This window comes from Felis catus, chromosome D1, assembly GCF_018350175.1.
Source record: "Felis catus isolate Fca126 chromosome D1, F.catus_Fca126_mat1.0, whole genome shotgun sequence".
Lineage (NCBI taxonomy): Eukaryota > Metazoa > Chordata > Mammalia > Carnivora > Felidae > Felis > Felis catus.
Window position 1 is genome coordinate 111,220,052 of NC_058377.1, and position 69,983 is coordinate 111,290,034.

The 69,983-nt window shown below is 55.7% G+C and overlaps 4 long non-coding RNA genes across 4 annotated transcripts; all 4 read right to left on the reverse strand.

The window, feature by feature from the left end:
* Positions 1–12,255: 12,255 nt before the first annotated feature.
* LOC109492382 lies at positions 12,256–13,257 on the reverse strand. Its single transcript, XR_002146228.3, has 2 exons — positions 12,894–13,257; positions 12,256–12,510 (listed from the first exon to the last, which is right to left on the reverse strand). It is a non-coding gene; the product is annotated as an uncharacterized LOC109492382 (long non-coding RNA).
* A 21,524-nt stretch (positions 13,258–34,781) lies between these two features.
* LOC111556741 lies at positions 34,782–39,254 on the reverse strand. The gene is made up of 2 exons (XR_002736467.2): positions 39,039–39,254; positions 34,782–34,944 (listed from the first exon to the last, which is right to left on the reverse strand). It is a non-coding gene; the product is annotated as an uncharacterized LOC111556741 (long non-coding RNA).
* Positions 39,255–46,392: 7,138 nt separating this feature from the next.
* LOC109492233 lies at positions 46,393–47,897 on the reverse strand. The gene is made up of 2 exons (XR_002146074.2): positions 47,787–47,897; positions 46,393–46,559 (listed from the first exon to the last, which is right to left on the reverse strand). It is a non-coding gene; the product is annotated as an uncharacterized LOC109492233 (long non-coding RNA).
* A 5,160-nt stretch (positions 47,898–53,057) lies between these two features.
* Positions 53,058–56,167, reverse strand: LOC111556259. The gene is made up of 2 exons (XR_006586735.1): positions 55,572–56,167; positions 53,058–55,350 (listed from the first exon to the last, which is right to left on the reverse strand). It is a non-coding gene; the product is annotated as an uncharacterized LOC111556259 (long non-coding RNA).
* Positions 56,168–69,983: the final 13,816 nt, after the last annotated feature.

The window sequence follows — 69,983 nt, forward strand, 5'->3', positions numbered from 1 at the left end:
TTATTGATTTCTGCTCTTGTATTTATTATCTCTTTCCTTCTGCTTTTCTTGTTGTTGTTGTTATTTTCTCTGCTTTATCTAGGTTGCCAAGGTGGGAGTTTGGATTGTTGATTTAAGACTTTTCCCCTGTTATATGCATTTAGTGCTATAAAATTACCTCTCAGCACTGCTTTAGCTGTCTCCCACTAATACTGCCATGTTGTATTTTCATTTTCATGAAGTTCAATGTATTTTTAAAACTTTCCCTGAGACTTCCTCCTTGACCCAAGTATTTAGAAGTGTGCTTTTCAAAATACATATTTTAAATGTTTATTTATTTTTGAGAGACAGGGAGTGAGCAGGGGAGGGGCAGAGAGAGAGAGGGAGACGCAGAATCCGAAGGAGGTTCCAGGCTCTGAGCTGTCAGCACAGAGCCCGACGCAGGGCTCGAACTCCCAGACCATGAGATCATGACCTGAGCTGAAGATGGGCGTTCAACTGCCTGAGCCACCCCGGGCGCCCCTAGAAGTGTGCTTTTTAGTTTCAAAGTGTTCATAGATTTTCCTGTTGTCTTTTCAGTCTTCATTTCTAGTTGGAGTCCATCATTGTTGGAGAACACACTGCATAATTTCTATTCTTTTGAATTTGTTGAGGTTTGTTTTGTGGCCCAGGATATGGTCTACCTTGGCATACGCCCCATGAACACTTGAAAAAAATGTATCTTCTGCTGTTGTTGGGTGGGACGTTCTATAAATATTGGATAGATCTTACGGGTTGATTGTGCTGTGTGTTTTTGTTTCCTTGTTGACTTTCTGTCTAGTTGTTCTATCAACGGTGGAGATAGGGGTGTTGAAATCCCCAACTATAATTCTGTATATGCCTTAATCTATCCTTTCAGATCCATCAGTTTTTCTTGGTCTGCTTTCAAGATTTTCTATCACTTTAGTTTTCAGAAGTTTAATCAGTACATGTCTTGGTGTGAATTTCTTTGGTTTGTTCTGTTTAGAGTTTGCTTGGCTTCTTGAACCTGTAAGTCTATGTCTCTTCACAAATTTGGGACGTTTTCAGCCTATTTCTTTGAGGGCTTTTTCAGCTCTGCTCTATTCCTCTTTTCCTTCTGGGACTCCGATGATGTAAATGTTAGATCTTTTGTTATAGTTCCACAGATCCCCAAGGCTCTGTTCATTTTTCTGTTAGTCTGTTTTCTTTCTTTTGTTCAGATTTGGTAATGGCTATTAGTGTATCTTCCAGGTTTTTTTTTTCCTGTGTCTTTCCCATTCTTCTTTTTTTTTTTTTAATGTTTATTTATTTTTGAGAGAGAGAGAGTGAGACAGAGCGTGAGAGGGGGAGGACCAGGGAGGGGGAGACACAGAATCGGAAGCAGGCTCCAGGCTCTGAGCTGTCAGCACAGAGCCCAATGTGGGACTCGAACTCACGGACCATGAGATCATAACCTGAGCTGAAGTTGGTCACCCAACCGACTGAGCCACCCGGGCACCCCTGTGTCTTTCCCATTCTACTGTGGAATCCATCACTGAGGTTTTTTTTTTTTTTTTTATTTCAGTTATTATATTTTTTAGTTCTAACGTTTCCATTTGGTTCTTCTTCCGTGTACTTGCTGAGGATATCCATTTTCTCATTTGTTTCAAGTGTATCCTTAACTGCTCATTGAAGTATTTTGCCACGACTGCTTTAAAATCTTTGTCAGATAATTCTAACATCTCTGTCACCTTAGCGTTGGCATTTATTGATTGTCACTTGCATTCGATTTTGAGATATTCTTGGTTCTTGGTATAATGAATTGAGATCCGGACATTTTGGTACTATGTTCTGAGACTCCAGATCATATTTAAATCTTCTGTTTTACCTGGGGGGTTTTTGACAGTGCTTTGGTAGGAGGAAGGAGGATGTTTCATTCGTGCCAAGCAGAGGTAAAATTAGTTTTTGTGCGTGGTGAGTTTCCCCTGCACTGGGTATCTGATCAACCTAGCACCGTTTATTTTTTATTCATTTAAAATTTTTTTTAATGTTTATTTTTGGGAGAGAGAGACAGAGCACAAGCAGGAGAAGGGCAGAGAGAGAGAGGGAGACACAGAATCCAAAGCAGGCTCCAGGCTCCGAGCTGTCAGCACAGAGCCCGACGCGGGGCCCGAACCTACAAACTGTGAGATCATGACCTGAGCCAGAGTCGGACGTGTAACTGACTGAGCCACCCGGGCGCCCCAACCCAGCATCATTTATTGAAACTACCACCTTTTCTTCCCCTGCATTGCAGTAGTCCTTAGGTCTTAAACCAGGTAACCATGCAGGGGTGGTCGGTCAGTTCTATACTCACTGCTTCCTTGAAAAAGTGTCAACTGTTTGCCAGGATTTGGGCGAGGAGCCAAGAGCCCCACGGCCTTCTTGCCTTATAGGGTGATCTTGAGAAAGGTAGTGAGTGCAATGGTGAGGAAATTGATAGTTGTATTACAGGAGCACGGAGGAGCGGTCCCCAAATTAACCTGGGCTGGGGTGGGGGATCAGGGAAGGTGTCCTGGAAGTGATGACCCCAGAGCCACGTGTGGAAGGACGGGCAGGACTTGTCCAAGACGAGACTGTGGCAGCAGAAGGACACTCTGAACCAGAGAGAAAGACCAGAGCTGCAGAGCCGAGAGTCGAGAAACATCCTGGCGTGCGAGAGGTGCTGTTAGCAGTTTAGCTTAATAGGAGGTGAAAGTTCAAGGAGGAGAGAGCATCCAGAGACGAGGGTAGAGATCTCGGTGTGGATGGACCCCTGGAGCATGGCTGATCATGTTGCACAGCTTGGGCTTTACCCTGAGGGCCATGGTGAGCCAGACAAGGCTGACAGCAAGGGACACGGTTAGAGGATGCTCGGGGACATAGGAAGGATGCCTTGGAGAGGCCAAGTCAGAGGCTGAAAGACACATCAGGTGAACAATGCAATGATCTTCAGGGGGCGACGAAGTGCCGGACGGGCTATAGCCTGAGGCCGGGGGAGTGCCACGTGCCCCCCCCCCATCAAGTGATTCACAAGTCAGGCAAGGAGCAGCTGGGCTCTACTGGGGGTCCCCAATCATCCTGGTTGCAGGGCCAGAGTGGATCTCCTGACTACGGTCCTCTGAACATGTGGAGACAGAGGCCGGCCACAGGTGCATGGGGGAAAGGGGCCACCTGATGTGGGGAGAGAGCTGAGGTAGAAGGTGGTCACAAGGGAAAGGTTGTTATCCCCAAGGATAGTTTCAAAGATGAGAGTTTCAATAAATGGTGCCGGGTTGGGGCGCCTGGGTGGTCCAGTCGGTTAAGTGTCCGAACCTCATCTCACATGTCAGGAGCCCCAAGAAGCAGAGGACAGAGGAACCAGGAGCAGGAGACAGCCCTGTCTTTGGGTGAGAAGCCGCCCCATGTCCTTGTAAAGCAGCAGCCATGTTGCTTAAGCCAGCCAGATGAATACTCTCTATCTGCAGTCCTCAAGGGCTAGCTGTGGCACTGAGCCACGGGTGACGTCACTGCCTTGTTGAAATGAGCCTGTATTCCAAGCGGCTGCAAGCGAGTCCAAAGGAACTGTACCAGTCTCTTTCTGAGGAACAGACTGTCCTCAGACACAGCACTCTCCAACAGCTCACACAGTTTCTGAGAGTCGGGAACCAGGGAGCGGTTTCTGGCTTAAGGTCTCCCATGATCAAGAGCCTATCTCAGGCTGCATGATCTGAAGGCTCGGCTGGGGCCAGAGAAGAGGCTTCCAGGCTCACTCACGTGGGTGTTGGTGTGCTTCGGGGCCTCGCTGGCTGCTGGCCAGACATTCTGGTTCCTTACCAGAATCTCTATGGAAGACAGCTTGCTTCTCTCAGACAGAGACGGGGGGAGGGAGGGAGGACTGCAGGGTGAGTGGGGTTGGCTGGGTAATAGGGAGGAAGGTGGGAAAAAGCATTCTGCAGAGAAGTCAGAAAAAGCCTGTGGTGTTCCGGAATGTTGCTTAAGGTCCCAGTGATGAGCTCTGCAGCTGGTGAGCAAGTGAGGGCATGAAGGGCCTCAGTGCCCTGCTTAAGGGAGTGGGGAAGGGGGGTATCTTGGGAGCGGTGGGGAGCCCTAAAGGCTGAAACAGGGGAATGACACTTCCCAACACGTCCAGCATCAGGGTGTGGAGAATGGGCTTGCAGACGCGGTACGAGGGCAGGAAGGTCCTTTCACTCGGTTACTGTTTTCGGAAGTGGAAACTGAGGCTTGGCGGGCGGAGCCGCTCACAGGTCTCAGGGCCAGGAGGTGTGGAGCTGGGCCTGGAGCTCAGGCGGCCTGCCCCAAACACGTGCCCTCCCTCCGGACCGCTCTCAGTGTCCGTGGTGGGTTGAACGGGTCACCCTCAAAGGCACATCCAAGCCCTTTTTCCTGGTACCTGAGAACGCGACCTTATTTGGAAAGAGCATCTTTGCAGATGTCGTCAAGTTAAGGATCTCAAGATGAGGTCATCGTGGATTTAGGGTGGGCTCTAGGTCCAATGACTTGTCCTTGTAAGAGAAAGGAGAGAGAGATCGGAGACACGGACACAGGAGAGGAGAGGGCTGAGTGAAGAGGGCGGCAGAGATCGGAGCGAAGTGCCCACGAGCCAAGGAACGCCCAGGGTTGCCAGCAGCCCCCAGAAGCTGGGAGAGAGGCAGGGAGCGGACTTTGTGTCAGAGCCTCCAGGGGGAGCGTGGCCCCGTGAAAACCTTGATTTAGGGCTTCTGGCTTCCAGAACTGGGAGAGAATAAATTTGCGTTTTAAGCCACCTTGTTTGTGGTCATTTGGTACAGCAGCCCCGAGCTGTTAATACAGCCCCCAAAGCCCCTTCCAGGGAGAGCCAGCCCCCTGGCCGGCCAGAACACTCAATTTTTTTCCAGCATTCGTTGAACCCAGGAAGAACCCCAAGCACCTAGACCTGAGTGGGAGGGTGAAAAGAGCCCCTCCTCCTCCTGCCTGTTCTTCCCAGGAAACTTCCACGATGCCACCCGGTCCTCTAGGGGCCGCTCTGAGCTCCTGTAGATAGGTTCACACCAAGCGGGGGTGGTGGGGCACCCAGGCAGAGTGGGAAGGGCCCCTCAGACTTTGGTGTTCCTAAGAATCATCTGGAGAGTTTGAAACACATCCTCAGCTCCCACGCCCCAGAGGTTCTGATTCAGTCAGTTAAGGGGGGCTCTAGGGATGTGCACGGGTCACAAGTTCCCAGCCCCTGCTGAGGCTGCTGGTCTGGGGATCACACTGAGGAACATACTCCAGGCCGAGGGAATAGCTCGGATGGGGGCTGGGTGACCAGGGGGTGGAGCAGAGACGTGGGCCGAGAAAACACCAGAGATCCTGGAGCGGAGAGGCCAGCCTTCAGGAACCTGACGGTGGGGTGACAGGTGGGATGGTTCATTTCTAGGAGGGCCAGGGGCCCATTCAAGGTCCGGAAGTCGGCTCCAGGCCTCTTGAGGGAAGGAAAGCCACGCGTGAGGCAGGCAGGTGCGGGAGAGCACGGGACGCGGTGGGAAGGCCAAGTGGGCAAGCCAAGGCCTTGGGCCAAAGTCGGGAGCACCGCGTTGGCACCTGCCGCCACAAAGGTTTGCAGAGGGCGCTCCGTCTCCTGGCCGGGAAGCTGGTTCACAGACGCCAGTGGGATCAACACCATCACCGTCGACCACGCCGGGGGTCCATGAGTCTCTCCAAGTGCCCAGCCTGTCACTGCTGGCTTTCAGGCTCCCGGCCGACTCAGCTGAAAGGGGCCCCGCGGTGGATTGTCTCAGGGAGAAAGAACCCAAGACGAGCCATATTGAAACTGTCCGGGACGCCTCAGAGGGAGCCTCCTTCCCCCTCTGATTGTTCCAGAAAGGCAAGACCCTTCCATCTGCAGTGCTGGGCCTCTGGCTTTGCAAATGCCGCCGCCTACCCCCCATGGAGCTCGGGGAAGCCCAGACACTTCATGCAGCTCGGCGGGGCCCTCATCAACAGACCTTCCCCAGCTGGTAGGAGCTGTTTTCTTTTCCCCTCTAAGAGGTTTGTTCCTGGTCATAAATTCTGCAGGCCCGGTCAGCCAGGCGAGGATGTACACGTTGGTAAACACTGTGGTTAAAAACATGCTTCCCGGCTGAAAAAGGAGGCCCTGACAATGGAGCCTTGTCCCCAGCAGCAAATCTGCCGGCCACCTTCTTTGATTCCTTAACCTTGCTGCCAGCTTGTATGAAATTGGCCCCATTCTCCGGGGTCCATCAAACGTGCATTTAAACTACGTCATTAGCGTCTTTCTCTGATCCATAACCTCTGGGCAATTCCGGCAGTCACTTCGGTGAGGGCAGCCGTGGTATTCTATCTGGTGAACATCTAAAACTCCTTGACAAAGTTCCTTTTAAAATTTACTCCCTTTGTTCCGGCTTCGTCTTCTGTTGAGATCTTTAGTGGCCAATGTACTCCGAGATGACTTGGGGACAAAAATCCCGTCTGGCCCAGACAGTAAATCTAGCCTCCATTCAGACGGGTTAAATGCACGCTTTATGCCCTATTGTCACGGCCTCTCCAAAGCCCCTGCGCCTTTAAGGGTTTCCTACAATAAATTAAGCCCAACGCACCGTGGTCGTGGGCGAGGGAGGAAACGGCCTGGTTGCAGCGCGGTGCGGAGGCCCCGATCTGCCGCAGATGAGCGGGCTGGGCCTAGGCCACCAGGCACGGGGACAGCCACCCTGCTCGGTTCCCCAGTCCTCCTGGGCTTTTTGGTGCTACTTTGCAGTCTTGTTTGCGAGAGGCAGAAATCCCAACTCAAAGTGGATTCAGCCACATTGTGCTGACCGGGGACCAGGAAGTCAGTCTGGGTGCCCGGGGCCCCAGGACCGGCCCCACTCTCCCCTTCGGGCCACACCCTCTTGCTGGTTACACCCCTGTGGCTGCTGCACCTGCAATCCCTGGTCCTCCAGGGATCCAAGTCTAGCGGGACTGAGCACAGATCTCTTCCCAGCATTCCCTAGCAAGAGCCTCATTGGTTGCGTTTGGGCCACGTGACCACTCCTGACCAATCACAGGCCTGGGTGGCCGTGAACCCACACCCCGAAGGGGACCTCGGGGGCTGGGGACGCCCTCTCCGGAGAGAAATTGGCCATGGTGCTCGGAAGAGGGGTGAACGGGGTGGTGGGGGGCGGGCAGAGCAACAGGTACCAGCTGTGGTCTCCTGCCGAGGCCCAAGATTCACAGCGGCAGGTGGCGGCTCGGCGGCTGGAGCCCACAGGGGACCCGCACACTCTGCCACAGGGTCTTTGCTTCAGCCTGTGGTCACCCATGCTGCCTCTGCGGGGCTCCTGATGCCTTCCTGGCGTTTCTCCGAGGAAGACCGTTGGCCAGTGGATGTCAGGAAGGGAGTTAGTATTCTGGAGACCACCCATCTGCCAGCAGTGGTGGCTCTGGCTAGGGTGGGCACCGCGGGCAAAAGGGTCGGTGATTGGAGCAGATGTCCTTGAATCCTGGGTCTCTGCCCATGGACCAGATCCATAGAAAGAGTGCCCTGGAGGAGCACCTGGGTGGCTCAGTCGGTTGGGCGTCCAACCTCGGCTCAGGTCATGATCTCAGGTCATGATCTCGCGTGAGTTCGAGCCCCGCGTCGGGCTCTGTGCTGACAGCTCGGAGCCTGGAGCCTGTTTCAGATTCTGTGTGTCCCTCTCTCTCTCTGTCCCTCCTCCGCTTACACACACTCTCTCTCATAAATAACTAAATATTAAAAAATTTTTAATCAATCGATCAATCAATCAATAAAAGAGTGCCCTGGAGTGTGGCGGAGACCCAATACCCCCATCTTCCTTCCTGTCAAAGCCACCATTTGGGCCATCGTCGATCTAGCGAAAGAACAACGTTCTCCAGCCTTTTTTTTTTACTGACGTGGTGACGATGTGACACAGTCGTGGCCAGTGACACGTGACGGGGCGTTATGGGATGGGGCATCTGGGGAAACACTTTAACAGTCTGAAACTCTTTAATGGGCCCCTTGTGCCCTTTCGCTTTTCTTCCTGCCCCAAACACAGATGTGATGGGATCCCATCCCCCATTGCTGCCGGTGTTTGACACAATCAGACTTTCCTGTTCTTGCTAGTCCCATGGATGCCTCGTGGTATCACTGACTCCTTTCATTTTCATTCCCGTGATTACCAGCGAGGCTGTGTAGCCTTTCTCAGTTTCTTTCTCTGTATTCTGACACTTTTTTGTATGTTTTGCCCATTTTTTCACTTGTTGATTTTTGGACGTTCTTTATATATTCTGGATACATACCCTTTGTCAAATATCAGTGCCGGGTATATTTTCTCCCCATCTGGGGCTCTCCATTTTTCCTGTGTTATCTTTTGTCATACTAAAGTGTTAAGCTTCTAGGGGCGCCTGGGTGGCGCGGTCGGTTAAGCGTCCGACTTCAGCCAGGTCACAATCTCGCGGTCCGTGAGTTCGAGCCCCGCGTCAGGCTCTGGGCTGATGGCTCGGAGCCTGGAGCCTGTTTCCGATTCTGTGTCTCCCTCTCTCTCTGCCCCTCCCCTGTTCATGCTCTGTCTCTGTCCCAAAAATAAATTAAAAAGTTGAAAAAAAAATTTATAAAAAAAAAAATAAAGTGTTAAGCTTCTGATACAGGTAAATTTATTAATCTTATCGGTTCATTGTGCTTTTTATGTTGGTTGAATACGTATTCTCTCGGGTCATAAAGATGTTCTCCTAGGTTTTATTTTAAAATCGTGTAGATTGTCTTTCAACATTTAGATCTCGTATTAACTGGAATTTATTTATTTATTTTTTTGGTAGGTGTAAGAAAAAGATCTAATTTTATCTTGCTTGCTATTGTAAAGCCAGTTGTCCCAGATCCACATACTGGGTGCTTTGTCTTTGTTTTATTTATTTATTTTTTTACAGATTTATTTTTACATGTATCTTTTGTGTCCCTGCTCTGTCTTGTCAGAGTGGTTTATTCCTGCACCACAAAGTTTGAATTACAATGACTTTGCTGTAAATCCTTCGTAGGAAGCCGTCTTATCTCTCTCCTTCGTTCCTTACCCTTTCCTCCTTTTCCTTGTCTTCCTTTGACTGTCTTCCTGCTTTAAGCACTTTACTCTTCCGTATAAATTCTTAAGTCACCTTGTGAGTTTCATAAAAATAGCCCATTGGAATTTTGATTAGATTTACCTTGAATTCATAACTGATATGAGTAGGATTGTCATCAATTGAGTCCTCCTATCTATGAACATGGTATCTCTCTTAATTTTTTAGGGCTTCTTTTATGCTTTCAATGCAGATTTATACTTCTCTCCATAAAGACCTTAAATGTCTTTGATTAGACTCATTCCTAGGTGCTGTCCATTATATGATGCTGTTTAAATGTTGTCTTTTTAAAAATTTTCTTATTTTTTAAAATTTACATCCAAAGTAGTTAGCATATAGTGAGACAATGATTTCAGGAATAGATTCCTTAGTGCCCCTTCCCCATTTAGCCCATCCCCCCTCCCACAACCCCTCCCGTTAGCCTCAGTTTGTTCTCCATATTTCTGATACTCTTCTGTTTTGTCCCCCTCCTTGTTTTTATATTATTTTTGTTTCCCTTCCCTTATGTTCATCTGTTTTGTCTCTTAAAGTCTTCACATAAGTGAAATCATATGATTTTTGTCTTTCTCTGATTGACTCATTTCACTTAGCATAATACCTTCCAGTTCCATCCACGTAGTTGCAAATGGCAGGATTTCATTCTTTTTGATTGCCGAGTAATACTCCATTGTATATATATGCCACATCTTCTTTATCCATTCATCCATCGATGGACATTGGGCTCTTTCCATACTTTGGCTATTGTTGATAGTGCTGCTATAAACATGGGAGTGCATGTGTCCCTTCGAAACAGCACACCTGTATCCCTTGGATAAATACCTAGTAGTGCAATTGCTGGGTCACAAGGTAGTTCTATTTTTAATTTTTTGAGGAACCCTCCACACTGTTTTCCAGAGCGGCCGCACCAGCTTGCATTCCCATAAATGTTGTCTTTTTAAAGTTACTTTTCTGATTGTTGTTGATGAATAAGAATGTAACTGAATCTCCCTGATTTTCTTAGAAGAAAAAAAAAAACTTATCAGTGAATAATAGCAAAGGGGGTATAGTTACAGGGAGCAGATAAATAGAATTCCAAAAGATATTTAAGCAAAAACAACACAGGCCAAAAAAAAATAACGTAACATATAATAACATAATTGGTTATTATAGTATTATTCTCTCAGCAGTTGATAGAGCAACTAGACAAAAACTGAGAAGGGCAGGGGTGCCTGGGTGGCTCAGCTGGTTGAGCGTCTGACTTCGGCTCAGGTCCCGATCTCCCTGTTCATTAGCTCAAGCCCCACATCGGGCTCTGTGCTGGCTGCTCAGAGCCCAGAGCCTGCTTCGGATTCTGTGCCTCCCTCTCTCTCTGCCCCTCTCCCTCTCGCACTCTCTCTCTTCTTCAAAAATAAATAAACTTTAAAAAAGTTTTTAAGGGGCACCTGAGTGGCTCAGTGGGTCAAGTGTCCGACTTCAGCTCAGGTCATGAGCTCACAGTTTGTGGGTTCGAGCCCCGCATCGGGTTCTGTGCTGACAGCTCGGAGCCCGGAGCCTGCTTCGGATTCTGTGTCTCCCTCTCTCTCAGTCCTTCCTCCACTCACACTCTGTCTCTCTCTCTCTTTCAAAAATAAATAAACATAAAAAAAATGGAGAACTGCATCCAAAAGAATAAAATAACATTTAACCAAGGCGGTGAAGGATGTGTGTATTGAAGGCCACACATTAATGGGAGAAATGGAAGGAGACACACATAAAAGGAAAGATTCTATGCTTATGGATTAGCATAATCAATATTATGAGAATGTCCATACTACCCAAAGCAAGCTACAGACTCAATGCAATTTCTATCAAAATTCCAGCGGAAATAGAACAAATAGTCCTAAACTTTGGATGGAACCACAAAAATCCACAAGTAGCCAAAGCAGTCTTGAGGAAGAAAAACGAAGCTGGAGGTTTCATGCTTCCTGATTTCAAACTATCTTACTAAGCTATAGTAGTTCAACAGTATAGTGTTGGCATGAAAACAGAAACACAGATCAGTAGCACAGAACAGAGAGCCCAGGAGTAAACACACACACATATACAGTCAATTCATTTATGAGGAAGGAGCCAGGAATATATAATTGGGAAAAGGACAGTCTCTAGAAGGAAACATAAGCCTGAATCTCCTTGACGTAAGTCTTGGCAATGATTTTTCAAATCTGACACCAAAAATCAAAATCAACATAAGCAACAATAAATAAGTGGGGGCTACATCAAGCCAGAAAGCCTCTGCACACCAAAGGAAACCGATAAAATGAAAGACAACCCACTGAATGGGAGAAATACTTGTAAGCCATGTGTCTGATAAGGGGCTAATATCCAAAGCACATAAAGAACTCATACAACTCAATAGCAAAGAAACAAACCAACCAATTTAAAAATGAGCAGAGGAGCCGAATAGACATTTTCCCACAAAAGACCTACAGACGGCCAACAGGTTCATGAAAAGATGCTCAACGTCGATAATCATCAGGGAAATGCAAATTGAAACCGCAGTGAGGTGCCACCTCACACCCGTGAGCATGACGAGTCTCAAAAAGAGATGAAAACGTAAATGTTGGTGGGGCTGTGAAGAAAGGGGACCCCTGTGCACTGTTAGTGGGCGTGTAAATTGGTGCTGCCACTGGGGAAAACGGTATGGAGTTTCCTTAAAAAGTTATACATAGAACAACCACATCATCCAACAATTCCACTTCTGGGTACTCATCCCAGGAAACAGAAATGCTAACTTGAAAAGGTACATGCACCCCCCGTGTTCATTGCGACGTCATTTACAATAGCCACGATATGGAAACAAACTACATTTCCACGGACGGATGAATGGATGAAGCAATTGTGGTACCTGTGTGATGTGTATGAATATTATTCAGCCGCACAAAGGATTGAAATCTTACCATTTGTGGCAATAGGGAAGGACCTCCAGAACATTATGCTAAGCGAAATAGGTCAGATAGAGAGAGACACTGTATGATCTCTCTAAAGCTCATAGATACAGAAGATAGATTGGTGGTGGCCAGAGGTGGGGGGTGGGTCGTGGAAGAAATAAGTGAACGGGGATTATATATATTTTATATTTATATATCTTTACCCATATCTAACGAAATAATGAGCAGGATGTTGCTCAGATGCATCCACTCGGGGGAAAAACCAGAAGAGATGAGGAAAATTTGAGCAATGCCATAGACCACCTTGACTGAAGTGCTATTTATTGAAGTCTACACCCCCAAAGGCAGAATACACACTTTTACATTTTCATCAAGATGTACTATATACTGGATCATAATGAAAAATGTTGTTCTTAACTTTGTTCCCCCATATACCATGTGTCTTCTTCTCTAGATGCTTTTAAGACTTTCTCCTCATCACCAGTTGGCTTCTTCTCATGTGCCACCGTGAAACTGTCTTTACGTTTATCCTGCTTGGGATTCGTTGGGATTCTCGGATCTGTGGGTTTACAGCGTACATCATGTTTGGAACATTTTTGGCAATTGTTTCTTCAGATATTTTTCCTGCCCCACCCTCATATTCGTTACCTTTTGTTGCATAAACATATACCCCCAAACTAGTGGCTTAAAACAACAAGCATATTGTCTGGGGCGCCTGGGTGGCTCAGTCGGCTGAGCGTCCGACTTCAGCTCAGGTCATGATCGCAGGTTGTGAGTTCGATCCCCGTGTCAGACTCTGTGCTGACAGCTCAGAGCCTGGAGCCTGCTTCAGATTCTGTGTGTGTGTGTGTGTGTGTGTGTGTGTGTCCCCACTCACACTCTGTCTCTTTCTCCTTCAAAAATAAATAAACATTAAAAAAAACAACAAGCATATTATCTCACACAGTTTTTGTGGGTCAGGAACGTGGGAGCAGCTCATCTGGGTGCCTTTGGTTCAAGGTCCTTCATAAGAAGGCCCCAATCTACGTGTCGGCTGGGGCTGCAGTCACATGCTGGTTTCAGTTTTCCACCACGCGGACCCCTTCCTGGGGCTGCCCGAGTGCTTTCAAACATGGCAGCCAGCTTCCCCCAGAGTGCATGGTCCGAGAGAATAAGGCTGAAGCCACAAAGTCCTTTATGACCTGTCCTCAGAAGTCATACAGCATCATTCCTGCAGTGTTTGAGTGGTAACTAGATTAGCCCTATTCAGGGTGGAGAGGGGCTGTCAAGGTCATGGATCCCAAAAGATGGGGACCATTGGGAGCCATCTCAGAGAATGGCTACCACGCTACTAGCTTTCTTTCCTCAACCCCTGAGTCTCCAGTTATAGGTACACTAGACCACCTGATCTTGTCCTTTTGTTCCTTGTCCTTGTCTCTTTTTTTCCTTTGTACTTCATTTTGGATAGTTTCTCTTGCTATGTCTTCAAGTTCCCCAATCTTTTCTTCTGCAGTATCTAATGAGTTGTTGATTCCATTCAGTGATATTTTATTTCAAACATTGTATTTTTCATCCCTACAAGTTTAATTTGGTCCAGTTGGCTGACGGTGTTGTTTAAGTCATCTGTATTACGCTTGATGGTCTGTCAACTTGTTCCAGCAATTAACAAGAGAAGTGTTGAAGTCTTCAACAATGTGCCCAATTCTTTTCTCAGTTCTGCCTGTTTTTACCCAGTGTATTTTGGACCTCTCTTTTACTCAGTGCATGCACATTTAGGATGGTCACATCTTAGTTAATTGACCTTTTCAGCCTTGTGAAATGTCCTTATTTAAATATTTTTCCATTTTTCTACTCTAAACCTATTTGTGTGTTTATACCTAATACCGCATGGGGTCGGGGACTGATCTCTTAGCTAATCTGATGACAGCCAGGCAGAACTTGAGTATGACTTAATACTTTCCTCTGGGTCAAAATTGCCACTCACGTCCCATGTCCCATTTTTTTTCAGGGCCCTTTCATTCATGATCTTAAATTGATCTTCTCTGGTCACAGGGAGAATGGCTTCCATTTTGCAGATGGGATACCGAGGCTCCAGGCAGAGGAATAGGGTACTCGAGCCCACTCCCATGGCCACCAGAGGGGGAAGCCCGGCCTTCTGGCTTGCGGCCAGCTCTCCTGTCCCACTGCAGCTGTGAAGGAGGCTCCAGCTTCCTATGGAGGGTTCCTCCCTCATCACGCAAACAAATGGACACTGATACAGGCCATTTTGCGTCCAAATTGGGTTGATCAGAAACTACTTACCCAACCACATCAGAAGGCACGTTGACACGGGTTTCCCAGAAACTATAGGAGGGAGGTTTGCCCTAGAATTAGTTGGCAGCTTGTACCTATTGTTAGAGAAGAAAAAAAGTCTTGTAAATCTCTTCAACGCTAGGAGAATGAGCATCATTGAAAGAGGTTTTGGATTTTTTTTTTTTTAAAGAGAACCCTCACAGCCTTCTGCCTGCTGTACAGCTGTAATGGGGCAAAAGGGGAAACTGAGCTCGCCTGAGCAAAGGATCGGATATCAAAGGCAGTGTGTCCCGCCCGAGTGTGGTATTCGTTGGGCCCCATCTGGACTCCTGCCCCCACACCACAGTCTGGAGGTGGGTGGGTGGGGAGCATCTCCTTTCACAGACCACTCCACCTGCTCCTGTCTCCCCTCCTGCCCACCCACTTCTGGCTCAGGTTAGCGCTGGAAGCCACCCACGTGTCTGTGAACCGTACACTTCGTCTGTCCAGATAAACCAGGAGGGTGTGGATGCTTCCAATGGGTTTCCCAGTCAAACTTCGGAGGGCGTCTTAACTCACAAGTAGCTCCTAACCAGCACGGTGAACCCCTGCCGGGGACCGTGGGGGCACAAAGGTGAGCCCGTCCCGGGTGAGTGGACGTTAAGCGGTGGAGACACACGTGAATGTGCGAACACCAGAGGCTCAGACACGAGAAGTGACTCCAGGACACCACGAACTGTTAAGTGACATTGGGGACAACGGAGGCTGTGGGGCCAGAGAAGGGGTTCAGAGGCAGGTCGCTGGATGTGGACAAGGCCCCTACTGGGTGCTCCCATAGGACGCAGGTTTGTCCCAGGACGAGTTGACAGCTTGCACTTACTGTTACACAAAGAAGAGTGTTTTGGGGGCGCCTGGGGGGCTCAGTCGGTTGAGCGTCCGACTTCGGCTCAGGTCACGATCTCGCGGTCCGTGAGTTCGAGCCCCGCGTCGGGCTCTGTGCCGACGGCTCAGAGCCTGGAGCCCGCTTCAGATTCTGTGTCTCCCTCTCTCTGACCCTCCCCCGTTCATGCTCTGTCTCTCTCTGTCTCAAAAATAAATAAACATTAAAAAAAATAAAAAAAAAATAAAGTGGGGGAAACTGAGGCTGGGGGGGTGACTTTAGGCACACTTTCCAAGACAAGCCTCTCAGGGGAGAGGGTCTGTGTCTTGAAGGCCAGGTAAGGGGGGGTGAGGCTGGGGGGCTTTGGGAGCAGGGTAGCCCCAGACCTGTCCGGGAGACAGCAGGGGCCCCAGCGTGAACTGACCAAAGGGTTTGGGCCGGCGAACGACTGGGTAAGGACGAGGTGGTGTTGGGGGCGGAGCCAGAAATCCCAGATGCCCTGGTGGTTTCTGACCCAGGTGGTCATGGCTGTGGCCTTGCTGAGATCACCTTTGTCATGGCTCTGCGGGGCTGGCTGGGGCTCAGAGCTGTGGCTCAGAGCTGTGGCCTATTTTATAGATGAAGGACCCGAAGCACAGGGGTGGGAGGAACTTTCTGGAAGTACGGGGGAGTGAATGGCCATGCAAGGAGACCACCAGGACTCTCCGCACGGTGGTCTGTACTCCCACACTTGGTGACAGTCTCCTCCCTTGTGCTCTGCAAAGGCTGTTGGGGTTGGGGGCTGTCCCCCGCCCTCCGCCCTCCCACATTCCCTTAGAGACCCAGGAGAGACTTGCTTTGCAGTGAGGCCTCTGTCTCTAGCCGTGGGATGGAACAGCTCCACACAGGGTTGTCTGGAAATGCAGGTTCCGGAAGCCTGGATTTGGGCATTGAATGACAGCTCCTGCCGCCTGTGGGCACGGCCACATCTTTCCTCAGGATAGCTTTCCGGCTGTCCCTTCTCTGTCCTCCAACAGAATGTGCAGGCCACTTCTCTGAGTGTGAGGTGCGGTCTGACTCCCTGACCTCGTAGGGGTAGGGGGAGCTGGTGATGATTTGGGGGGCCAGAGCCCTGGGCATTTGCAGGAGGCACTGCCGGGCGGCCAAGGAAGATAATGAAGCTTAAACAGACGCCCCACCCGCGTGGGTTCATCCAGGGCTCTCCATGGGCCTCTCTGCTCCAGCCTACAAATCGTTCTCGCCCCTTTGTCTGGTTTCTGGGCTGGGCACCGGCCGCCACAACATCCTGCCCCAAGCCAACCTCAGGGAGCTTCTCACCCAGGGCCACAATGACCAGGATTCTAAACGATTGGTTTTAGGCTTCACTCGTTTCTGTAGCGTGGTGTCCTTGTTCTTAAACAGACCCTCCAGACCACAGGTGCTGAGCCGCCTGCTTCCTCCACTGGGGCCGTGGGTGGAGGTCCGGGCAGTGTCTTGTGGTCGCACTTCCCACAAGGAGGTCCGCTGGAAGAGTGTGGCCCATCACCCGTCTTCTAACAAGAACAGAGCAGGTATACAATTCCCTGATCCCAGGGTTTGTGGGGATCTTGGGTCCCCATGGAGGCCTCTGGTTAAAAGGAAGTGAGGGGGGCAGAGAGGGGCGGGGGCAGGGTTCTGTGGGATCTGGGTCAGACCAGATGGCAGGAGCAGGTGAGCAGGTGAACAGGTGTGCAGGGCTCAAGGATACCCTCCCGTCTCCTCCCCACCCCTTCCCTCCATCTCCAGGCCCCACCCCCACCGAGGGCCAGAGGAAGCTCACTTTGTCTGGCCTTTCTAGCCCCAGGGAGAGCTGAGCAGCCCCCACTGAGCGCAAGGATGTGCAGACTGCCCTATGAGGGCACATGCCCTGCTGTCTGGGTTACGAGGGTGCACCCTTGTGGGCATGTTCCCATGTGCCCACATGCATGTGTGCCCAAGTGTGACAAGGGAGGGTACATTGTGGTGGGAAAAGGCGTTACCACCAAGAGGCAGATAATGTCAACAGCAGGGAACTCTTCCTGTCAGCCCTTGGAATCTAGACTTTGTTCAATACAGCTCTTTGGTTTTGCTGGCTCTGAAGATGAGTTTTAGGATCCCTCTTGGTTTGGGATTTCTACGAATCCCAAGAAGTTACTTTGTAAGTGAAATAGAGGAAAAGCTATCTATTTATCCACCTACGTATCCAACCATGTACCATCCGTGTATTCATTCATCTACCCACTCATCTGTCCATTTACCAATCCACCTGTCACCCATCTATCCACCCATCTGTATATTCATCCACTCATCCATCCATCCACCCATTATCCATCCATCCACCCATCCACATACCCACCCATCCATCCACTTACCCAACCGCCCATCCATAATGCATTTGTCCATCCGTGCTTCTACCCATCATCCATTCATCATCCATTTATTGACTGACTAATCAATAGATAGATACACACATATACATCCAATCAATGTTCACTGAACCCCAAATACTGCTGGGACAAACTCTGGCTGCTGGGTACTGGAGAGGCAGGTGAATGAGACATTGTGTTTGCCCCAAGGAGTTCTCGGCCTCATTCTGCAGAAAGACCAGGGGAGGAACAACAGCAACATGAGGGGATCCATGCTCTAGTTGAGGCTGGTGCAGTGGGCACCCTAAGGAGCCCTTCACTCATCCACAGATAGACCAAGGGAGGCTTCAATGGAAGGAGGCCTCGGACCTGAGTCCTGGAGAAGAAGAAGAGGCTCACATGGAGGGAGATGGAGAAGGACATTCCAGGACAAGAGACACAGCACTACCTCAGTCTCTTGGGACAGGTGCAGGCGTGTGGTAGCCGGTCAGCAAGGTAGTGTCCATGCCTCCTGGCTTTCATAGTATCCTAGTACCCTTTCCGCAGTACCCATAGTATCCTCCTAGGTGGAATCAGGGCTGGTCTGCGTGATGAGTAGAGTGTGGCGAAGATGGCCGTTGTAAAGGGCACTGCAGCTTTCAGTCTGATCTCATGGATTCCTCTGTCTGTGGGAAGCCAGCTGCCATGACATGAGGACATTCAAAAGGACCCGTGGAGAGGAACGGAGGCCTCTGACCAGCAGCCAGCACCAACTGACCAGCCTTGGAAGCCAATCCCCCTCCCTGGTCAGACTTCCAGAGGACTGGCCACCAAGCCGACCTCTGCCTGCCACTTCAGGAGAGACCCCCAGCCAACACTACACAGCCACGCCCCTCCCACATTCCTGACCCACAGAAACTATGAGGATAACAAATGCTTGCAATTGCTTTGACTCATCGTGTTCGGGACAGTTTGTTATTCAGCAATAGATAACTAATACATGGGCATGGTGAGCAGCCTGCTCAGCCCCCAGCACTGGCCCTTCCTTCTCTGTGCCGGCCACTGGGACAAAGAATGTGGCTCCCATGAATGTTTCTGACCAGGGCCAGGGCGCAGATGGAAGGAACTCCCAGAAGACACTCCTTACTTATGCACTAATTCCACAGTATTTGTTGAGGGCCCACTCTCCTGGAGCTTATCTTCTGGTGGGGGTAGACAAACAACGAAGAGAAAAGGAAGTGAGTGCTATGAAGGAAAATTGAGCAGGATGGGGGGGTGAGGGAATGTCTAGGTGTGGGTGTGGGTGTGGGTGTGAGTTTAGTTGGGGAGGTGAAGGCAGGCGATGCTAATGAGGGGACATTGAGCAGAGAAGTAAAAGAAGTCTGAGAATAAGGCTTGTGAACATCTGGGGAAGGAGTGCTCTGGGCTGAGGCAACCACAGTGCGTGCAAAGGTCCTGAGGTTGGAGTTTACTTGGCATGTTAGAGGAATGGCTAAGGGGCTAGCGAGGCTAGAACAAAGTGAGGGAGATTCAGAGTTGGAGTTGATGAGGTGAGGGCGGTGGGCAGCAGTCCAGGTAGGGCCTCATAAACCACAGTGATGTGTGTGGAGAACGGAAGGTGCTTGTTTCAGGCTTGGGAGCGATTTCAACACTTCTCACACTCCCACCTCCTTGACATTGGCCCACAGAAGCTGCAGAATGAATGTTCTGGACACGCATCAGCTCAGGGACAACAGGGAGGGCCCCAACCCGAGTCACGGCCAGTGGGAAGACACTCCATGTGCCTTATAGTCGTCCTTGGCATTGACTCTGGGGTACAGACAGGGAGATACCATTTCTCTCTCTTGCCCACCGTGTTGCTACGTCTCATTCCTTCTAGAGTGAAATTCAACTTTCTCGGCCTAAAGTTTGAGGCTTTATGAGTGTGCCTCCAGCTCACGTTTCTAGCTTCACCTCCTACCTGAGCCCATCTTGCAGGCTGAACGTCCCCTCCCCTTTGAGACTCGTAGCTGGCCAACGTCTTTCTCCTCTTCTGAGGCTGAACACCTTCCACGTGATGCTTCCCAGCGCCCTCCAGCCCCAGGAGAGGCTCTGTTCCTTCCCAGGCTCCCCCGCTCCCCGACACGCTTAAGTTTCTTCCAGCCTGTATTGTTTCCAATGGGCTGTTTTGGTTGTTCTCATCCTCGTCGCCCTGTAAGGAATGTGTACTTCTTTGGCTACTTTATTGAGGTATAATCCAAACACTGTGATGTTCATCCTTTTTATTTCTGACATTTGCTGAGGTCTGACAAACATGGACAGTGTATCACTATTACAGGACTATAGTCAGGATACAGAATATTTCTACCCTCCTCCCCAGAAGTCCTGGTGCCCCTTTGTAGACAATGCCTTCCTTTACCCCCGCTCCTTGAAACCACCATCAGTCTGCTGGTCCTGCCATAACAGAACACCACAGGATGCACAGCTCAAGGAGCGGAAGTTTATTTTCTCACAGTTCTGGACTTTATTCCGAGTCCAAGGCCCAGGTATCAGCAGGGTTGATTTCTGGCAAGACCTCTTCCTGGCGTGTGGATGCTCACATTTTCATTGTGTGTTCATATGGCCTTTTCTCTGCATGCAGAGAGAGAGAGAGAGAGAGAGAGAGAGAGAGAGAGAGCTGTTTGGTGTCTATTCCTCTTTGTAGAGGACACAAATCTATCCGTTCAGGACTCCACCATTATGGGCCTCACTTAAACTTAATCACTCCCTAAAGGCCTTATCTCCAAATACAGCCACAGTGGGGGTTACGGCTTCAACATATGAATTCTGGGAGGACACAATTCAGTTCACGTCGCCACTGATCTATTCTCTGGCCCTGTAATTTTGTCTTTTTCAGAACATCCTATAAATTGAATTATATAGTATATAGCCTTTTGAGTCTGACTTTTCCGTCTTAGCATAATATGTATCAATATTTCCATGTGTCTGTCGCTACTCCATTGATTTTCATTGCTGAGTAGTATTCCAGTGTGTAGATGTACCACAGCCTGTTTATCCATTGCTCTGTTGAAGGACATTTGGGTTGTTTCCAGTTTTGGGCAATTTTGAATAAAGCCACAAAACCCACAAACGCATATAGGTGTTTGTGTGACCATTAAGTGTTCATTTTTCTTAGGTAAATACCTAGGAGTGGGATTTTGGGTTCTACGGTAAGTGTATAACTCGATAAGGAACTCCCAAACTGTTTTCTAAAATGGCCGCACCATTTTGCATCCCCATCACTGATGTATGAGAACTCCCATTCCCCTGCATCCTCTAATTCCTCTGCATCCAATTCCTCTGCATCCTCAAAGCACTGGGTATTGTCAGGTTTTTTCAAAAAAAAAATTCATTGTCTTGCCATTCTAAGAGATAAGAGGTATTTCAATAAGGTTTCACTATGCTTTCCTTGATGGCTGATAATATTGTTTTCATGTGTTTTGTTTTGTTTTGTTTTGTTTTTTTTTTGCCAGCCACTTATCTTCTTTGGTGCAGTGTTTGTTCAAATATTTGGCTTGCTTTTTTAGTGTGTAGTTTATTTTCTTATTATTGAGTTTTGAGAGTTCTTTCAATATTTTGGACGCATGTTCTCTATCAGATATGTGGTTTGCAAATATTTTTTCCCAGTCTGTGGCTTGTCTTTTCATTTCTAAGAGTGTCTTTCAGGGAGCAGAAGTTTTTAGTTTTTATAAAATCCAATTTGTCATTTTCTTCTTTTATAGATTTTCTTTTTGTGTAAACCTTTTTGCTGATTATGCTTTTAGTGTCCTATCAAAGAAATCTTTGCCCAACCCGAGGCTACAAGATTTAGCTCCTCTATTTTCTTACAGAATTTTAACAACTTTAGATTTTACATTTTGGTCTATGATTCATTTTGAGCTTCTTACATATATACATTTATAATTTTCATCAATTTTGGAAAATTTTCAGCCATTATTTCTTCAAATATTTGGTACTGTCCTTCCTTTCCTTTCTGTCTAGGACTCCATCAACATGAATGTTAGACCTCTTGATATTGTTGTGCAGGTCATGAGTCACCGTTTATTTATTTATTTTTTTAGTTTTTTTCCTTTCTGTATTTCAGTTTAGATGGCTTTAACATTTCTACGTCTTTGAGTTTAACCTGCTGTCTGTGAAGTAAATTTTTCATTTCAGACGTTGTATTTGTCATTTCTAGAAGTTTCATTTGAGTGTGTGTGTGTATCTTCCATTTCTTTCTCATGTTCACACTTTCCTTTCATTTCTTGAACATATTTATAATGGCTCTTTTAAAGTTCATTGTAAGCTAATTCCACCATCTCGGTCGGGTCTGGCTCTGTTTCTTCTGACTAATTTTTCTCCTGGTCTTGGGTCACATTTTGCTGCCTGTTGGCATGTCTAGCAATTTTCGATTGTATGCTGGGCATTACATACGCCACATTGTTCTGAGTTTGGATGAGGTTGTCCTCTTTCACAGTGGATTGAAATTTGTTTTGGCAGCCAACAAAGTTATTTGTAGATCAGTTTATTCCTTTTGAAGCTTGTTTTCTATCTCTGTTGGGGCAGTTCTAGAGTAGCCTATACTGCATGGCTAGTTTACATATATGACTAAGGCATGGTCGTTCTGGGTTTCCACTGAATGCCCCAGGTGTTCAACAAGGGCTTTCCATCCTAGCTGGTAGGAACTTGCATGGGTCTCAGGTGAGCTCTGGGACCTGGCTGAGTTTTGCCCAGCCTTGTGCAGTTTCCCCTCACATATGTGCAACTTAATCTTCAACCAAATACTCAAGAGGACCCTGTGAATGTTTCTGGAATTTGTTCTCTATAAATTCTTTCCTCTCCAGTACTCTGCCTCACAAAGTTTAGTTGTTCTGACCTCCCCCAAGCTCCTGTGTTTCCTCAACTCAGTGAGATCACTAAATACCCTTTCCCTGCATTCTGGGTTCCCAGAAAGAATGCCAAATTGGCCGTGGGGCTCAATGTTGTTCTCTCCTTCTCTAGAGAATAACAATCTTAAGTTGTTTGTTTTCCAATACCTGAAAAGATCTGTTTCATATATTTTGTTTAGTTTTCTGGTTTTTAATTTTTTAATGTTTTCTTATTTTTGAGAGAGAGAGAGAGAGACAGAGAGAGAGAGAAGCAGGGAGATAGGGAGACACAGAATCTGAAGTAGGTTTTAGGCTCTGAGCTGTCAGTACAGAGCCTGATGTGGGGCTCAAACTCACAAGCCACGAGATCACGACCTGAACCGAAGTTGGATGCATAACCAAGCCACCCAGTCACCCTACTGATTTTGTTTTTTAATGAAAGAGGGTAAGTCCCATACCAATTATGTCTTCACGGGTGGTGGTGGAAATTCCACTTTTAAGTTTCTTTACCTGAGAAATTGGGATGACAATACCTACCTCCTAGGCTTACATGCAGTAAGACACAGGCATGTTGGACCCAATCCTCACGCCTTTTCAGTTCCTCTACTGCCTTCAAAAAAATCTCTTGGTTTGACACCTTATTCTTGTTGGGTCACTGCTCTGCCTTCAGACTTGGATGAGAAAACATTCCATGGGGAATGGGGTCCAGCTTCCTGAGCATTTTCTCTTGAGATGAAACAACCTTTGTGGTGAATCTTGACCTAAAGGAAATGGGACATGGGATGGAGCCAGGCTGTTAAATCCTCCCACCTCTCTCCCTTTTGTGGGCTCTTTGACGGTGTGATGGTGCGGAACCCCCCCGAGAGGAACTCCTCCCTGTCTCTGGAAAGCTTATTATAGAGCTTAGCTGGTGCAATGCTACATGGCCGTCCTCACTTCACGTTTTCCTTTCCCTCTCTCGCATGCTCCTGAACCCGGGCTTGCTCACACAAGATGTGGGTGCATCACATGCCATGCAGCACCAGGCAAATAGCTGTGCTTGGCGACCGGGACTCACCAGAATTCACTGGTTGATCTGAAATGGGAAGGGAGTGGCTCTCCACACACACACACACACACCATCCAAGGGAGTCAGAGTTCTAGATCTAAAACTCAAGGAGACGGCTTCTCCTTTAACTTCCGCTTTAAATTTTTTTTTTCAACATTTATTTATTTTTGGGACAGAGAGAGACAGAGCATGAACGGGGAGGGGCAGAGAGAGAGGGAGACACAGAATCGGAAACAGGCTCCAGGCTCTGAGCCATCAGCCCAGAGCCTGACGCGGGGCTCGAACTCCCGGACCGCGAGATCGTGACCTGGCTGAAGACGGACGCTTAACCGACTGCGCCACCCAGGCGCCCCTAACTTCCACTTTAAACAAGACGCAGAGGACATTACTGGATCTGAAGGACACAGTGAGGGCTCTTGTGAGGTTCCGGGACAGGTTAGAGAAGCCCTTTCCACTCTAAGTCCCAGACTGGTGTGGAGGGTGTTGAGAAGGACCCCAACCCATTTATTTTGCTGACAAGAAGCCCGAGGGCCAAGGTGGGTTCCTAGCCCCAGCTGTTTCCCCTACACCATAGCTCCATGCTTAGAAATAAGAAATTCAATTTTTCAAATAGGTTTGTGATTGAAACACAAAATCCTAACACTCATGTTTCTGATCCTCGATTCTGCATTTCTTTCTGTGTGCCCAGCTCCCCGTGGCAGCCCTTAGGAGGGGGTCCTCCCCACGTCTACATGGGCAGGAGCAGCAGTGCCCCCTCCAGGTCACAAAGTCCCTCCCCACACCCTTTCCCCCCACTCCCCTGTCATCTTGCTTCCTTGTCCTAGACTTTACATACATTTCTCACTCCCCAAACATTCATTAAACAAATATTTACCGAGCACCTACGAGGGTCTTGCTGGGTGCTGTGACTGCAGCAGTGGGAACGTCGGCTTGGGACCCTGGTCTGCTTACACATCCCTCTTTGTCGCCAGGGTCTCGGGAGAGAGATTTGAGATGCTCAGCCCAGGATGGATCCTGCCTGGGTGGCACTCAGTCCTGATGGGGTCAAAACATTGAAATATGTTTGATTTACAGAGCACCTGAGCAGATAGCACATAGAGTTCCCATATGCACCCCCTTCACCCCTCCATGGTTTCCCATGGTTTCTTGTGTTGGTGTGGCCCATTTGTTACAAAGAAGGAGCCGGTGTTGATACGCTATTATTAACCAGAGTCCGCAGTTTACATTAGGGTGCGCACCTTGTGTTGCACATTCTGTGGGTTTTGAAAAATGTACAATGTAGGGGCGCCTGGGGGGCTCAGTCGCTTGAGCTTGAGCGTCCGACTTCGGCTCAGGTCACGATCTCGCGGTCTGTGAGTTCGAGCCCCGTGTTGGGCTCTGTGCTGACAGCTCAGAGCCCTGATTCTGTGCCTCCCTCTCTCTCTGCCCCTCCCCTGCTCATGCTGTCCACAGTTCTGCCTTTTCCAGGATGTCATGCGGCTGGATTGTACAGAATGCAGCCTTTTTGGATTGCCTCCTTTCTCTTAGCAAAATGCATTTAAGGTTCCCCCATGTCTCTTGGTGGCTTGCTAACTCATTTCTTTTTTTTTTTTTTCAACTTAAAAACATGAACAAATTTATTTCTTGACTGTCATACATTCACAGGGCTCAGAATTCTAAGGGCACTAAAATTCACCTCTTACTCCTAACCCCCGGCCGTCCGGTTTCCTTCTCTGGAGGGCACTGATGCGAACACTTTCTTGGATGCTAACACAGCCTTCTGAAGACTCTTTTATACATAGAGAAGCATTTTTCTTTCTTCCCATCTTTCTTACCGTCTTAAAATACACACACCATAAAGGTTACCATCTTAATCATTTTTGAGCGTGCAGGTCAGTGGCCCTGAGCATGCTGACAATGACACGCAGTTGTCGCTGCCACATCCACATGGAGAACATTTACGTCTTCCCAGACTGAAGCTCCTCCCTGGAAACACCAGCCCCCCACTCGCCCCTCCCTCAGCCCCAGCCCACCATCCTACTTTCTGCCTTTGTGATTTTGATGACTCTCCAGGGATAGGGGAATCTTTGGAGGGTCTCCAGGTGATTTGACTGGGGGGCCAGGTCGAGGTCCTGGAATCTCGGGGCGGTGGGTCCCCAGTATGGTGCCTTCCGAAGCACGTCCTTGAACCTGTAAACGTGGCACTGCATTCCCTTTCTTTCCCTTTACATTTTGATGCAGCCTGTCTTTTGTTTCCACATTTCCTGGACTCAGCCGCGTTGCCCACCCCATTCACGGGCAAAATGCTGCATCTGTCTTAGGAGCTTGGGCATCCCTGCCCTGCTTCCTGTAGGCCTTGGGGCCGTGTGTGCCTCAGTGTACCCACATGCACAATGGGTGTCGGTCCATCACGCCGACTTACTGTGGGCCCCCAGGGGGTCTGGCTCCCTACCCGCTGCGTGTCGTGGGCACGCGGTCTCATCCCCACTGTGTTTCCTGTGGCTCCCGTGTGGGGTCCCACGCGGGAGGTTTGTGCCCGCGTGGGGCAGCGGGGCACCGGGGCCTGGGTCCGCCTGTGGGGACTGTGTGAATCAGAGCAGCCGGCCGCGGCTGGATAAACCTGGCGGGACGCTTAACGCGGCCTCTTGGCAGACCGATTGTGCAAACACCTTTCCTCCCAGGGAAACACGTCCGCCCCTCAGAGAAGGTGCGAGAGCTTCCCGGACACCGAAGGGGTCTTGCTGGGTGAACTAACTCTTCATTATTCCGTTCCCGGGGCTCCTGCGTTGGCCCGGTGCCCGGCGCACAACTGCGCGCCCGCATGGGGTCCCCCAGACGCTGGGCTGCAGATAGTCCCGGGGTCCCCCCTCCCCCGCTCGGAAGTGCCCACGCCGGCCCGTCCTTGTCCGCTCGCCCGGGACAGACACCAGCGAGTTCGTCCTCTGGTACCCGAACGTCTTGTTGGCGAGGACACGCGGGTTCCCATCTGCCTGCACTGGTTGGCTGCGCGTGAGGCTGGGGTTTTGGCACTTGGGCTCGCTGTACCCCTCCCTCTCTGGGTCATTGTTTAGCCTTTTGTCACCTCCACAGCCCCCCCCCCCCCCAGGACTGGAAACACCACCTGCTGTTACGACTTCCAAGTGGGATCATTCAAAACCCAAAGTGGCCAGACACGGGCGTCGAGAGTGACGAGATAGGCCTTGATCCCCAGGAGCAAGGGTGGGGGGCTATGGCTGCCCTGAGACCACCCCAGGCAGCCCCTCCCCAGGTCTCTTTACCACTACCTACTGGCCCCGCCGACCATGAGCTGGAGGCGACGCCTCCACCCCGACCCATCGGCCCTCTTGTTTCTTCCCTGTCCCTTCCCGGCGTCCCACAGGCACAAGAGCAGGGTCCGGACCCCGTCACAGTTCTTCCCAGCCACCTCGTCCCCCTCGCCCTGTTTCCTTGTCTGCAAAATGGGCGTGGAAGCCTTTGGGACATGCTTGGCCTGCAGAGCTGTTCCGGGACAGAGGCTGTTCTCGCCTCCTGGCTAGTTTCTTACTGAATCAACAGTCGCCTCACCTGGGTACCAGGGCACAGCACTGAGTACCGCCTGGTCCCTGCCCCAGGGAGGTGGCCGTGGGAGGGGCAGGAGCCTGGAAGGTGTGTTCGGGGGGACCCTTCCCAGGCGACACAAAAGGGCCCTGCGTTTGGGGGTGGCAGCCAGGACGCCGAGGTGGCCACAGTCATGGATGAGGATGCCAGACTCCTGGGCTCACGTGCACGGCCTCCCCTTCCTGGCTGCAAGCCTCAGTTTCCCCAGCTACTCCCAGGGGGAGACGGGGGGGGGGCGGGTCTTGTGCCGATGAAACGACTGAGTAGTTCTAGGAGGCATAGCTCAGCACCGGGCAGACGCTGCTCAGAGGTCATGAGCACAAAACCGTCCTCGAGAGGCCAGAATGCGGCAGGTGGATGGGGACTTTGTCGCTGCTGGGCCCGATTTCTGAAAAATGGAGCAGCCAAGGGCACTGACCCCCGCTGAGGAAGGTCAGGAAGGGGCTCGGAGTGGCCTGTCCAACAGGGGCCGGCCTGCCACCCGCCAGCCGCTATCTGTCTGGGCTCCGGGGCCACCTTCCCGGGGGAGCAGGCAGGGAAACCGGAGCCCGGGGCGGGAGGCGCGGGGCCATTTCATCCACCTCGGGATGGCGGCGAGTTCCAGGTGAAGCTATTGTTCCCGCGCACGGGTGGGGATAATGCGTCCCGACAGCCCCGAGGATGGGCCCCTGCGGGCCCCCGGGTTACAGACCGGCCCAAGAGTGGCCCCCACGGTCTGGCCTCTTCACGTGCTTCCGGCCCCCGGGCTCGGACACACCTGGGAGCGGTGCGGCCCATTCACTAAGCGCTTTGGCCAAGGTCACCATCAGCCGGGGACAGAGTGCGCCTTGTCGAGGGCGCCAGCCCAGCCTTTGTGCCCTGCGGGCTGCCCCCGACCACAAGAATTCCCCCTGCTCACCCTCATTCACACAGGGAGGGTGCTCACTGCCGGGGTGTGGGGGTGGGGGGGTGGGGGGGCTGCTCTCCCTCCCCCTCCCTCCCTCCCAGGCCGCCTTTGGGCCGGAGGCTAAAGCCTTCGCCAAACAAGCCTCGCCCACCATTTTCCAAAACCTAATTGCCACGCTGTGTCTGTGATGGGCACGGACCCAGGGCCGGGCCTGCCAAGAATTTCCCCGTGTGAATACCTGCGCAGGGCATCTCCTGTGGGAACCGGGAGTCACACAGGGCCTGGCGTTTGTCCCCAGCCTGTCTTGTGACATTAGGCGGATCAAAGCCCCATTGTAAAAAGTCATGTTCGCTCTGTTTGTCCGCCTGGAGCCTGCGTCCCGGGACGGCCCTTCCCTCGTCTCGGGTTCAGGGAGGGAGCTGACCATCGAGAGACGAGATGTGGGCCCCCGCATTCCTTCTGGAAGGAGCCCCGCCAGGAGGGAGTGAAATTGTCTCTCCTGGGTCGGAGGCTGGGCGCGCCCTGAGAAAGCACGAGAAAGCGTGGGGGCAGCCCAGCTCCCGGTGTCTTCAGAGGAACAAGCTTCAACCTGGCTCTGCAAATCGCAGCTAAAAGGCAGAGAAAAACGTCACCGACGCTGAAATCACCGAGGCTTCAGAGCCAGCGATGAGGGAAGGGCGCGGGAAGGGGCCGGGGGTGGCCTCTGCCCGGCACCCCGGGGGGAGGGGGGGTGGCGGGCGGGGAGGAGAGCGGGCTTGGACAGGCCTCGGCAGGGAGTGCTAGGAAGGCGCTCGGGGCTCCCAAGGGGCGGCCTCCCTCACTCCCAAGACCCGCCACTGGGTGTCGGGGTGGGGGGGACCCGCCGCTGAGTGTCCAGTGAGGGGGGCCGGTCAAATCATCGAACCACCTGCGTGGCAGCGTGTGAGACAGAAGGGTCCTGCCACCCGCCGTGGGCCGCCCGGGGCACGTGTCGAGTGCTGGGAGGGCTCGATGACGTCTGTCTCCGCGAGGACGTGTGTGCCACCTGCTGCCATCCCTGGTGTGTTAGTCAGTAACAAGGTCCCCTCCAAATCTCCGTGGCTCAACCACAAAACTCGATTTTCTTCTCACGCGGAGCGCAGAGCGGAGGGGCGGCGGCTGTCCACGGGGCGAGCCCGAGATCCGGGCTGTTTTCGTGTTGCGCTTCTGCTGGGGGAGGCGTGCGCGCGCCTTTGGGCCGCTGTCCCCAGAAGTGACACATGGCTTTTACTCACTCCTCGAGTGTTCTTCGCCTCCCCCTCCTGGGCGCCCTGGAGGGAGGTCCAGTGGGTGTAGACCATCACATCTGCCCTGCTCAGTGAGACCCGCTCGTGTGTTTGAGACGCCAGGGATGTGACGTGGAGCAGGCCACCAAAGGGACTGGGCAGTGGTCACTGTTGGACCCAGCCTAACGCTCATGCTAGCACGTTTTTTTGGGGGGGGCACAGTGCCACTCTATCTACATCCCCCTTTCCATCCAATTCTCTCATGTCACCCTAGATGTCCCTTCTCTCACTGGGAAGATGCAGGGACCATTCTGCCCCTGGGTGCTCCCCTCAGAAGCGCCGCGTCCTCTCGGCCAGGGCCCGGGGACTCGCCCAGCAGTGCTGTGTGCAGTTGATGAAGGCAAACCATAGGCTTCTGGAAGGAAATGTGAGGCTGCCCCTTAGCTAAGTGACTTCCCTTGTTCTCTAGAGAATAGGGCAAAGTCATGGAGCTTGATTGGGATTCTCTCTCCCTCTCTCTGACCCTCCCCTGCTTGTGTGCTCTCTCTCTCTCTCTCTCTCTCTCTCAAAATAACTAAACTTTACAAAAAGGAATGGCTGGGTCCAGAGGCTCAAATGCTATCATCAGACCTCAATCTCACCTTCTCCATTTCTCATTTCTGCCTTCCTCAGAGAGTTCTAATCCTCGGATTGGCTCTGATTGATAAGAATGGGGTCTCATGTCTACTTCTCAATCAACTAGTTTAGCCAGAGGGGGATCAAGAGACACTAACCGGCCATCCCGGGTCCGGGGACCATCCTTGCCTCTCTTGAGTCTCGTGGACCGGGAAGGGGCATTGGTGCACGAGACACAGTACATCGCGAGGCTTCTGTCTGTTAACAGTAGCACACATTCCAAGGTTTTCTGTGCTGGAAGTGTAAACATTCTGCAGAAGCCCAGGGGAAGGAGACGCTTCCTCCGCTCAGGGCATGGACGGTTAGGGAAAGCTTCCTGGGGGAGGTGTGTTTGCAGTCAAAGGGGTGATAGCGAGGGCGTGGCAAGCAGCGGGAACAGAGGGAACAGCATGGGCCAAGAAAGGCCAAGGGCCAAAGAGCATGTCTCACTTGCGGGCTCCTGATCGCTCAGCGAGCCTAGAGAGTAGGGTAGGGGACAAGACCCATGGCAAGCGGTGTTGTCTGGGGCCTGGCGGACCGTTCCTCAAGATTGGGGTGAGATGGGTGGCACCCATCCCAAGGAAGGAGGAGGCACTGCGGTGGGGGGCAGGTCTGGACCTCAGGGTCTAGAATGAGCAGAGAACGTGCCATGGGCATTTCTCACGTGTGGCACCCAGGACAGGGACAGGCATGGCTGCCCAAAGGGGCCGTTCAGGCAGAAATGGGGTCTTGGCAGGTGTGATATTGCGATTTATGAGAAGAGATATCTATTTGGTCTTTTCCCCTTTGCTGGCCCGAAGCTCCTGAAACCCCTGGAATTTCCTGTGATGAGAACAGAAAGGTGTTTTGTTATGTTAATGGAGTGACTCTTGGAAAGTCCCTGAGGAGGGGGGCTGGCAGCCACGGGAGCCCACCCAGGGCTCAAGGCTTTCAGACCCACCTCCAGAGAGGGGCTGGAGCTTGAATCCATTGCGAATGGCCAATGATTTAATCAATGAGGCCTGCGTAAGGAAGCCCGCAGGAAACCCAAAAGGACTGGGTTTGGAGAGCTTCTGGGCTGGTGGAGATTTGGGGAGAGTGACGTACAGGGAGGGCAGGGATGCCCACGGTGCTTCCTCACACCTACTCACCTCTTCCATCTGGCCGTCCCAATTCTTTCCTTTTACAATAAACCAGTGTCCTAGTAAGTAAAATGTTTCTCTGAGTTCTGTGATTAATGTAAAATTAGATCATTAGGTGGGGCCCTAATCTCGTTTGACAGGTGTCCTTGCATGTAAGAAGAGATCAGGACGCAGACACGAAGGAGGAGACAGGCCTCAAGAGGAAGCAGCCCTGTGCACTTGTGGATCTTGGACTTCCGGTCTCCAGGACCTGAGTGGGGGGAATGGATCTTGGACTTCCGGTCTCCAAGACCTGGGGGGGCTGGATCTTGGACTTCTGATCTCCAGGACCTGGGGGAGGGGCTGGATCTTGGACTTCCGGTCTCCAGGACCTGGAGGAGGGGATGGATCTTGGACTTCCGGTCTCCAGGACCTGAGGGGGGGGGGAATGGACCTTGGACTTCCGGTCTCCAAGACCTGGGGGGGATGGATCTTGGACTTCTGATCTCCAGGATCGGGGGTAGGGGGGCTGGATCTTGGACTTCCGGTCTCCAGGACCTGGATGGGGGGAATCGGTCTTGGACTTCTGGTCTCCAGGACGTGGAGGAGGGGATGGATCTTGGACTTCCGGCCTCCAGGACCTGGGGAAGGGTCTGGATCTTGGACTTCCGGTCTCCAGGACCTGGCGGGGGGGATGAATCCTGTTGTTTAAGCTCCCCCATCTTTGAGACTTTCTGCAGCAGCTCGAACTGACTCTACAGATGCCTGGTTGCAAAGCAGTGGGTCTGTGAGAAGGACCCCAGGGTGCTAGGGACACAGGGAAACCAGGCCGGACACTTGGAGACAAGGGCCGCTGATGAGTGCCAGAACACCGAGCGCACACGAGCTCCGAGGTGGACTGGGCGTGGCCCCGGGCCAGGTTAGAGCAAGGTCAAAGCCACGCTGAAGATTCCTGCTACAAGGACTGACAGTGGCTGTGGGTTTGCATGGCTCTCTGCAAATCGGAGCAACGCCTGCTGTGTACATCCCCAGCGCCTTCTTGGTGCCAGTGCCGAGGACCCCAAAGCAGAAATAACAGCGGCAGCATTTTCGGCTCACTTGATGTAGGCCTTGCACCCACTGAGAGATGCATCGCCTCTGACCTTCACTGCAGCCTCCGCTGATGTCCTCACTCCAGAGGCCTGGGAAGCCCAGGGCCACACTGCTGTTGGGCCACCCAGTTAGGATTTGAACCCAGGTCTATGGGACCTTGGAGCAGAGGCCCCTGGCCACTCAATTCTTGGCCTTGCTGCATCTACCAAAAGGTGGTTCTTGGCCACGTTTGAAAGAGTCTGGCGTTGATGTGGAGCCCTTGGCAGCTCTAGACTGGGCCCACATACATCTCCCCTCATCCCCCCCAAGATCCCCACAGTTGGGGGTCTGGGTTCAGTGGTGCTACTGGGCTCTAGAGCACCAGAACCCTGATGCAGGGACAGAGTGTGGAGTTAGGGACATGGGGTCACCAGGACTGCCCTTCTGCAAGGGAACAAGGCTCAGGCTGTGGCCTCTGCTTGTATTTTAGCTCTGGGGACAATAGGGCTGTGCCTGGGGTGCATGAGAACAGCTCTGGCCCCCTGTGTGTGCTGATCAGAGACCTCAATCCCGGTGGCAGTCCAGGTGGTGTTGTTCCCGCATTCTGAAGCCATAGCTACCCCTTCCTCTTGGGGTCCCTGTTTCCCCAGAGCAGGCTTTCGATTGGCCCCCAATCGAGAAAACTGAGAGATGGAGTCTTGTTCCCGGGGTCCCTGCAGACACTGGGGAGAAGAGGGATCTGGAGGAGAATAAGGCCACACACACTGTTGGCCAGAGAGATGGGCCACAGCAACCTCCCAGGGGCCCCTGCAGGTGCCCTGCACAGCCTTGAGCTCTGTATGGGTGGGCACCACTCTATATGAGCTCTGGGAGGACCACTCAGGGAGACGGGAAGGGGATGGGTCCAGTGAGTGCCTGGGCTTCAGAATCACAGGTAGCCAGGAGGGTGGCCACTCAGACTGCCACCTGTGTGATCTACTGGAGGCTAGGTGCCAGCCCCTGAGCCTCACCTGTGCTGTTCCTTCCACCTTCCCTACCTGGCTTTCATCTTCCTCTCCATGGTGGGAAGAAAGCTGAGGTCTCCTGTGTGCCAGCCCCCTGCCCACACTGCCATGTCTTATCCTCAAAGGACAACTGTACTCACCTTGGGGTCAGCCAGAGAGCACTGCCCCACGGCCCACAGAGAATGACAGAGCCTTAGCCAACCTGGGGTTGATTTTTCTGAGATTTTCTGAGAGGGTATTTATTGAGAGAGGAAGTTGCAAGAGGTGAGAAATTCATCCAGAAACTTGAGGAACTGGATACTTAGAGAGCAAACCCTTTATCACAAGGGGCTGTGTCTCCTTGAACCTACACACCTGCAGATTCCTGGCACTCACTGTTTATCTGCCAGAGATTAAAAATCTGAAAAAGTTAGTTGTTAGCATGAAAATCCCAGAAGAACTGGCTGGTGGTGATTTACTTGAGAACATAAGCTCGCTCTGATATCCTGGGGCCCAGCCCAGGAGGTTACCAGTTTTCAGAATAGCCCTGACTCCCAGACCCAGTCGGGCTTCCTGCCCAGGCCTAGGTGGGGTCACCTGGGCCAGGGGTGGGAAGGCAAAGTCTGAGGCTCCTCCACAGACTTGCTGAATTAGAAACTCTGGGGGGCGGGGAATAGGGAGGTAGTCCATGTTCATGGATTGGGAAACCCAGTATTGTTTCACATGTAGATTCAACATGAGCCCAAAGTCTCATTAAGCTGTTTTGTAGGTATTGAGGAACAGATTCTAAAATCTATGTGGAAAGACACGGGTGACAGAGTAGTCAATGCAATTCTGAAAAAGATGAGACTTCGGGGGCAGGGTCAGCAACCTGTGTTTTAATAAGTCCTCAGGTAATGGGCACTTGGGTGGCTCAGTTGGTTAAGCATCCAACTTTGGCTTAGGTCATCATCTCTAGGTTCATGGGTTCAAGCTCCCCCATCTGGCTCTCTGCTGACAGCTCAGAGCCTGGAATCTATTTCAGATTCTGTGTCTCTACCCCTCCTCCACTCACACTCTGTCTCTCTTTCTCTCTATCTCTCAAAAAAAAAGTCCTCTGGTGAGTCTGGGGCACCGCCTGGGAACCACTGGGAAAGCACAGAAGTTGTGGGGGTGGGGGGTGAAGGGGACCACATCTGGAGGCTGAAGTGTTTAAGGGCTTCCTCCCTTAACACTCTTCCCTTAAGCACTCACCTGGTGAGTGGGCATCTGTGTTCTCCCACAAACACACCCCAAGTTTGCTTCTGGGGCAGGGGAGGGCATGATTCTGACTGGGCCAAGTTGGAGTTGTGTCTAGCATTGAGGATCTGCTGGAGAAAAGGCAAGGTGTGCCCATATATTAATGAAGTCTGTCTCTATCATATGTGCTTTAAACTCTAACATAATCCTGGTGTCTTTCACAATCCCCCACTGGCCACTGTTCTGGTCCCTCTTGATACCTTCTAAAGGACCATGGTCACTTTCCTTCCCCTGGACTCCTCACCTCTGGGCTGGCTGCCTCCACCAATGTGTCTCCCATACAGGCCACCAGCATGGCCTTCCTAAAGCACAACGCTTTTATGTGTTCTGAGTACTCAATTTTAATTTTTTTCCCTTAATAGCTTCTGGGTTTTCTGTCTGGCCTAGGAATACTTTCTGCACTGTGAGGTTATAAGGATATTTATCTTTATTACTTTCCATATGCTTGAAGTTCAAAAAGCAACAACAAAACTCCTTTGCCTTTAACTCGTTTGGAAATTATTCTTGTGTACAGTGTGAGGTAGGGATTTAACTTTGTTTCTAACTGGATGGTCAGCTGTCCCAGATCTTTTCAGCCCTTTGTCATGTTTTAAGTTCCAGTGTATATTGGGAAGAGCCTTTCAACGCTTTCTCTCCCACGGATCATTTTGTCCTCATGCCAAGAGTATAGCATTTATTTGCCGTAGCTTTGGAATCAGCTTTAATATCTGGTCAATCACCTTCCTTCATGATCGTCCTTTGCAGAGCCATCTTGACAATTTTTGTGGGTTGATTTCTCCCCCCTGAGCATCAGATTCACATGGTCCAATTTTCCCCCTAAAAAAGGAGAGAAGATTTGGTCTCATTTTTAAAGAAATGCCACAAACCCAAACTCAGAGTCTTGCTGGGATTCTGAAGGGAATAGAATAAGTATATATAATCCTTGAAGATTTGGCCAATTGTGATGGTCGATCCTTCTCAGAGAACATTTCTCTTCGTTTATTTAGGACTTGATTTAAGTTCTTTAATGGCATTTCATCATTTTGTCAAGGAAATCTTGTACGCTTCTGATTAGATGTGTTTCTAACCATTTCATGACTAGCTCGGCGAGATTAGGGCCTCAGGACGTGGCAGGCCTGGGAGAGGCAGAGAAAAATCTGCCACGTGGTGATGAGGCACGTTTCTAGCAGGTGCTTGCTCTGTGGGGTCGCTCTGGCCTTAAGTGGCCACACCAGCCTGTAAGCCCAGCTCGTGGGGATTTCCGGGGCCAGGTTTGGCTTTGATGTTGGATCCCTTTAAGCTCAGCTCGCTGTCATACTGAACTTGGGTTATCAGGATTCATCTGGAATTTTACCATGAAATGGTGTCATGAAAGGGTGGGCTCCTCCTCTGTGCCCTCAATATGTCCCCGTGCTCCCTTCTTGCTATTGGTGACATAGTTAACACTCCTGCGACCCTTTATGATTCAAAGAGCCAGACAGCAGCTTTGCCTGGATGGCGTGAAGGGTTTGGCGGGATCTGAGGCTGAAGCCAGCGTTCTAGCGTGGCTCGCACACACAGGACTCACATCCGTCCCTCGCACCAGCACGGTGCCCCTGACCCAGCCCCAGAGTCAAATGAGAGAGCCGTCCCGAGCCAGGGGAGTGGCTCTGAAAGTTTTCTGCTTCCTGAGCCGGTGGCCCTCGCCCCACATTGGTGCCTGCTTGTCACACCGAGCCCGGTTCAGAGGCAGAGGAACCACTATCCCTCGAGATGGCGAGATGGGGGGCTGGTGGCAGTTCTTTATGTCCCTGCAGGGGCCCGCCTCTGAAATAGCTCTCCTGCTGGGGTGGGCGTCGCCAGTGGTCTTCTCCCTCTCACCTCTGTCCTTCAGGCCTTCTTGCTGGGCCATCTCTTGCCCCACGTGGGGGGTCGGGCAGACCCTTGACAGAATGTGGAGTGAAAGAAGCTGGTCACCAGTGGCCACTTACAGAGTGTGGTTCCATTTCTGTGAAGCGTCCAGAACAGGAGAACCCACACAGACAGGAAGTAGACTAGTGGTTACCTGGGGCCGGGGGTAAATGGGGAGTGACTACTAATGGGAACAGGGTTTCTTTTTGGTGTGTCTAAACGTTCTGGAAAAGACCGTGGCCATGGGTATGCAGCTCTGCGAACACACTAAAAACACTGAAAGTCGGTGAAGTCTATGGCACGTGAGTTATATCTCAATAAAGCTGTTACCAAGAAGAATATGGCCTTGACCTGCCTTTCCGGAACACAGGGACGAGAGCCAGGGCGCTCCTGAGCAGGCCCCCTTCCACTGGCCTCTCCCCGGCTCCCACGTTCGCCCCCGCTGCCTGGCCGTGGTCCCCCCCATCTCCTCGCTTCCCACCGCTCCGGTCCCCCCGAGCTGGGGCACGAGGTCGGCCCTCGCCACCCCATGTAGCTCTCCCCAGAGGCGCCCAGTTCGCAGCACAAACGGGACCTCGGCCGCAGTGGGCTCCCTTCACCAGGCGCCTCCATGGTCCATGGCACCCGTGGCCTTCATCCCCAGCACTGTATGTGGTCAAGGCGCTGGAAGGATCCAGAAGGATCTGAAAAGAACTGAGGGCTGGCATCCCATGCCTGGCACAGAGGAGGTATATGGGAAGTCCTTATGGACAGGCCGAATCACCAGCGTCCCTGGTTTAGGCCTGGATGCTGGAGGAGGAATCAGGGAGAGGAAGAGGCGTGTAAGGGGGGTGATGGGAGTCTGGGGGCCTCTCGCGCTGCGGCCTCAGCCCCTCTCACCGCGCTGCGGCTCCTGGGCCCAGAGCTGAGGTTGGCCAAGGACGCTCGGCAGGCAGAAGCTTCCAGAGCAGGCAGGCACTAGCACCGTGGGAGGAACACGGAGGCAAGCCCACTCGCCACAGCTGTGACTCGCCAGGACCTGCTCAGCAACTGGTTTTGTCTGCATGTCTGGGCAGAATGGGACCATCCTGGGTGTCACCAGGGTGGCGGAATTAGGGCGGCTCGTCAGCCTGGAGGGGACACACTCATCGCTGGGTCTTTCCACCCCTTTTGCGGACCCTTGTTACCAGACACCTTGCCTCGCAGGCCCTGACTTACTGTCTGTTGTTGTTACGTCTGGAAGCGTCCATCCGTCCTGCTCGCGTCGCTTGGTGCCTAGCGAGGGCCGAACTTTCCCACAGAGACGTTCCCCACCCAGCGGGCGCGCTGTGTGTGGGTGGCGGCCAGGGGGACCCGAGCGCCTGCTGCACAGCCCGGCACCGAGCTCTTTGGGGGCCCCAAGGGTGACCCGACAAGGCCGGCCTCCCGGAGCTCCCAGCCAGGCCTCGGGGGTTGGGATGGGGGCCAGGCTGGTGGAAGATGACAGTGACTAAGCCGGGGGTCTCTATGCTGTGCGCGGTCTCCGCTGAGGATCCCACAGAGGGAGTGAGGGTCCCGCAGGGGGTTAAATCAGGCCCCTCCCTTCTGTTCTTTTAACTTCATTTTTATTTGTGTTTCGTTTCGATCCGAGTTAGTTAACGTAGAGTGTAATGATGATTTTGCGAGTAGAATTTAGGGATTCATCACTTACCTATGACGCCCCGGGCCCCTCCCAACAAGTGCCCTCCTTAATGCCCGTCCCCCGTTTAGCCCACCCCCCACCCACCTCCCTCCGGCAACCCTCCGTTTGCTCTCTGTGTTGAAGAGTCTCTTCTGGTTGGTCCCCCTCCCTGATTTTATCTTGTTTTTGCTTCCCTTCCCCTACGTTCATCTGTTTTCTATCTTAAATTCCACATGTGAGCGAAGTCATAAGATATTTGTCTTTCTCTGACTGATCTCGCTTAGCATAACACCGTCCCGTTCCATCCACGTAGTTGCAAATGGCAAGGTTTCGTTCTTTTTGATGGCCAAGTGATACTTCATCGTATATACATCCCACGTCTTCTTTGTCCATTCATCCCTCGATGGACATTTGAGGCCCCCCCCTTTCTCACCCTCAGTAAGGACTTATTGAGCACCTCCTGTGTGCCAGGCAGGCACCAGGCCACTTAAAGACACGGTGGTGAGGCCCTCGTGGTGGGGACGACGGTCTAGCAAACAATCCCACACACGCATCATTTCACTCCATGGAAAGGCCAGGGAGGTGCAGGGAGCGGAAGAAGGTGGCCCGTCCTGCTGGTCAGCTGGGGCCCGGGATGGGAGTCGGCCCTCGGTGCTGCCCCGGGAGGCAGCGTGTTGCTGGGGGAAACGCAGGGTAGCAGTGGCCCGGGGAGATGAGACAGGGGCACGAGGCCAAGTCACAGGTGGGACCTTACAGGACTTTACCCTGGAGCCTTGCTGAGCTCCGGGTGCAGGGCCAGCTTCAGGGGCCGGCGGTCGTGCCCAGGACCTCACTCCGCCAGGCCCCTGCACTCGGTCTAATGCGTCATACTTGCCAGCTGGAAACTCTTACCCAGTTTTGAACAAGGGGCTTGCGTTTCCGTTTTGCTCGGCATCTCCGTGGGTCCTGCTGCCGCCCAGGAGCCCGAGCCGGGCCAGGGGCTGACTCCGGAGCCCAGGCCCCTCCACCATCCCATCCTGGCGGTGGGAGGAGGGCTGGGGCTTGCCCTCTCTGCTGGGCGGGGACGGGCCTTTCCAGGACCCGCTCCCCTCCCCTGGAAGATAATCTCCGGTTAGGAGCCCAGGCCCTCAGCGGCACACGGGCCTCTGATGTTTCACGTGGAGGGCGCTCCCCGGCGGGGCCTTGCGGGGGTGGACGGCGTGGGCCCGGCTGGGAAGGGGCGCGGACGCTCTCAGAGGCCGGGCCGAGGGCCCTGGGCTCGGCCTGGTCACAGGGCTGCCTGCCGCAGGCCAGCGTGAGCGCCAGGCAGAGGCACGCCGTCCAGAACATTCCTCCCGGAGTTTGGCCCAAAGGGCAGGATTTCGGGTCCCGGCACCCGGAGCAAGCGAGCATTATTCCTCACCTCAACTTGCTCATCTGCACAGCGGGGACAACCTCCCGTCTGCAGGGTGGTGGATGGGGGGCTTGTAACGGCTCCGGGAGCCCCCGGCCATGCTGGGCATGTGCTTCCTCTCATCTCGGCTCCCCGACAGACACACTGCTTCCGGAGAGGACCACAGACGCGGGCCCCTGTGTCTGGCCCAGAGGAGGCACCCAATGAGCACTGGGTTAAAGAAGGAGGGAGTGGCTGATGTTCTGCTCCAGGAACGGCCTCCCCCCCCCCCCCCCCCCCAGGCTCCGGGCTGCCCGTGTCGCGAGGCGAGGCCATGGCCGGGAGGGAGGGAGACAGAGCAGGAATGTCAAGGGGGTGAGAAGGAGCTGGGCGTCCCTCAGGAGAGAGCGGTAAGTAAGCAGCGTTTGAGGATTAGGAAATACCAAGCGGAGAGAGGCCTGAAGGGCCCTTCGCAAAGCAGATGGGAAGCCGGATTAGACGCTGAATCGATAGGAGAGCCTCCCAGCGCATTGAAGACGCGGCTTCGGAAATGTGGAAGGAAGGTCCGGGCACCCAGCCGTCCTGCCAGCCCAGGCGCCCGGCAGCTGGGCCAGGTGGTACCCGTGCCCGCCTCTGTGGCGGCCAGACCTCCCAGATCCTGGGGCCCCTGCGGGGCTCCTGGCTGGGGGAATGGAGGGGAGGAGGGGAGGGCGGGCAGGGATCGAGGGGCAGGAGCAGACCCTGCCTGCTGTATTCTTCCCAGGGGGACAAAGCCACCTTTACAGGCCCTTCCGTGTCTCCTGAAGCTTCCGCCACGGGCTGTGAGCTGCAGGCTCCACTTGGCCGGGTCTCCAGGCCCCAGGAGGGGCTGCCATTGGGCCCCACATCCCTGGTGGTGGTGCCATGGGCTTCGGTGCCCCGTAATCTTCAGAAAAGGGAGGCAAGTGCAGGCAGGGTGGGCACCTTCCCTCCACTGGTCGCCGGGTGTGGGCGGGGCCGTGCCAGAACCTTGGGCTTGGTACCCCGAGCGCTTTATGCATCCACCTCCGACCCAGCTTCACACCGGGCTGGGCCTTCAGGGCTTTGGAAGCTACTTGGGCAGTTTCTCGAGGGTTCCAGGGAACGCTGGTCCCAGAAGATCCTCTAGGAAAAGGACTTCTGAGGTCAGCTTGGCTTGAGAAACTTTGCTCGCCGTCTCCTCTCGGAGGGGCCTGGAAGGGATTCAGCCAAACCTCAGTGAAAACTCTGCTTCCTCCTGTGATTTCCAACCCCCGTGGCCCTATTCACGTCCCGCAGAACCAGAGTCTGCTTTGGGAAACGTCTGTGCCCGCCCTATGCTGAGAGGGCATCTGCATGGCGGTGACCTGTCTCAGCCCGGCTTTGGGCCTGTGAGCCCGCTCTGTCTGGAGGACCAGTTAGCTGCCGCCCTGCCCCAAGCTGCAGAGGCCCCGTCCTCCCCTTCCGGAGCCAGATATGCCCCAGACTCCTCCATACTGTGTGGGGCAGAGGGAAGGGCACCCCTTTCTGCCTGTGTGGCGGGAAGGAAAATTGCCAGCTGGCTAGAGCAGGGGGCTCTGTCCCGGCCGGGTGCTGGCGTCTCGGGCGGTTCCAATGAAACAGCATAGAGGTCTTTTTTCAGGCTGCTGGCCCTTGGAGAGACTGGGGCAGGGGGCCCAGGAAGGATGCAAAGGCAGGAGGGCAGGAGGGGACCGCTGGGCCCGGCAATGCTGGCTGCGTGCACAGGACGCCAGGGAACAAGTCGCCGGGGCAGAGACGGGCTTCGCGGCTTCAAAGCTGGATGACCCAGGCCTGCCCAGAGTCTGGTGGGGAACCAGGGACCCACGGCAGGCTCGGCAGGCTCGGCACACGGGGACAGGGCCAGGGAAATGCTCAGGGAGGTCAGAGTGGGGGAGCCAGGCATGCAAGGGGGATTTGGGCAGGGGTCAGGGTCAAGGCTTGGGAAGCTCCATTTGGAAATGCCTCGGAGCCCAGCGGGCTGCCCTGGGGGCAGGACACGGGATTCCTCTGGGTGATCTGGAGCAGAACCCAGGCCCTGACGGGGTGTGGGGAGGACAGCAGCGCAGACAGCTATTTAGGAGAAAGCTGGCACTTTCCCAGTAGTGAGTACCCCATCTCTGGAGGTATTTCAGCTGGAGCTGGGCCCTACCAAGCAGAGATGGCACAGGATAGAGGTTAAGAGCATGAACTGTGGTATTCATCCATCCATCCATCCACTCCCACATCCATCCATCCATCTATCCATCCATCCATCCATCCATCCATCCACTCCCACATCCATCCATCCATCTATCCATCCATCCATCCATCCATCCGTCCAACCACTCATCAAACCATCATCCATCCATCCATCCATCCATCCATCATCCATCCATCTATCCATCCATCTGTCCAACCATTCATCCAACCATCATCCATCCATACATCCACCCAACCATCCATCCATCCATCCATCCATCCATCATCCATCCATCTATCCATCCATCCAGCCAGCCAGCCAGCCTGCCAGCCATTCATCCAACCATCCAACCATCCATCCATCCATCCATCCATCCAACCATCCATCCATCCGTCCATCACCCACCAGGGCCAAGATACAGTTCTGGGTTTGAATCCCACCTTTTCATCACTCTGCAACCTTGGGTTGCTCACTTAACTCCTCTGAGCCCTGCTTTCCTCATCTGAAAACGTCTGTGTTTCTATCCCTTTCTTCACTGGGAAGAGTGAGTCTGAAAACTGGGATCTTGAACAGTCCTCAGGGAATTTCAGGTCCCCAGTCTGGCCAAAGTGGGTGCTGTTGCTTTGGGGCAGCCCCACCCCCGGGCCATGCAGGTGGTGGAGTGCAGGTGTGGGCATGAGGAGGGACCCCAGTGTGCTTGCCTTCATCCTCTAGCTGTACCACCTCAGCCTTTGTGGGACCCCAGAATCTCCCAGAAGAGCATCCCAAAGAGGTCTGGCTCTCCCTTCCTCGGTGGGCCAGCTGCCCCTCCCAGCACTCTCCCCAGTGGCAAGCCAGAAAAACAGCTGTGTGTGCTCTGTAACCGGGCGATCATGAGGGTCTCTGGTGGGCTCGGTTTGCTGAGTGGTGCAATGGGGACACACAGAGCTTCTGTGTGCAGACATGGGGACCCCAGGCCTGTGACAGGCAGGGATCCTGCCGCTTGGGGCCCCTCCTCAAGGGCTGGCACGGCGTGGGAACGGTCTGGCTCAGGCTTCATGTCCTCCAGCAGATTGACAAGGTCCAGGGCCTATGCTCTGCCTCCCAGGGGACAAGATTGACAGCTGATCGGTGGGGGGCAGGCGGCCAAGGCAGGGTGTGCTGGGAACAGTGAGCCCTTGACTCCCTTCTGGTCCCTCCCTCTCCCCCAGGCCTGGCCCCGGCCCCTCTGTGGGGATATCAGAGGGGAAGAGCCCAGCACCCCACGGTGGCCCTGAGATGGTGGGTGCACCACGGCAGGAAGTCAGCCCTAGGCATCTGCCACACCGAGGCCGTGAAGTGTGTGGAAGGTGATACGAGCCCTCATTCTCTGAGTCTGCCCCTGGGTCTCCTGCTCCTCCTGGCTGCCCCTTTTCTCTGCCTCTGGCGCATGTGTGGCTCCCATAGCCCTTCTAACTCCTGCCGCAGGCCTGCTTCCTGTCAGCCCAGGACCTGTTGGACCCCTACCCCAGAAAAACCCATGAGTTCCTAACCTACACTGGCTCCCAACACGGCTGAGGGTAGAGATGGGAACATGGCACCTGGGGAAGGACAGAGATTGGCTAGACTGAATGTGGAGCCTGGGGAAGCCAAGTGTCTTGTCTTCGTCCAGCTGCCTTTTCCTTGCAAACTGTGACGACTCATTTTCATGGCCAGGGCCTCAGCCTCCTGACACTGGAAGGCCCCTTGCAGATGGTCCCAGCCAGTGGGGTCCGGAGAGCCCCGGGCCCTGAGGAGGAGCACCGGGGGCTGCAGCCAGGGTCAAAGTGAGGGCCTCTGGGGCTCCGTCGGCTGCAGCAGAACAACTCCACAGGTGTCAGCCTTGTCCTCACTCCTGTCGGATCACCCACTGTGGCAGAGTCCCAGCCTTCCAGGGACACGCATCAGGGCTGGAGACACCTCCAGGCCTCCTCTCTCCCATCCAGGGCTCTTCCTCTGGCTTCTTCAGGGGGATGGGGAAGGGGCTTCTGGTTCACGTGTGGCTTCCCAACCTCAGTGGGAGGAGAGGGAGCTGAGGAGGGGAGGCTGTGCCTGGAGCCCCGACTTAGGATCCTGGACTTGGCACCATTGGAGAAAACAGTAACCCCCAAGACCTTGGCCAGGGCCCTGTGTAGACTCCTGCTACACATTCCACCTGCCAGAGGGTTGTTGGCACAGTGCGGGGGATGCTGGCTCCATAAGGTGGCTTGACATAAGGTCCAGGCAGCGCCTGGACCACAGAGCTGGCCCTTGCTTGGGATGGACAGTGGGTATTTGAGAAAGAGTCTCCTTGTGCAACCAGAGTTAGATCAGAAGAACGCACCCATCCACTCACGATCTAACTTCTCACCCATCCCCCAGCCAGACTTCTACTTTTCATCCCAGTCTTCCACGTAGCCATCCACCTGCCAATTGGTTCATTAATTCATTACTTACTTATCTGTCTTTTCAGTCATCTGTTGGCCCATTCATTCAAAGGTCTGTCCATCCATCCATCCATCCATTCATCCCTCCATCCATCATCCATCCACCCATCCTTCCATCCATCCATCATCTATCCCTCCATCCATCATGCATCCACCCATCCTTCCATCCGTCCTTCCTTCCATCCATCCATCCATCCATTATCCATCTATCCATTCACCCATCCATCCAGTCACGCATAACCCTTTTAATCATCCATCCATCCATCTACCTTTCTACCTACTATTCCATGAATCAGTCTACCTGCTGATAGGTCATCCATCCATCTAACCACCTATCCACCCTTCCATCTTCCCACCTCACTCATAAAGGTGGCACTCCTTTATCCAGTTGTCCATCTGTGGTCTGCTAATTATCCCACTGTCCATCCACCCATCCACACACCGATCCGGCCAAGTATTCATGGACAGATAATGCCACATGAAGCTGCCGTAATGGCAGAGTGCAGAGTGATGTCATAGTCTCTGAGCTCTTTGTCACCCTGTGCAGATGGCATCTGTCCTTCCAGGGCAGCTGACTGGTGCCAACACCAGGGAGGTCTTGGGGCCATTGGGGACCACTGGAAGCTTGTCATCTTCGTGTGGTCTTGGCCTGGCCTCCTGCCACTTGTGAGGGCAGCCCTGCTTCCCCAGCCAAGCCTGCAGCCCGAAGACCCACGGCCCCGCACTCCTAGGATGCAGCCTCCCACTGCCCCCTCTGCCAGTATGCCCTGGCAGGTACCCAGATGCTGGGCATGGAGGTGTGCACGGAGCATAACAGAAATCAGAGCTGAAGGCCTCTGAGCTCATCTTTGCCCTAATCACCAGGCGGACCTGTCCCTCTCCCATCATAGGTAAATATAGGACTCTATTTACCCGGTAACACAGCTGGCCAGTGGTGGCCGGGTAGGTGGCTTATGTAATGGCAGCATGGCTCTCAGCAGCCCTTGTGTGCCTGGCTCTGTAGACCTGTTTCATCATCTGCCACAGGGGAGAGTGACCCTGACCTGGCTGTCACCTTGTAGACTAAAGGAGGAAACCACTGTACATTTCCTCCTGTGTCCCCCACATGCAGAAGGGGCCCAACAGGCGGAGTCTGCATTTTCCTTGGCCCAGGACTGAGGGGAAGGACGAGCCGCTGGGGGGCTGAGTGGGTAGATGGACAGATGGACAAATGGAAGAATAAATGGACGTGTGATTTAACAGACAAGCAGGAAGGCAGGAGGAGGGGCAGGGAGGGATGGAGAGAGAAAGAAGAGGGGGCGGCCGGACAGCTCGATCAGCCCCACCACCTCTGGAGCCAGACTAGGGCTCTATCCCAGCTCTGCCACAATAGCTGTGTGACTTTGGTTAAGGGCAGCACCTCTCTGTGTCTCGTTTCTGTTTTTTCATGTATAAAAGAGAATATAACTGTACCTACCTGGCGGTGCTGTTGTGCAGATAAAAAAGAAAAAAAAAACCCATCATGCAAGGGTCTTAGTGCAAGAACAGCCTCAAGCTCTTGAATTTCTTCCCTCCCAGACTGACCTGGCTCCCGTTCCCAGCAAGCCTGGGTATCTGCACAGCTATCCCTGCGCTGGGCGTGCCACTGCCCTCCTCCCCCGCCAGCCCCCCCACCCCCCACCCTGGCCTGTTAAAATCCCCTGGATCAGCGCCTCTCCCAGGTATGTCCGCTTATGTAATCATCACTGGAGCGGCTACACACAGACTCAGCTCTTCCCTCGCTCTCGCTCTCTCGTGTTTACTCTTTGGCTCAGGGGACGGTTCCATTCAGAAGAAATTGCTATTGTTTCTCAGCCTTCCCTTGGGAAAGCTGAGTTAGGGAGGAGCTCGATGAGCCAGAAGGGGTGGGGGGGAGGAGGGCGGGGTGGTGGCAGGACAGGAGGAGAGAGGGAAGCAGGCCCTGGCACAGCCCAGGGCTTTCTTGACACACACGCAGCTTACGATGCACTTTATTTCCTTAAAAAGAGAAGCCTCAGAGAAGTTTTTGCATGGGCTCATTTTTTGATACACCTGAAAAATGGTTAGGAAAAAGGTGGACTGTTATCCAGTTCCCTGGTCGTGACCTTTTATCGTGTCTTGCTGTCCTTTTTGTTCATTCATACATGGATGCGTGTATGCGTCTCTCCATCACACATCCACCTATCCACCCACTCACCTGTCCACCAATTCGTCCATCTGTCCACACGTCTAGCTAGCTAGCTGTCCATCCATTCATCCATCATTCATCTATCCACTCGCCCATCAACTCATCCATCCAACCATCATCCACTCATCCATCCATCATCCACTCATCCATCCACCAACCCATCCACCCATCCATCCATCCATCCATCATTCATCTATCCACTCGCCCACCAACCCATCCATCCATCCATCCATCCATCCATCATCCACTCATCCATCCACCAACCCATCCACCCATCCATCCATCCATCCATCATTCATCTATCCACTCGCCCACCAACCCATCCATCCATCCATCCATCCATCATTCATCTATCCACTCGCCCATCAACTCATCCATCCATCCATCCATCATCCACTCATCCATCCACCAACCCATCCATCTATCCATCCATCCATCCATCCATCCATCATTCATCATCCATCCAACATCCTTCCACCCACCCACTCATCCATCCATGCATCCATCCATCCATCCATCCATCCTTTCCTTCCTCTAGCACGTATCAAATTAGCAGTAGAAGAAATTCTGCACTAGAAGTTCTGGAACCCGGTTTCCATTCTCAGCACAGCCACCATGTTGAAGCAGATTTCTCCATGCAAGCAATGTTTCAGATGGTCATCTGCTCCTGTCTGGGCCTCAGGTCTGCCATTTTCTCTTGTGCCCTTCACCAAATGCTTCCCTTCTTTGAGTTCCAGTTTCCTCATCTGCGAAACAGGGCGATGGTGGTACTTGCCTTATTATTTTGAGGGCACAACACAAGAATATACATGGGAGTTCCTGGAATCACATTATGTTTCCAGCGGGAGCTATTCTAGAAGCGTGCCTTGGGTGGAGGATGCCGAGATGGGCCAAGGGAGGAAGCCTTCCCTTTGGGGCTTCCTGGGCAGTGCGGCAGAAAAAGAGTGGCGGGCCTCAGGGCGGTCTATGCTAGGATGAAGAGTGAAAGGGAATGAGGCCAGAGAGGCCTTGTAGGGCAGGGTCTTGATGGCCATGGTGGGGAGAAGCGATGTGAGGTTTTGAGCAGGGTAGAGTGTGGTTGGATTGGTGTTTGGGAAGGACCCTCTGGCTGCTGTGTAGAGAAGGGTTAGGAAGGTTGGAAATGGGGTCCCAAAGGGAGGGAGACCATGTTAAAAGGATTGTAGTTGCCTCTAGGAAAGACCATGAGACTAAATGACGAGGGGGTGCAACACTAAACCTCACAGTTATTTTTTTTTCTCTCCTAAATGTCAAAACTATTCAGGCGCCAGAATCCATGGTTTAGGCCTCAGGTCACCTGGATCTCTCCAGATCCCCGGTCATTTGGTCATGCAGTATTCAGGCCTTACTCTCCAATCCTTTGTCCCTGGCAGACATTGCCAATCAATTGGAGCTCTCCTTCCCCTAAAGCCTAAAACCATGCCGTCCAATAGGGTAGCCACCAGCCACCATTCAAATATGGCTTTTTAGATCTAAGTCAACTAAAAGGAAATACCGTTAGCAACTCTGTGGCTCGACTGTAATGGCCACGTTTCAAGCCCTTGATATATACCTAGATGCGGCTCGCGGCTCTGTGCCAGACAAGCAGATCGAGAACATTTCCACCACCACCAAAGTCCTCTTGGACTGTGCTGGCCTCAGTCAGGCTACCACGGCCAGTCCGCCGGAGCTGGGAGGGCGTTCTGCCCTCCTGGGGCCAAATGGGTGAGTGCTGCCAGGCCCCCGACTTGCCGTGGTCACATCTCCCTCCAGGCTGGGTCTGCCCTGTTTCCGTTCTATCCGAATTTTTACATACGGTAAAGTCATACTTAGAGCAACGTCCTTCTAGGTGGACGCTTCCTAAGGTTCCTTTCTTTCTGTCTCTTGAGGGAAATAAAACAAAACCAAGGAAAATCCTTGCCTCGCCGTGCGGCCACAGACATAATTGGCAAGTGTCGTTTCTGCCCTAAGCTCACCTTATGCCTCCAGCCTCCAGAGACTCGATGCTTCTGTTTTTGAGTCTATTTTTAGTGCTTCTGGGTGAATGTCGCTGCCGCCGGAGGCTGACATTTCATCCTCTGGGAACCTTGACCCGCTGCCTTTCCGGTTGTGAGCTGAACCTGCTTTTTCATGCCCCAGAAGGAAAGAACAATGATCATTAATGATTGGCATCTTCTGGAAAATCGGAAATGGGGCCTCCGTGATCCCAGGCTGCCCTTAACCCCAGCTGTGCTGCCTGCGGGGCCACCGTGTGACGGACGTAGCCAGGGTTCCACGGCTGCTGGGGTCACACCTGGGGTCACCAGCCATGCCAAAGCAGGGCAGGTGGGCGGTGGGCTGGCCACGTGACCAGGGGGCAGAGGAGGCCGAGACAGCGGTTAGAAGCTGGTGTAGAGACCTGTGGTCCACCTGCAGAGACCGGCACGGGGGGACACCCTCCCAAGGCAGGGTTAGGTAGAAGTGAGAGGAAGAGGGGGAGCCTTGCTCTCCGTACGGGGCGAGGGGAGGGGTGTCTCAGCTGGGCGGGGGAGGTTGATTGAGCCTCTGACTCTGGGCTGGGTCCTATTCTGGGTCCTGGGGGGCGCAGAGGGGAAGGAAGACCAGGAAGGAGTTGGGGGGTGGTTAGTGGGACGGGGAAGGGGCACTGGCTGGCAGGTGGCTCAGGCAGCGGGCATAGAAGGGGGTGAGGCCTCGCTCCTGCTGGCAGGCGTGGATGGTGTTTCCTACAGGTTCCCCCAGGGCCCTTACCTCCCCCAGGTGCCAAGAGGGCCCTTTCAGTCCCTTTGGGAGAGGGGAACCAAGGCTGGCCCGGCCTTCAGGGAAGAGAGACGGCACTTGCCGAAATCGCCTTTGACAAGGAAAGCAAAGGTCACGGGAACAATTCCTCCCTTTCACGCTGGGTGATCTGGCAGGAGCGTGCTGGAGCGGACGGAGGGTGGCCGCCCCTCCCAGGCGCCCAAGACAAACAGGGCGGCAGGAAGTTCCCACGCTCCCAGGGCCCGTGCAGTCACCTGCTCGGCTGGGGCTGCGAGGGGGCGGGGCCTCAGCCACCCACAGGTGAGAGGCGGCCCCACTGCCTGGGGGAGGGGCCGGCAGGCGCACCCCTGCCCAGCACCTACCTACCAGGCGCCCCGAGTTTTGCAAACATCCTCGCCGAATCCTCACGAGGCTCCTGCTAAGTGAACGTGACGATCTTCATCTCACAGCGTGGGAACCTGAGACCCACAGAGGTTAAGCGCGTCGCCTCGGGTCGCACGGACCATTAAAGGGAGAGCTGGGGTTTGGACGCGGGCTCCTCTGTGTCCAAAGCCTCTCGGCTCTCCTCGGTCAGGTCACGCGCTCACTCCGCAAACTTTGCTGGAGCCCCACCGTGTGCCAGGCGTGCTCCCGGGGCTCGGATGGGAACGGGTCAGTGGCCCTGTGGGGTGCCGGGTGCCCCCCATCACAGCCAGCGTTCTCTTTAGCAGCGACCTAGGGTTCCATCTGCCACATGGGTGAGTGGGTCCCAGACCGACCCCTGGGGAACGTGCCAGAAGGCGATAGGTCAGCACGCCCAGCCGTGGGGTGAAGGCCCTGGAAGGACGCACCCTGGGTTCCCCGATTTCTGTTTTGGCCCCACTTGTGGAGGCCTCTGGTCCAGAGCGGCCTGGCTTTCTCTCAAAATCAGGGTAGCTGAGACCGAGCACCTGTGCCACCCACGAACACCCACTTCTCCAGGAGTGGACGGAAAGACCAGATCCCTAGGCCAGGGCCGTGTGTGGCTTGCCTCTTTCCGAGACACTCGGAGAAATGTGCCTGGGCGGCAGCCCCTGGACGACCGGACTGTCTCTCCTCTTGAGCGACACCGATTGAGTGCCTGCCGTTTGCGGGCTTGGGGCTCTCAGGGGTGCAGACAAGGACCTCCCTGCCCTCGGCTCTGGGCCCGGTGCCTGACGCACAGCACGTGTGGGGGAGAAGTCACTGCTGGAGAATCAAGTTGTCACCCCCGCTCCCAGGGACAGAGGCTCCTGGGGCTCCCCGGGGCTTAGAGGACCATCAGGTCTCAGGGGACCCCTGGAAGAACCACACGGCTCTCTCACGGGCACCCGGCCTCGGCCGGTCCCTCCAAACGGGGCCGCACATCGGGGCACCATCGTGCTGGTTCTGGGGGCTCCTCAGAGCCTGGGGTGAGGCCGGGTCGAGGGGGCATGATGCAGGCTGGAGTTCAGGGCGGGCCGAAGTTGCCGGAGCCCAGATGATGGTCAGAGCCGAGAGGCCTGGACCTAGGCTGGAGCCCTGGGGTTGGTCCTGGCTGTGTGGCTGAGGGAGAAGCTCTCCCCATCTCTGGGCCCCCAGCCACGAAACCAGTGTGACCACTGTGACCCCGTTCGCCGGCCAGGTTCCAGGAGCCACTTGCACTGCAGTCTCAGAGCTCGTGCGCACGAATGACAGGTGCCTGACGGCAGGTCCCTGACAGGTCCCTCCTCGGCCGGCCTCCCTCTGTCCCCTAGCTCCCAGCTGCAGGAACACGGAGTCAGGCCCACGATCAGCCCTGCCCACCCATTTATTCCTCTGCCCACCTACCTCTGGACCTGTCTGTCCATCTGTCCCCACTTCTAGCCAACATTTACCATCCTCCTCTGGCGCTTATCCGGCCGTCCCTTCGAGTTATCCACCGGCCGGCACACGGGCACCAGCCTCCACCGGGCCGTCTGTCCGTCCACCCGCTTAGCCCTCCCCCGCCTGTGGAGTGGTCCTTCTGTGCGCCCACTGATCCACCTGCAACCCCCCTGCCCCATCCCTCCAATCCCCAGCACTGACCTCAAGTCGTACGTTGGCTCGAGCAAGGCTGCTGTGAATGCCAGGTGACGTGGCAAAGGCTCCGTGGGTCGGGAGTAAACAATTTCAGCCCCGTGCCGCCCTCCTTGCCTGGGAGGTCAGAGGGCGTGGGGGTCAGGAAGCACGGGCTTTGGGTCCCCTGTTCATTAGCTGCGGGACCTCGAGCAGGCTAACCAGCCCGTCCGAGGCTCCCGGAGCGTGAGGAGGCCCAGCGGTACCTGCTCTGAGCCGCGGCCACGGCGGGGTGGGGGGGTGGGGCGCCCACGGACAGCAGGACACGTCGTGGCTGCGATCAGCCTGCGTTATCAGCACCCACGCCGCCCTGGTGCTGCCCGGCTGCCGGGGGCCGTGCTTCGGGCAAACGGCGGCCGCGACAGGACACAGGCTCACGACAGACGACCTGCTTTTGCAGCTTTCCATTCATCCACGCCTCCCCCTCCCCCCCCCCCCCCGCCGAGGCCCGCGTCCCCTGCCCTATTTCCGGTTCCACGTCGCCGTGACTGTCCTGTTGGAATGGGGAACATTTGTCCGGAGCCCTTGTCGTCAGCGGGATGGCCCCGACACACGTGGCTGTATTCTCTGTCCCGCGTGGGAGAACCAACCAACCACCCCGCTTCCTGGGGGGAGACCGAGGCCCAGGGCGGGCGTGGGGGGCTTACGCAAGGTCACGCCCCCCGTGGACACATGTCAGGTCTGGCGCCAACATCCGGGAATGCGGCCGTCCCCCAGGGCCACCCCGTCCCTAGGTCCCCTCTGTGTGCGTGTCTGAGGAGGATGCCCCCGGGCCCACTCACCCCTTGTGTTTCCGCGGCTGCCTCTCTGGGACAGCCTCCACCTCTGCCAGGGCCCGGCTGTCTCCGAAGTGTCCTCGGATGCCAGAGACCGCAGTGTGGATGACCACCGGCCCGGTTGCAGCTCAGGAGAGCCCCACAGGCCGGGGGCGGCCGCCGGTTCAAGATGGCCTCCAACGAGCCTCAGCTCTCGCTCTTCCCTCCCTCAGGGACCTCCTTCCCCCCTCAACATGCTCACTTTGTAACCGACGGGAGGCTGTGTGGAAATGAGGGAGGACGACCCCCGAGGCCGTGTTGCAGAAGGCCTGCAGTTTCTGTCCTGGTTTCTTCAACCGCTCGCTCTGGGGGAAGACGCCCGCCATGCTGTGAGGACACCCCTGCGGCCCTGTGGACAGGTCCCCGCGCTGAGAAACAGGCCAGTGTGGCGTCCTGGAGGTGGACCCTCCAGCCCTCGTCAGGCCTCAGATGAGCCCAGCCCGACGGCCTCGTGAGAGGTGCCGATCCGGGACCACCCGGCCCGGCTGCCCCTGGGTCTCTGACCGGCAGGAACTGTGGGTCACGATAAGTACGTGTCGTTTCCGGCCGGTGATTTTGGGGTAACATGTTACGAAGCAAGAGAGCGCCAGTATAGGAGGTGGGAATGGTGGTCTCCTGCTTACTCATTTTGAGCCTCAGTTTCCTCCTGGGCAAGACAGGATCATCATGGCTTCCCCTAGAGCACTGGATGGGCGGTGTTTGTAAAGCATCCTGCCCCGTGCCCGGCTTCCCCTGCGGCTGGGGTCATTGGCCAAGGAGCGGGGGAGCACCCTACCAGCACGGGCACCTTCTCGGTCGGGGATGTGTGCCCTCACACACACACACACACACACACACACACACATGCGAACCCCCCGGGCCCAGTGCCAACGGGGGCACTGAGGCCCTTAGTCATGGCTGTAGAACCAATGAACGAAGTGAATCGTTTCTTTTTCAAAAATTGATTAAGGAGGGGCGCCTGGGTAGCTTAGTCGGTGACGCGTCCGACTTCGGCTCAGGTCACGATCTCATGGTCTGTGAGTTCGAGCCCCGCATCGGGCTCTGTGCTGATGGCTCAGAGCCTGGAGCCCGTTTCGGATTCTGTGTCTCCCTCTCTCTCTGCCCCTCCCCCGTTCATGCTCTATCTCTCTCTGTCTCAAAAATAAATAAACGTTAAAAAAAAAATAAAAAAAAATTGATTAAGGAAAGGTTAACCATGAAAAAATCCACGTAACACAAAATGTAGCATCTAAGTCATCTTCTTAAGTGTGTGGTTAGTAGTGTTAACTATGTTCACACCGCTGTGTCGCCGTCCCCACCATCCCTCGCCAGAACGTTCCACCTTCCCAAGCTTAAACTCTGTCCCATGAACGCTAATGCCCGCGCCCCCTCCCCCGATGCCCACCGTCCACCTCTCTGTCTCGCGCATCTGGAGACCCCAGGGCCCTCACGTGAGTGGGACCGTGCGTGTCGGCCCCGTGTCACTCAGCATCGCGCCCTCTAGGCCCGTCCCTGCTGTAGCAGGGGTGAGCATCTTCCTCCTCTTTGAGGCTGGAGAATATTCCAGAGTGGAGGGTCTCTTACGCTCCTTTGCCCTGACCACGAGGTCACTGAGGTCAAGCATAGAGTCATTTTTTTAAATTTATTTATTCCCAGCCCCTGTGCCGGAACCTGGCTCCGAACAAGCCCGACTCAAGATGTATTTGCGGAAGAGGTGAATAGAGTCCACACCTCTGGGTTTGTGGCTGGCTGTGCCGCGCGCTGGCCGGGTGGCCTCAGGCAGGTGGCTTTTCCGCTTTGGGGCCCATCTCTTCGTCTGCAGGATGGAGACAGGGACTCGCTTGCAGGGCGGCCGTAGGGCTCACGTGCGATGACCGGGCTCAACTGGTGGGGTCCGCTCTTCCCAGTCTGACCTCCAGGGCCCTCGCGTCACCCTGGCCCCACGGCTGTGCCCCTCAGCAGGGGGCCGGCTGTGGGGGCCCGTCTGCAGTTTCCACATGGTGGCACAGGATATTTTAATCAGCACGCGTCTTCTGAGCTAAGGCAGCGGGTCCTATGTTCCGGGCGTGGTAATTCTGCCGACAAGCCCCGGGGACCGGGCTGAGAGGTCTCGTGCCCGGGAATGCCAGCGGGTGACAGCCAGGGCGCGGTTCGACCCCGGTTTCACGCAAGGCGTAATTTCCGACGTGAGCCAGTACCTTCCCTGGCGGCTAGAGGCTCTGCAATTCCGAGTGTCCTCGAGGCACCCCGCGTCAGGAAAGCCGGCGGCCGTCTCGCGTCCAGCCTGGTGGCCGTGTCACCTGGGGCGTGACTGCAGGGGCTGTGAGGTCGGTTGGGCTGGGTCGAACCTCGGGCCAGCCACTGGCCTCTCAGGTGGCCCCGGGACCTTGTCGAATTTCTCGGTGCCTCACTTTCTCACTCTGTAAACAGGGATATCACCCTCCTCACCGTTTTCTGGGGTTGTTGTGCCGACCGGACACGTCGAGGCCGGGGGCGCACTCGACACATGCCAAGTACACGGGGAGCTTTCCTGGCTTTGCTCCCCGCTCTGAGCCTTGGTGCCTTTGTCCGTGCACTGGGGGCGCCCTCGCCGCGCCCCGCTCGAAAGGCCTGTTGGTCTCTTTTCTTCCCCACCCGCTTAGGCCTGGCGTACTGGTGACGATGTCTTTCCAGAAGAGAGGAGATCTGCCACTACGTTTCTGGCAGACTTCCGTCAGCCCCGTCCCAGAGCTGCGGGTCACCCGACCCGCCACCCGCGTCCCGCTTGGCTGGTTCACGGGTACCGGCCCCCTCGCCTCCCCTGCTCCTGTCCTGCCTTCCCTGCTCTGCAAATGCACCACTGTCTCTGCCCAGGTGGCAGGCCGGAGTCCACTGTCAACGTCCCCGGGCCTCACTGCCCGCACCCAGCTCCTCACCTAAGCCAGGCCACCCTTCCCTGCTCCGTGTCTCCCGCTCCCAACCCACCACCGCCCGGGGGAACTCAGTGCTGTCGCTGCCTGCACCCTACCCTTCTTCTAGAGCCTTTTAAGGCCCCGAATCTTAACTGCTGCAGTGGCCTCTCTGGACGTCCCTCCCCCCGCGGCTCCTGGTACACCAGCCTCGCTGCATTCTTTCCCGTGCCTCCAACAACCTGGATCCTTTCCTGCCCCAGGGCCTTTGTACTTACTGCTCCCCCTGCCCGGAATGCCTTTCGCTCCATTTCCCACATCGCTGGCTGCTTCCCATCCCCGGGCCCCAACCTCAGGGTTCCCCCTCAGAAGACCTTCGCTGCACTTTATGTAAGTGAGTTGAAACACCGCACTGAAAGTGCTGAAGCGGCTCTTCCGTGTTCCTAAATTCCACTCTCAGAACTTCACTTCTGGCCACCCAAACCCTTCTGTTCGCCATGAACCTTCTAGAACCTTCTAGAACACTCTGGCCACCAGAGAGATGTGCGGGTCCCTCTCCACACCGAGCGATTGTCAGGCTCTCCAGACACCAGCTGGGTCTGGAGATGAACTCAGTTCTGCTGCTGTCTACCTGTCCGTACTGCACAGGGGACGGGCTCGGTCCCCCAACACTGTCCCCACTCAGATGCCTGTTGCGAGCCCAGGCTGTCACCCGTGCTTCCGACCGGCCGGCTGTAGATCAGAGGTTCCCACCGCCTCCTCCTGAGACTTGAGAATTGCTAGAAAGGCTCATGGAACTCACTCAACACAAAGAGTTCACTTTCCAGATTCCTGGTTTAGTACAAGAGGACAGAACTCAAGAACGGGACGCAACTCTCCAATGGGAGAGAGGCATAAAGCTGAGGCGGGGCGGGGGGCGCGGAGTTTCCGCGCACCGTCAGGGGAAAAGTTCCTCCACGCCTCCGTGGGTCCACCAGCCGGAAGCTCCCCCAACGCAGACCTTTTGGGGTTTCCACGGAGGCCTCCTCCTACAAGCGTGATGGATCAAGTCATTGGCCATTGGCGGTGAAGTCAACCTCCAGCCTCCTCCCCACCCTCTGGTCACACGGTTGGCCTCTCCCGGCAGCCAGCCCCGTCCGGGGGCTGCCGTCGCCTCCTGACCGTAAGCCCAGGTGTGGCGGACAAGGTGCCTTCACTCCTTCTGCCCATTCTCCTTTCTCTCTCCCCCATCCTTCCTTTGCCTGCTTACCTCCGGCTTGACCTGGGGCTCTGTGGGTCTCACTCCGTTGCCTCTTCTTGGGTTCAGGGGAAACCTCCCTCAGCTTCCCTGGAACTGCGGCCCTCGGTCTCTCCAGATGCCATCCGGGTCGAGGCAGTTCGAACCGGGTGCCTCGCTCCCACCACAGACCTGGATCCCCGCGTCGCTGCTCGAGGGGACCCACCAAGAAGACCCTTGCTGGCCCGAGACGAGAGGAAAGAACCGAACTCTGTTGTGTTGAGACCCTCAGTCTGGAGCCTGTTTGTTAGTGCAGCCCGGCCTCGCTCGTCCTGACTCATGCGAGGTCCCACCTTAGACAGAGCTGTCCCTGTGAAGGCCTGTCCTGCCCCGGCTGGAGTCAGGCGCCTCCCCTGGGCTCCCCCAGCACTTGGCCTTTCACATCGTGTCCCACCTTGCGAGAGTCGCCGCGGCACGGGGGCCACCTCTCGGCCTGGCTCAGAGCGCCCCGGGGGCAGGTGCACGCCTACCTTGCCCACCGTCCCCCTCCCCAGGCGCGGTGCGGAACCTGGCTTCCCTAGGGCTCAGGCCCTGCCTGTTGAGCCTGTTGAACGACCGGGCTTGGCAGGGACCCAGCGGTCCCCCGTGTGCACATTCTTCTTACAGAGGAATGTCCCGGCCCAGGTTCCCACAGAAGCGTCCGGACCAGGGGGAGTGACTCTTTGCTCTCTGGCTGTTGTTCCGCTGTAGAAAAAGCCATTCTTTTGAACTCTGCTGAGGGAGCCCACGAATGGGGCATAACTGAGACGCAGGAATCCCGGGGTCAGTGGGCAATCACTCAGGCGGGGGCTTCCCTCCCCCGGCGGGTCAGCAAAAAATGTCAAGTGAAACCCATTCTAATTAAAGGGAACATTAAGCAGGGGCCTTTTAAACACGGCTATTTCCTAAAGTCCTCTTTTTTGCTACCAATTAATTCCCCTGAGGAAGGGACAGGGGTGAGGGGGTGAGCGCCCGAGACTCTCACCGCCCCGACCCACTCGCCCTGCCTTTATCTAGAACCGTATCTCAGTGGTGAGTTAAAGACTTCAGGGAAACTTCTCCGGGCCCTAATTCACCAGCTGCTTCATGAGAACACAGTCTCTCAGGCTCCACCCCTTTCGGGGAGAAAGATGATAACCCAGGGGACCCCCACAAGGCGGCTGGGATGTGACCTGCCCCGGAGACGGTGCGATTGGTCTGAAAACAGCTCGGACCCATAGATGCCCTTGGCTCAACAACTATTAATTGAGCGACTTCTGTGTGCCGGGCACTGTCCTAGCTAGACCTTGGGACAGAGCGTCAAACGGGACTGCAACTGCCCTCCAGTACGCGACTTGCCCTTGACTTTGTCTCCGACGGTGTGATACACGCAGTCTTGTGTTCCTGCGAGCGTGTGCGTGCACACGCGTGGAAGAGAGGGAGGGAGGGAGAGAGAGATGTTTTCCAAGCGTCTTGGCCAACGGCGGCCAGAGGAGGGGGAGGGCAGTCAGGCCCTCGTGGGCTTCACGACCGAGCTGGGTGTCCATCTCGCGGGGAAGGGTGGACCAGACCCCGAAGATCACTCATCTGAGTACTGGGTTGAGGGTTCTACAATCAATTAGTCATGTCTGCCATGAGTGCAGACACGGAGAGCGGTGGCCTGTGTGCTCTGCGTGTGTTGACCTTGGTCTAAAATCGAAATTGAAGTCCATTTGAGGAAACATCATGAAGGCTACTGGACAAAGCCATCGAACTTTCTCATCTCAAGGGCCAGGAGGACCCCGTGACATGTCCTGAAACCCACAGTGCTCGGGGTCACCTGAAGGACTCAGACACCCGCGCGGGCCAGACTCACACCAGGTGAGCCCACGGTCACCAGTTTCGTGGCTGCCGTTCTCGCTCTCCGGGGGCTTCCTGGTGCCCCGTCTGGCCGCTTGCCGGGAAAGTAGCACCTTCAGTGAAATAATCATCACGGTCAGTCTTGGAAGGGACAGAAGCTGAGACAGGAGTCCCGTCCAGAGCAAGGCCCGGGGCTCCTTCCCAAAGGAGGCGGCCCACCTTTCATGCTGAACAGCTTGTGGTACCTTTCACGCCACGTCTGCTCCAGCCTCTGTACCTTTGCCTGGGCTGTTCCCTCTCTTCCTGGCATGCTTTCCCTCACTGCCTCTCTGACCGTCCCGCGCTTGCCACCGATCATGCCACGGTGTGAACGACCTGTATGCTGGGGTCTGTCTCCTCTGCTAGGTTCCAGAGGCTCAGAGGACTCCGCCCCGGGTGTGGCCCACGACAGGCGCCCTGGAAATATCACGGAACGACCGTGTCTCGACTTTGTGTCTCACGCCAGCCGTCACTTCTGAGTCTGCCTCTCTCGGAGCTCATGGAAACAGCAGGTTGGTCCATTTTGGTCTCCCGTGCAGGCGTCGAGGTCACACTCTGTCCTCGGATGCAGAAAAGGAGGCCCTCTGAAGTTTTCTACAATTTGCCTTTTATTGCTGTGTAAGAAACACCTCCTTAAGCTGTCTGAAAGGTTCTTGACATGAATGTGTGGTCTCTTCCCCTGGAGATGGGCGGGGTCCCCGTTTGCCCCAGGAGCCGGCAGGGGGAGGGGCCCCAGGCCAGCTTCTCTATTGCCCCTTGGGAGTGAGAGTCCCACTGGGGATCCGGCCAGGGAGGCAGAGAAGCCAGAGTCACTGTTACCGCTGCAGGGCTTTGCCTGGGCACTTCGGTCATCCGCGTAAAACTCACGAGGCAAATATTGTTAATATTGGCACGCTATTCCCGTCCACGGTTTCTCAAGCACCTGACCAAGCTCCAGGCCCTGAGCAAAGCACCGTTGGACGCATTCCCTGTTTTACCCGGCCGCGGCTCACCGGCGTCAGTCCTGTTTTGCTGACGAGGAACAGGAGGCCCCGAGCGGCAGTTCGCGGTCTCCCCGCCTCCCGCCGCGGCTTGGGCCTGCCCCGTGGCACCTGCTGATTCTGCACGCGGGAGCTCTCCGCCCTGACCCCGGGGACGACTCAGGCCTCAGGAACTCTCCAAGGAAGGCCTCCCTGACTGGGACCCCCAGGGTCCCGCCGGAGGCCACCTGAATGCGTATCTGTACCGGTTACCCACGCTGCGTTCCAGGTCACCCCACGCTTAGGGGCTTGAAACGACGTTCTACTCGCGCACAGCTCTGTGGGTCGGCAGTCAGGCACGGCCGAGCCGGGTCCTCTGCTCAGGGTCTCACGTGGCCGAAAGCATGGCACCAGGCAGGCCGCGCTCCTTTTGGAGGCTCTGGGGGAGAACCCAGTTCCACGCTTATTGAGGAGGTTGTCCGGATTCAGGTCCTTGCCGCTGTAGGACTGATGTCCCCGTTTCCTTTTTATTTATTTTTGAGACAGAGAGAGACAGAGCATGAACGGGGGAGGGTCAGAGAGAGGGAGACACAGAATCCGAAACAGGCTCCAGGCTCTGAGCTGTCAGCACAGAGCCCGACGCGGGGCTCGAACTCACGGACCGCGAGATTGTGACCTGAGCCGAAGTTGGCCGCTTAACCGACTGAGACACCCAGGCGCCCCAACCTTCTGCTTTTAAAAGCAGACCTACCGGCCCACCTGGCTAATGAGCGTCCCCACATCACAGCGAACGAGTTAATTGCCCCATCCTACCCAACCTCACCATGGGAGCGAAAGCCATCGTGTTCACAGTCTCAGGGGTAACATTGCTGTAGGCGTGGACACAGGGTGGGGGAACTTGGGGACCCAGGACTCTAGCGGCCACACTAGGAGCAATTAACCGGCACCGGGCTCTTGTGCTTTTGGGCCGGGTGCACCCTTTCCCGAGGAGGCCGCGGTGTGTGGGGCTGGGGTGGGGGTACGTGTGGATTCAGACAGGCCTCCGTTGGGATCGTGGTTCCATCCCCCGTGGCGGAAGGCTTTAAGGAAGCAGCTCATCTGTAAAACGGAGCGGGGGCTTCTGGTGGGGCAAGTGGAAAGCTGAATGAGGCTGTGCAGAGGCCGGCCCTCGGGCACTGGAGCGGCTGAGGCTCTTGGGCCACGGCTTTTTAACAGTGCGGTCTCCTGGTGGGCCAGTTGTTCACGAGGGGAAGGAGGTCAGGGCCGTGCCTGATCTATTGGAGCAGGAACATTGGGTGGGGGGTGGCGGCCGATCGAACATTCCTGTGCCCCCCGCGGCGGCGTGGTGATCCCTCCTCGGCTGTGCCCTGAGTGGCACCTGCAGCCCCACGGACAGCCCCACACTTCAGGGCCCTCAGCTTCCTCCCTGAGTCTTCCTGGGGCAGAGCAGCCAGACTGATAATTGATGGGGGGCGGTGTGGCCCTTTGGGGGTGGACGAAGAGTATCAGATGAGGGGGCCACAAAGACAGGCTCTCCCGTGACCAAAGGCAGGGGACGGCGGCGGTCAGCGAGCAGGTTCTGGCACGACTGTCCGCGTGGGCCTCTCAGCTTCGCTGCGAACGAGTCATGTGACCAAACCTCTCTGTGCTGCACTGTCCTCCTCTGAAAATGGAGAGAGCAGACCTAGCTCACAAGGTTGTCCCGAGGGTGAGACGACACAGTGCGGGAAGGCAGCTGGCACATAGTGACTGCTCAACCAAAGTTACCTTCGCCATTATCTTCCTTTTCCCCGGCATCATCACCACCATCACCGTCAAGGTCACCACCGCCATCATTACCTCTTTGTTGGTTTAACAGGTGGGCTCGTGCTACGAGTGTCGCGAGCAGAGGGAGAGAATCAAGCAGGGATGGGTCAGATTTCTCTGACCCACCACCTCTCAGCAGGGCCCAGCTGGACTGTCTGGGGAGGGGTGGTGGTCACCGAAGCAGACGCTGGCCCAAAGGCATGAACTTTGTCCACCCAAGCTGGGCTCTGGTGGGCCCGAGTCGAGGGTCGGTGTTGGGGGTGCTGGAAGAATCTAGGAATGTTGGAGACTTGACAGAAGGCAAGAGGGGGATGAGGCGTCTCCCGGCATCTCCCCCCTTCCACCTGCTTCTCTAAAGGGGCTCTTTGGAGAGAAGCTGCAAGGCGGGATTCCGGAGGACTCCTGCTTCTCTTGGCCTCAGTTGTCCCATCTCTAAAATGGGGACACGCCCGGCCGCACCAGGACTCACGGAGACACTGCTGAAGGCCTGACCTGAGCAGTCAGTAGGTGGCGCTGGTGGGCACGAAAGCCACTCGAGGGCTGGCGGGAGGAGCGGGCGGGAGGCGAGAGATCCTGCTGTGGCTCTAGGGCAGCTGTCTGTGGGAGTAGCCCCAGCAAGGCGCCGGTGAGGGCTCTCACGACTCCTGGGGGCAGAGGAACCGGCTGGTGTTGGAGGCTCTCCCCTCTGGTGGAGCTGCAGACCCTGCCTTGGGTACCTTAGCTGTCTACGGACATCTCCAGCTCAGCGTGCACCAGACAAGGGGTAATACCCCTCTGGAGTCACCCCTATCTCCCCGTCCCACTGGGTGGGGCCTCCTCCCAGGTGTGGTGGAGTGACATCCCATGCCCTTGGCCCTGACCTGGACCCTGTCCCTGAGCCCTGCCGGGGTCACCTTTAAACCCCCCACCATCGGCCCCCTGGGACCCGTGTGGCCGTGGTAATCTCCTCTCCCACCCCTTCTAACCTCCGCCTAACATCTTAAAGAAGCTTCCAAAGTGTCACGTAAGGCCCTGCATCCGCAACTTGCAGGGTCCCTGGCCTCAGGATAAAGTGCAAGGCCCTGATAAGGCCCACGAGGCCCTGAAGTGTGGGGCTGGCTCATGGCTGCAGCCCTGTCCTTAGTCACGGGCTGGCTTGCCCCAGCGTCCAGGCGGCATGGTGTCCCTCCCTCTGGGTCTTGCTCAGGCCTCTCCTACTTTTCCTGTCCATCTGCCTCGTGGGTAGGCTGTGTGGGTTCCGGGAGTCACCGCTTGTCTTGTTTGTGGGGTGCCTGGCATATATGAAGCCCTCAAGAATGTTCTGTGCTCGTATGCCTACGATTACTCTTGCCCTCACCCAGCATGGGATGATGAAGTAGGTGGATACACAGATGAATGAATGAATGAATGAATGACACTCCCCTGCACCTTCCACTGGCCTCCCGGATGGTTCCGAGGTCACGGAAGGAGGTGGCCGTGTGGGTCCCCTGCAGGTGGGACCCAGGCCAGCTGGGGAGTCCCGACTCCCCCCGGGGGGGGGGGTGAGGGGGCAGGTCTTAGGTTGGCCATGGCTCCGCCCTGACCTTAACCCCAGAGGAAGGAAGGAATGGTGGCCGGGCAGAACGCCCCGCCTACCTGGGCAGCCCCGCCCTTCCGTTTTCTTTCCGTTTCATTCTGTTGCAAAGGAGGAAAGGCCGACCAGGCGGATGGGCTGCAGGCACAGACGGACAGGTATTTTGCAAGTGAGACCAACGGACTTCTGGCGAGGGGCTGGGGCCACTGTTGAGCCGTCTAGGTCCTCCTGGGTGGGCGCCTCCCAACCCAAGATAGTGCCAAGGTTAGATCACTCAGGCACGGCCTCCAGCCCTCCCACCCAGGATGGCCCACATGGCTTCTGCCTGGTCATTGCCTCGTGCAGAGGTAAGGATGGTCTCGGAGCCCCAGAACTGGGGCTGGAGCCCCTGGTGTCTGGGTCAACCTGTGCCGCTTATAAACTCAGGCCGAGGCGCCCGCTCTCTCTGAGAAGGTGAGGTTGGGGCTCTGGGGTCAGGGGGAGGGACCCCGCTTCCATGGATTTGAGCAGGGCACTCTCTACCTCTCAGGTTCTGGGCCTGGGAAAGGGAGGTGTGAAGGGACCCAAGGCCATGGGGGCCTGCATAGGAGCCAGCCTCCCACGTGGTGTGTAAAAATCATGACATATTCAGAAGCTGGAATGTTCTTCTCAGGCTGTAAATCAAGCGTGGTCACATCACCTCTCCAGCCACCAAGACCTGTCCAGGCACTTGGGACAGTTGTCCACCCCACGAGGCCCTGGAGGTCTGGCCCGGCCTGCCCAGGTCTATCCCGCTCATACGTGGTCCCTGCTCCGGCCTCCGGTCTCGCTGGCCCAGCTCCCGAGCTCCCCTTCACGCATGCTGTTCCCCTGCCTGGAACTATGCTGTTCCCTCTGCCCAGAACAGTCCTACCTCCTGACCCCATACCTCCTCTCCTTAGCCCGCTGAGTAGCCGCCCCACGTCCGCCTCCCCTGGGGCTCTGCACACCTGTTGTCGCGGCTCGGGTGTGTGATCGTGTTTCTCTCGCCTCGTCCCTGTGCCCCTGGAGGACAGGTTCTGGCTCCCCTTGTCCACTGGGCGGGAGGCACACGTTCCACGGAGAGATCCAAACTGGGGCCCTGCTGCCTCCCCCTTCCCTCCCGGCCCGGCCGGCCCTGGGAGGAGACGTTTGTTTCCCTGGGGAAAAGGGCCTCTCAGGACGGCATCGGCCACTGGAGAAACTGGGAGGAAGAGGGAGTCCAGGCAGACGTGGGCTCCGGGCCTCCGGAGGGCCACGGATGCCACCAGGCGCCCCTTGTGGAGTCAGGGACAAGGGGTTCTGGGAAACGGCTCTCCCTGAGAGATCGGCTGTTCAAGTGGATGTTGAAAGAGCCATTAGCTTGAGGCACCAGGAGACGCGCAGGAAACAGGTTCTGGAAGGAAATGACATGGTCCCGTGTGGGTGCATGCTCAGCCCCTTGGTGGGGTCTCCTGGCGGTGCAGGGGGGAATCTGTGCCACCTCGAATGCCCTCTGGCTGTGCAGGGGGGAGACGGGCAGGCCTGACAGCACTCCCCCCCCCACGACCCCCTCCAACCTGGGACCCCGCCCCAGGGGGTGCCGGGCACCCGTGAGCGTTTCCATCCTGGGGCCTGGGGCTGTGAGTTAGGACCATGGGCCAGGGTGGGGTCCCCGCGCTCCCACCTGCAACCCCCAAGTCCTTCCGCTGCGGACCCCCTGCCTGTAAGTGGTTTGCACGCCTCACTTAACAGTCGGGACCACTCCCCGAGGAGCTAGCTGCTCTAACTGGCCATTTAACAGATGAGGAAAGTGAGGCCCAGAGACGCGCAACAAGAGGCCTTGGGAGGCTTGGGAGGAGCCAAGAGGCTTCCTCCCTCTCCCCGTCTCTCCCCGCCCCTCCTTTACCAGACAAGACTTTCCTGCGCAGGCATGGGCCGGGTGTTGGGAATACCAAAAGGGCCCTCCTGGGCCTCTCCCCGGCTGGTTACCAGCAGGGGACAAGCAGGTCAGTCCCCAGGCCAGCTCTGGCACACTGGTGGTGGCCCCTGGAGAGCTGTGCGGGATGGGGCTGGGAGGCAGGGTCTGGCTCGGGGAAAGTGTGCTGCGATCCATTAGTGATGTCTGCCGTGCACGTAGGCCTGGGGAGAAGGGGCGGGATTTGCTGTCCACCCCTGGAGCCCAGACCCGCAGAGCCTCTAAAACCCCTCCGGACAGCGCCGGGCGCTTCTCTCCATCTTCAGATGAGAAGGCAGGTTCTGTGTGAGGTCTTACGGCTCAACCATGGCCGAGCTGGGACCTGAGCCCAGGCCCCGAGGGTCCCCGTTTTCCTCGGCCTCCTGCTACTGTGCCCTGACTGCCTCTTTGCTTCGGCTGCTAGGGAGCTCCGAGGACAGCTTGGGGCCTGCCCTCAGGTGCCCCCTCAGCCTGGGGTTTGGAGCGTTTCTCTTGCCCCCTCCTCTGGGCTCTTTATCCTCCCTGCCGGGCCTCCCGTGGAGCGGGCCGGACATAAGTTATCAACTATAAATAAAACCAAGACTTCCGTTCTGGCCCTCACTTGGGTTTCCCGGTGCATTTTTTTAAAAGTCCTTAATGGAAGGAGGGGAGGGGAGACTCCTAACGGAAGATGACATCACCATCAGCTGGCCCCGGGGGGCAGGCCCCCAGCCCCACAGGCCCGCGTGGGCCCTGAATGCCCCCATTATGAGGGGGAACCTCATTACACAAGTTGCGCGGGGCGGCGGAATTTCAAATGGGGTTTTGTGGTTTCTGCCCTTTGCTGCGGAGCACACACAGGCAGCTGTAGTCACCAGCTTCCTCTGCCGCCACAGCCCTGGCGCCCGGCCAGCCCGGTGACCACCTCTTCCACCATGAGTCAGTTTCATTCTTAACTCTGTGACTCAGGCCTCTTTAAAGGGACAGCAGAGCCGACTGGCCCGGGCAGGGACGGGAGACAGTGGAGGAGCCTGCCCCGGGAGGGGGGAGGGAGGGGAGCGGAGGGGAGGGGCCCTGGGTCCCGTGGACGGAGGAGGGGTGGCTCTCCGCGGGCGGCCGTCCCTCCACCCCCCCCTGCCCCGAGATGCGGGGGGTTTCCTGCCTGCTCCCAGGGAGAGCAGCCTGTGATTCCCCCAAATCTGACTGTCTGCAGGGCGGGAACCCCCGGGCATTCAGCGACCTTGCTTTTTGTCTGGCCAGAAGCCCTGCCCGAGCCGTGGCCCCGGAGGCCGGCCGGAGCCGTGCACGCCGTCCTCTCTGTCCTGCCTAATTCCCATCACTGTGCCCTTCTGCTCCCCCTCCCCCCCGCCAGGCGGTGCCCCCTGCCACCTGGGACGCGCGTCCCAGGCTTCCCGTGGCTCTGCCTCCTCCCTGAGGCTCCCCCTGCCACCCCGTCGGAGCAGCTGAGTCCTTCCTCTGTGGCATGAATAACAACCCACAACTCCGTCCGGTTTGCTTGTGGGTTAACTGGCTCCCCGCCCCCAAAGACTGTCAGCCCCACGAGGGCAGGGCCCCTGCATGTCTTGTCACAGCACAGGGCCTGGCACACGGTAGGTGCCCGGACGAGCGAATGGGTGAATGGCCGGCAGGATTCTTCCGTAGCCCACGCCTGTCAGAGCCCACCCCCCCACCCCCCAGAGAGTGTCAGGCAGGCCCTCCCTGCCAGATGGGGCACCAGGGGACAGAGGAACCTGTGTGCTGGACAGGCCAAGGTTACCCGTGGATGTTCCTGAGCCCAGGGGCTCCTGCAGGGGCAGGTCTCTGTTTGGGGCCCCAGTGAAACCCAAGAAGAATTTCCCTGTTTTCCCTTCCGTCTGACTCACACTTAGGTCGAGAAGTTCCCCTTTTGGTCAGCGCCTCTCCCAAGGCTGCTGAGTGGCCGGGAGAGGCCGGTGGGACCTGGGCTATAGTTCCATTCACAGAAATAAGACCTACCTGGTGCCCCCGTCCTGCCTGCATTTGTGGGCCCCCAGCTGGGCCCAGCTCACAGCACTGGCAGTTTTGCAGGGGGCGGGGGGGTGCTTATGGGGGTCTCAGCTGCCCGGATTCCTGCATCCACATGGCTGGTGTTCATCTGGGCCTCTCCCTGCAGCCTGCTGGCTCACCGTCCTCGGCGGGGGCTGGGGCAGGGACTGGAGTCTGGACCGGCCCCAGAGAGGGACTGACCCATCTCTGTCCCAGGCAGCCAGGAGGCCGGGGTGGGGGGTGGCAGCCGGCCTGCGTGATGGGCCCATTCCCCTCGGCGATTCCCCTCTTGAAGGCTGGGGTGGATGGAAGAATGAGGGACGGGAAAAGAAAGAGAAGAAAACGTTGGCTTTGGGGGCACAGATTCTTTAAAAAAAATTTTTTTTAACGTTCATTTATTATTGACAGAGAGACAGAGCATGAGCAGGGGAGGGGCAGAGAGAGGGAGACACAGAATCGGAAGCAGGTTCCGGCTCCGAGCCATCAGCACAGAGCCCGATGCGGGGCTCGAACCCACAAACCGTGAGATCATGACCTGAGCCGAAGTCGGACGCTCAAGCTCAACCGACTGAGCCCCCCAGGTGCCCCTGGGGGCACAGATTTTCCACGCGGCCACGGCCTCCTCCGAGGGGCTGTCCACAGGCAGCCCCAGGGGTCTCACAGCGTCGCTCATTCCTTGCTCGGCAGCCGGTCCCGGAGCCCCTCGGTGCCAGGGCACGTCGGGGACATCATCAGCGACTTGCCGCGATCCCGCCCCGCCGAGCTGCCAGTCTGATGGCGGAGCCGCACAGCGAGAATGCGGTGTGGGAAGTGACTTAGCAGAAATGCACGGAAGGGGACATGCCCAGCTGGGGGGTCACGGAAGCCTCCCAGGAGGAGGGGGCATCTGGGAAAACCCCGAGTAGGGAGGAGACATCAACCGGGGGAAGGGTAGGGGGAGGCAAGGAGGGGAAAGCCTCTGGGAGGAAGGGGGTACGTGCAAAAACTGGAGGCAAGAGGGAAGGTGTCGTGTTGGAGGCACTGAGGCCATCGGGGCAGCGGGAGAGGACAGAGTGCCCGGTGCAGGGTGGGCACACGCGCAGGGCAGGGGACACGGAGGCTCGGGGGGAGGCCGGGGCCCTGCTGGGCTGCAAAACCAAGCTGAGCAGCTCTGATGTTTCCCAAGGATGGTGAGGAGGCTTTCCGGGCTTGGTCTGCTTCTGGAACCAGCTTCTGGCCGCCTCTGGGGTCACGGGAGGGGGGGAGGGGGGAAGGGGCACCTGGGCAGGGGCCCTGGGAGGGGGGGCGAGCTTCCTCCTCCTGCCAAGGCTCTGCCAGAGCTGAGGGGCTGCCCCGGGGGCGGCGGGGGGTAGGGACACCTCCAGGCCCGGTGGGCAGGGGCAGCCAAGACCATCGCTGGAGGGAAAGCTGAGTACCAGCTTGGGAAGAGCGGAAGCAGGTGAGCTTAAACCAAAGACGAGGGACTGGTGGGTGAGACACCACCCGGGCCTGGACCCTCCCCTCTGGGGCCAAGCAGCTCCCCCCGGGACCATCCCCAGAGACGCCTCAGCAGCTCCCTTGTTGGCACAGGGACAGAGATGACAGGCTGTGGTGCTGGGTTCTGGTCGGGACGTTGGCTCCCAGTGCATTTGCGGGTCTCATCGGTCACCCGTGGCCATTTGTTACCTGGAGAGACTCTTCTGCGGGGCCCCTCCGTGTGTGGCCGTGAATAATGGAGAGCGGCAGTCGAGCGGCGAAGGTAAAAGATGGGGGTTGATACTCAGCCGCGAGGGGCAGGGCGCGGGTGGAGGAGGCAGGCGCGGGGTGTTGCCAGGGAGGCTCTCCCGGTGGCACCTTCCGGGCCACTCGGGGGACCCGGCGTCTCCACAGCAGGCGAGACGTTCCCACCAGCTCTGCCAGCTTCGCCCGCACATCACAGCCTCCTGTTTTGCGCCCCATGGGATGCAACGATGCCTCCTCTCGTGTAGTTGAGGAGACGGTCCTGTCCAGGGCCACACGGTGCTGTGCGGCTCAGGGGTCCCCACTGCCCCCCGCCCCAGTCAGGGCTGCTGCAGGCACCAGATCCAATCATAAGAGCGGAGCGCTTTGAAATGCAAAAGCTGTAAGGTAGAATGACGATGAGACAGACACAACCATTTATGGTTTTATGAGGCTGGGCTGCCCCTGTGCTGGGCCAGTCCAGAATTGATTAGGCCCCGCAGCCAAGGACCACAGACCCAGCTAGGAGCGCTGGGAGGGGCAGGCTGGGGCCAGACAGGAAGCGACAAGCATTGCTCATGCTTACTCCTGCCCCAGAGTCTGGAGCCTCAGGCCTTCCCAGCAGCAAGTCCGTTCTCCTTGACTCAGCTGGCGGGAGAATGGGGGGGGAGCTTTGGGGCCTCCCCCCTCCCCAACCAGGTGAGGGGGGAAGGATAAAGATCAGGAGAAGCAAGAGTAAGACCAAGGGTCCACAGTTGACCAGGAGGGTGGGACGGATGGGGGAGGGGCGATTCTGCCCAGCCCAGAGTTTTCTCAGTCTAGATCCGGAAACCTGGTGGCTCCGAGCTCCCGAAGGTCACGGGCCATGACCTGGGTCACGGAGGCTGATGGGATGGACAGGTTTGAAGGCTGGAGAGAAGGGAGCGGGGCACGGAGGACTGGAAGGTGAAAGGAAAGTCACAGGAGCTTGGTTCAGCGAATAAATAATTGATGGATGGGTGGGTAGATAGATGATGGATAGATGTGTAGGTGAACAGATGGATGGGTGGATGGATGGATGCGTTAATGACGGATGGATGGATGGCTGATGGATGGGTGGACAGATGTGGTGAATGGGGCGTGAATGAACATAGGGATGCTGAAGACATGGGCAGGCTGCAAGGAAGGGCTCCCATTGGACGGATGGATGGACGGATGGATGGACAGATGGACAGATGGATGGATGGATGAGCGGGCATGTGGGTGGGTGGATGGATGGATGGATGGATGGACGGATGGATGGACGGATGGATGGATGGATGGAGGAATGGATAGATAAGTGGATGGATGGATAGATGGATAGATTAATGGATGAGTGGGTTGGTAGAGTGGAAACAGCACCTGAATTTATCTCAAGGAAGGAATGTGGGAAAGTAAGGTGATTCCAGCAGAGGCCTTGGTGGGGCCAATAAGACCTCCTTGTCAGAGTTTTGGCATGCATGGTGTGATGCCCATGGCCTCCACCAACGGGGCAAAAGCCTGGAGGTTGCTGACCCAAGCTAGGACAAGTATACTTGGATCCTCCTCTTGCCTTGGCTTTCTCAGCCCCTTCACCTTGGCCTCATCTCCCGTCCAGGCCTTGATTCCTCTGTCTGAACATGGAGACTTGCTAGATGAGATGGGCCTCTAAGGAAGGCAAGTGGAGGCTCCTGGGTTCTCCAGGGGCCAGAGGCAACACCCCAGCCCTTCTCCTGTCCTGCTCATGGGCTCCCTCTCCATCCACTCCTGGGCTCAGTCCAGGCACCTGCCATGCACCCTCCTCCCCGCCATTCTCCAAGCATCTGGCTATGAGGCCAGCCCAAGAGATGGGCCCCGGGGAAAAGGAGAACTGACCTCTGCCCCGAGGTGGGCAGCTGAGGGGCTGCCGTGGCCACAGACGGCTGCTCAGAACGCTGGCAGGTTCCAGGCTGAGTCACGCTGAGTCACCACTGTCACTTCCTACCACACATTCCCTCATTCATACAGTGTCTCATCCCTAAGGCCACTTCCCTGGAATCTTCTCGGGCGGTTGCCAAGGGTGTGGGGGCACTCAGCCTGCCCCAGACGGACGGGCCAAGAGCTCGGCCCTCGGAGCCCTGCAAGGAGAGAGGCCCGGACAGTGTGGCCTCCCTGGAAGGGGGCGGATGCCCTCTGAGCCCCGCTCTGGCCGGGGAGCCCTCCGACCCTCACTGGCCAGGCACTCCCTGGATGGGCGGGGCAGGTCCCTCCCGCTGTGAGGTCCTGCACCTGCAACCTTAAGACTCGGGTACCTGGAAACACACTGGAGTGCACCCGGCAGAGGAGGGGGAAATGGCTCACCTGCCCTCCTCTCCCGTCTCCCGCATGCCGCTCATTCGTTCCTTCGCCTCCCACATGTTTCTCGTGTGCATTCAGCCCGTCTGGCACTGGGCCAGCTCCGGAGAGACACCGACCCCACTCCTCGCCCGCTGTCTTTCCACCTTGCCCAAGGAGGAGGCGGCTGTGGCCAGAACGTCTCGCACACATCTCTCCCTCTGCCAAACGCCGTGTCCCACTCGTGTCACTCTCGCTTTGTGTTTGAAATCCCACTGGGTCTTCAA